This window comes from Diabrotica undecimpunctata, chromosome 8, assembly GCF_040954645.1.
Source record: "Diabrotica undecimpunctata isolate CICGRU chromosome 8, icDiaUnde3, whole genome shotgun sequence".
Lineage (NCBI taxonomy): Eukaryota > Metazoa > Arthropoda > Insecta > Coleoptera > Chrysomelidae > Diabrotica > Diabrotica undecimpunctata.
Genome location: NC_092810.1, coordinates 121,667,894 through 121,739,982, shown reverse-complemented (window position 1 = coordinate 121,739,982; position 72,089 = coordinate 121,667,894). Strand labels below are relative to the sequence as shown.

The 72,089-nt window shown below is 33.1% G+C and overlaps 2 protein-coding genes across 2 annotated transcripts; one reads left to right on the top strand and one right to left on the bottom strand.

Annotated features, from left to right (window-relative positions):
* The first annotated feature begins 25,267 nt into the window (after nt 1-25,267).
* On the top strand, nt 25,268-27,543 carry LOC140449087 (uncharacterized). Its single transcript, XM_072542229.1, has 2 exons — nt 25,268-25,660; nt 27,490-27,543. Exons 1-2 carry the CDS (start codon nt 25,268-25,270, stop codon nt 27,541-27,543), a joined length of 447 nt encoding a protein of 148 aa, XP_072398330.1.
* An 18,947-nt stretch (nt 27,544-46,490) lies between these two features.
* LOC140447930 (transketolase-like) lies at nt 46,491-70,616 on the bottom strand. Its single transcript, XM_072540868.1, has 6 exons — nt 70,378-70,616; nt 53,690-54,025; nt 49,287-49,584; nt 48,299-48,766; nt 47,458-47,724; nt 46,491-46,931 (listed from the first exon to the last, which is right to left on the bottom strand). Exons 1-6 carry the CDS (start codon nt 70,470-70,472, stop codon nt 46,527-46,529), a joined length of 1,869 nt encoding a protein of 622 aa, XP_072396969.1. The 5' UTR covers nt 70,473-70,616; the 3' UTR covers nt 46,491-46,526.
* Nucleotides 70,617-72,089: the final 1,473 nt, after the last annotated feature.

Sequence of the window (72,089 nt, the reverse complement as noted above, 5' to 3'; positions counted from 1 at the left end):
AATTTATATAATAATAAACGACACATATTTGGAAGATCTGGAAGGTTGTTAATTTCACTTAAAATTTTATTTAAAGTGGGCATTTCGGAAGTGTACGAACTCATCACTTTATAGTCCCCCATAAAATTATTAGACCCTCTGAGATATAGTTAACTGATCACCGGCATCCTTTGGAGATATGTAAACTCAGCACCGCAGATAGGTAAACTCATCACCAGCATTTTTGCCCCAAGGCACTGGTTTCTAATGCGGAAGATGCCTGCTACCTTCTCATTTATGTGGTAATTTATTAAATTTAGAAATTATTTTAAACAAATTGCTTTAAAATAGATATTAATATCGGGTTTCTTATGGTGTGGCCTATTAAACGTATCTGCCAATCTAAACGGTTTTGAGATCTGAAAATTCAGTTGCATAGGTTTTCGATAGTAAATTTTATAATGAAAATATTTATGACCATGTGCTGTTTCCGTTTATATCGGAAATGGTTTCCAACTTAATAAGTAATTAGAAATCTATCTACTATGACAGAATTAACCAAAAATGGCTAGCCAAATAAGTTGGAATCTCTGCTCTTGTAAATGGTTACCAAACCAAGTTTTTTGATTTTGCGAAACTAACTTTGAGTCAAGTGAAATAAACACCCAATTCGCTTCTCAGACGGCCGAAATGCAATTACGACCTTGTGAATCGAAATTTTTAAAGTCAGCCATAAGCCTTAATGCATTTAAAACGACACCAACTTTTTTGGAGCAACGAATGAATTGAGTAAAGATCGTGACGTAGGTTTCTATGCATTTGTCGGAAAGAACACAATATGAGAGACACGTAATGCACATTTAATAAACTATGGATGGTAAATAATTGCAAGAAAAATTTTGGTGCATATTGAAATTTACCATCCATGTAATATGCTTCTGCCAAGTAACGTAAATTCTCAAGAATGCCAAAAATAATAATATTTTGTTTCGAATCGTTCTGCAACACAAAACATTTATCGTGGTCCGTCTTTAGATTCATCTGTCGGATTGCTTGATGGGCTTTCCCACTGTCTCCCACAAAACTTATTTATACTAAATGATTTTCCAATCCTGACACTTTAAATTTTCATCAAAAATATCTAGCAAGAGAAATGTAGAGTATTTCTTAACAAACTTTAAAGAACAAACATACATTTGTGTTTAGATTTAAACGCCTAAATATGCAGGGTGTTTCACTCTACAAGTGACAATGTGACTTTAATAATTTAATAAGAAATCTAAAATGTAATATCAGAAAGGGTAGTTAATCTACTTAAAGCAACAAAGTAATAGTATGCCTTGTTCATAAGACACATCTTGTACATTTCACTTAAAGAACTTAATTAAGCTGATTTTTTCTGTTGTATTACGCTGTATGACAATTAGCCTTACATTTTTCTTCCGCGTTGGCTCAAAATATAATCTATAAACAGTTCACTATCCATGTTAAAGGAACAAGGGCAAATGAAGATAAATTTTTCTTTTCGCATAGTTTTAGGTAGCTATCAATAGAATTTTGTAGAATTCCCAAATAAAAACCAATGAATTACATTTGTATTTAATACATCTATTTTATATTTATTCTGTCAAATTACCAAATCTTAGCGGTTTGTAAGGGGTTTATGGTCTATACCTGCCACGGGTTGCAGGTAGCCCAGTGATGAGTTTACCAATCTTTAGGGGTCTATTTTAAAATACCTACTTTTATGGCGGTGATGAGTTTTTGGACGTGTACGAACTCATCACTATATAGCCCCCCATAAAATTATTAGACCCTCGGAGATATAGTAAACTGATCACCGGCATCCTTTGGAGATTGGTAAACTCATCACCGCAGATAGGTAAACTCATCACCGGGATTTTTGCCTGGTTTCTAATGCGAAAGATTGCCTCTTACCTGTTATACTTCTCGTGAATAATATGAATATGTGATAATTTAATAAAATCAGAAATTATTTTAAGCAAGTTGCTTTAAAATTTAACTGAGATATTAATATGTCTCACGGTGTGGCCTATTAGACGTATCTGCCAATCTAAATGGTTTTGAGATCTAAAAATTTAGTTACATAGGATTTCGATAGTGAACTTTAAAATAAAAATATTTGTCAACATTTGCTATTTTTGTTTATATCGGAAGTAGTCCCAACTTCGTTATTTGATTTTCATTGCATTTTTATATTCCTCATTGAATTCTCGAAATAATTTGTTAAGCATATATTTGGTCTAAGTCTTACTGTTTTGGCGTTATTTGACTATCTTGAAAATAATAGACGATTTTGGACAGGAAGTAAATATAAAATGTCTAAAAAATAGGAAAAGCTAAAAACTTGAGCGTGCTATTAGTGCATTGAAGTCGAAGGAAATTTAATTTTTTACACGTGCAAAGCTTTACATTTTATGGCATCATTGGCGGAAATTTTTAAATTTGAAGTAATCAGCAACGCATATTAGAGTGCTTTGAAATGCAATTTTTTTACATTTTTTGGTTAGTTTTCGCCATTATTTGTAGGAGTCAGATGAGTTGTTCATTTCATTTTATAAACATCATGACAATTAACCTCAATTAGTGTAAGATACAAAATAATTTTTATTCTGTAATTTGTACTAATTTTGTTTATTGCAGCACCCTGATGATGCAAATAAAGATTTGCGAAAGCTTGGTAGACTAAACAGAGTACTTCTTTGTCCTATCTTCAGCTGCACACCCAAATAGTTGTGTTTTGTAGTCTAACTGATCAGCGTTGACTACAAGCGTTTATCGCTTTTTCATATATATATATATATATATATATATATATATATATATATATATATATATATATATATATATATATGTATATATATATATATATATATGTATATATATATATATATATATATATATATATATATATATATATATATATAAGTATATAGATAGTCGGTACCATATTGAAAATTTTTTTATTTTTAGTTTTATGAAAAAAAATTTATTCTCTAGTTCTGAATGATCTAAAACTTCAATCATCAGAATCAGATATTAGTATTCTTCAGTCATTTACGCGGTTCGTTAAACAACATGAATTTTATTAAGACTTGAGAATATCCACAATTCATTTTTTTGACAAACCGCGTATACAACTAAAAAATTTAATATCTCCCCATTGTATTCTAGGTTTTAGATCATTCAAAACTTTTTGTGTAACATCATTATTTTATATAACAAAATTCATAAAACTAAAAATAAAAAGGTTTCACATATGGTGCCGACTTAATTGGATACCCTGTATATTATAATTATATATATATATATATATATATATATATATATATATATATATATATATGTATATATATATATATATATTAATTTTTTGATGTTTCTTTGCAATAATAACATTTTAATGCTACAGATCTTTTAAAGGTAAGATCATTTACTTAATTGTTTTTTCATATTAGATGTATCGCTAATAACACTCTTTTAGATGAACTGATGATGCTTATTGAACAATAGGCGAAACGTCTTCAATAAATAGATAAAGTAGCACAACTCTTGTCTTTTTTATCTCCAAATTGACCGAAAACATCCCATTCACTTACGAGTGCACATTTTTATATATATATATATATATATATATATATATATATATATATATATATATAGATATATATATATACATATATATATATACATATATATATATATATATATAGATATATATATATATATATATATATATATATATATATATATATAGATATATATATATATATATATATATATATATATATATATATATATATATATATATATATAACAATGTGACTTTAACAATTTAATTAGAAATCTCAAAATGTAATATCAGAAAAGGTAATCTACAGCAACAAAGTAATATTATGCCTTGCCTACAAGAAACATCTTATACAGTTAACTTAAAGAACTTAATTACGCTAATTTTTTTCTGTTTGATTAGGATGATTCGCGAAAACTAGTGCAAAACAACTAAACAAAAACGGTATAAAATTTCTACTCACCAGTTGTATGACATTTAGCCTTACACCCTTTCGTCGCACAAGTCCACAAAAGGCAATTTGATTTTTTTAGAGTTTTATTGAAACTTAAAATTATTGATAATCATTATTTTTTGTCCGCGTTGGCTCAAGACGTAATCAATTAGCAGTTCACTATCCATGTTGAAGAAACAAGGGAAAATGAAGAGAAATTTTTCATTTCGCATGATTTTAGGTAGCTATCAATAGAATTTTGTGGAATTCCCAAATAAAAACCAATAAATTGCAGTTGCATTTAAGACATCTGGATTTGGATTATACTGTGAAATTACCAAAAACTAGCCGTTTGCTGGGATTTTATGGTCTATACCTGATCCGGGGTGCAGGTAGGCCAGTGATCAGTTTACCAATCTCTTAGGGTCTATTTTGAAAACCCTACTTTTATGGCGGTGATGAGTTTGTACTATGTACGAGGGTATTTATGGTAATTGGTGATGAGTTTACGTGTACCCGAGTTTTTACTATGTCCGAGGGTATTTATGCTAATTGGTGTTTAACAGATGTTTTAACTCTTGCATTCTATGTTGCAACGATAGAAGGTCGACCGCCAATATTTTAGGACATCTTACTGTTCCAGTCTGCTTATATTCCTTAATTGTTCTGTAAATAGTTGAATTCGCAACACAGCGAATTTCTTAGCAAATTTTTTGCATTTGCTTTTAACAATAACTATTCTGCAAAACTAACCTGTTGCCTGTTTTATTTTTGCTACCATGGCTGTTATTTTCATTCCAGGATTATCAATTTTTATTTGTTTGTACATGTTTATAATGGATTGTTTTTCATTTGATGATAAATGGCCCAAATCTACTCGGCGTTTTTTAGGTGAGAAGGATAATTACCACTAGTACTTGGCATTGAATCCATATTTTTATCTTAAGAACACTAATACGTCGCTAAATAGTTCTGAAAAGAACTGTTTTTATATAAATGCAAACGAAAAATTAAAAAATTAAAGGAAATACGCAGAAAATACAAAAAATCGTCGATTTAAAATTTTGAATTTTAAAATTTCATAAAAATGTCATTTGTGTAGAAATGTCATAATTTAGTGGAGTAAACTTGCCTGCGGTTAGACCAATTACAAACAAGCATTACGCGGTAAATTTGAATTACTTCTCCTGGTTAAAAAACAAACCATAGTAGTAAAAAACATCAACTTGATTATTTAAAAAAATGTACGCATTTATACAAAGTATTTCAGTTATTTTATAATATCGGCAAATTCGTTTTCCAAATTATTCTGTTTCTCAAAAGAAGGCAGTGTTTATTACATAAGAAAGAAATGAAAATCATTGATACCGGAAGCAAAATAATTAAAGCCCAGCATTAGGGAAAATATACCTTTCGTCAGATTAAAAGATAATATTTCCTTTAAATAAACTTTAGGTCGAAATTAAGGAGTCGGCGTCGGTCCAAGGGATCGGAGAAGGGAAATAATAATTAAAATTTCCAACGTTATTTATTCATTTTACACGTAAACGAAAACTTTTCAAACGAAAAACACAATATCAAAATTTGGTTGATTAAGGCACGGCTGGAGCGGACTGATAATGAATGCTAAAAGAAGTAGGTATCTATTAAAAGTTTAAGTACAATGAACGCTCAAAGGGCCAAAGCTGAGCTGCTATTGTTGCATCAATACTACCCCCTTACACATCACCTCAATTAAAACGTAATAAGAATCTTCTCTTTTAGGTAGAAAACTCATTAACACTGTGCAAAAAGAAGGGATTCGATAAATTAAAATTACAAAGGAGCTGGCTAGTTTCTCTAACTTTAACAACTTTGAAGATTTTACTTTGAAACCGATAAGTTCAACTTTTCTACACGTTTTATCACGAAACTGAGCGTTTTATAGTTTTGGGGGTATTGAACCTTACATATTTTTAGGCGGTAATTATAAAAAATAATTGCTTAAACGTATTTCTTTTTATACAATAAAATCTATATAAAATCAACTCATAATTCATGTTAGCAAAATATATGAGGGGTGTAAAATTAAAGGCAGCAATCTCCAATTTTCTTGTTTTGAGTTAGGGACGCGATCTGTTGCGTTTTTTTGTTATCTGTTAGATAAAACTATTTTTAAGAAATAAAACACATGGTTAGATTTGCCGTTACATCGTGCTATTATAATTTGTTTTAGTTTTGTGAGTCGCTACATTGTTTTGTGCTTTTCCTAAACTAAATTATTTGTGTCTAAGAAATTAGTTTTATATACAAAAAAAGTATTAATTTTTTATCATGACAGTTAATGCGTCTCCTGTCACACCAACAAAGGCAAGGAAGCGAATAAGACAACCTGAAAAATAGAAGAAAAACATTGCAAAACGTCTAAGGTGAGTACTATTGTGAATGTTCTGATTCCATTTCCAAGCCGTTGTTGAATTTTGATATTTTGTTTTTCGTTTTTGTAAAAATTTTGTTAAAATTTGAACCCATTTTAGTATTTATGTTCATAATTATTTTTTGTTGTAGATATACTACTGATATACTGTAGCTGTTGTACTACAGTACAACAGCTTAAACAAAGAAGTAAAAAAAGAGGTAAATAAAGCCAAAAATGAGATGTGGAATAAAGCCTGCGATAACGTAGAAAATTTTATGGGTACAGCAAGAAGTAAAGAAGCCTGGAAAACAATTAGAGGTAGTAGAACAGATAGAAAAGAATGCAGTAGGTTAACTCTAATAGCCCCAGAATTGTGGGTCGAATATTATGAACAAATGCTGACAGAAGATCGAACAGAATTCCAAGATATTGGCTACCAAAAATATGATATTTCCTACCGCGAAGAAACTGAAATAACACCAGAAGAAATTAAAAAACACGCCAACGCTATGAAAAATGGAAAGGCTCCAGGACCGGGGGGAGTACCCATTGAACTGATTAAATATGGCCCTGACAAACTATTTCAGCTATTGGCCTATACTTTTAATTTATTCTTGAGAGGAGAAGAGCTACCCCCAGAATGGAAAACTGCATATATCAGCAATCTATACAAAAATAAAGGCGACAGAAACGATTGTAAGAACTACCGAGGGCTTAGTGTAACTAACTCAATCTGTAGAGTCTACGGGAAGATAATTAAAAGCCGAATTGAAGATTGTTGGGAAGACGCTGAAGATCAGATTGGCTTTCGTACTGGTCGTTCTTGTATGGACAATGTATTCTGCCTAAAACAAACAATAGAAAAGCGTTTGGAACATAATATGGGGACACACATGGTATTTATTGATCTTCAAAAAGCGTATGACAGTGTCCCATTAGCCAAGCTATAGCAGGTGCTAGAAGACAAGAATATTCCACCGATTTACATTAATGCTGCAAGGGAGTTGTACGATGATATGACGAGTGTAATAAAGATTGGACAAAAAGTGACAAAAAAGATAAAAGTGACCAAAGGACTTCGCCAAGGCTGCTGCATTGCACCTACACTCTTTAAGATTTATTTGGAGGGGGTTTTGGATATTTGGAAAAGAAAATGTGAACCTATGGGTGTTAAAATTGGAGACCATACACTGTACAGCTTGCATTTTGCTGATGACCAAGTAATACTTGCAGAAGATCAAGATGATATCCACTACATGTTACGAAAAATAGATGAAGAATATACTAAGTGGGGCTTATCAATTAATCCATCAAAAACAGAGTACGTAGTAGTGGGAGGTGAAGGAAAGCACTTAGAACTAGGAAGCAAACAAATTCAAAATACTGATAGCTATAAATATCTCGGTGTAAACATTACAAACAATGGTCGGAATACAAAAGAAATAGCTACTAGAATTGGCCAAGGAAATTCAGCAATACGTCAACTGAATAGTATACTTTGGAACAACCACATCACCCGAAACACAAAAATTAGGATATACAAAAGTATCATAGAAAGCATTGCTACATATGGTTCAGAGCTTTGGGTAATAAATAAAAATGACGCTTCCAAAATAAAAGCAATGGAAATGAATTATTGGAGAAGATGTTGCCAACTCACTAGAAGAGATAGAGTAAGGAATACTGAAATCAGAGGGCGTATGGGCATAGACATTGACGTCCTGGAAACTATAGAATGCAAAAGACTGAAATGGTATGGCCATGTAGAAAGGATGAATGATCAACGATGGCCAAAGAGAATGTTACAGTGGATCCCCACCAACTGCAGGAAAAAGGGAAGACCAAGAAGATCGTGGAGACAAGAAGTAAAAGGTGCAATGGAAGATAGGGGTCTACAAGTAGATGACTGGAACTATCGCAAGCGTTGGAAGCTAGGTTGCGAGAAACGGCGGCAGCTGTAATAAACTCGTTATATATATATATATATATATATATATATATATATATATATATATATATATATATATATATATATATATATATATATAGATATACTGCGAAGAATATGCCAGAATACCGAACATGTGGTCTCAGTTCAAAAACATATAAGTACTGCTTGCTGAAAATGAACAATATACAGAAATTTCATAGCTTATTCTACGAGACTAAAGATAAAGCAACTCAAGATGCCTTTATTCTGAAATACTGCACTGTAAATCGTACTGTCCGTCGTCGGCCGAAAAATGAAAAGTATTCTCCAAAGAAGCACTAGGTAAAATGTTTCATCTGTAATTTTTTACCCAAGGAGAAAGTTCTAGTGTGCCAAACAGCTTTTTTCAATGTGCTAGGGATAACAAAACACAGGCATCCCTATGTGATAAAACAATTTAATGAAACTGGACAAGTACCGATTGAATGCAGAGGTGGTGATCAAAAAACTGCGAAATATCGGGATAAGCTGTAAGGAGTGCAGAAGTTTATAAACCAATTAAAATGAATCCCATTACTGAAGTTCAGTGAGGAAAATAATGTATCTTCCACCTGAACTCAGCGTCTCAAAATTGTATTTAATGTACACTGCTCAGACAATTCCATCGGAGGCTGTGAAGAGATCGTATTTTCACTATATATTTAACAGAAAATATAATTTGAGCTTTAAAACTCCAACAACAGACGTTTGCTTAAAATGTTTAGAGCTAAGTGATCCCATTAAATACGAGAAAAATGAGCAATCTAAAATTCAACTAAATGACCGAAAAACGGCTCCACAAACTTCGAGCGAAAGCATTTTTCCAATTTCTTCTTTCCAAGTTTGTCCTCCTCAAAGTTCCTGATCAAAGTGCTTATTATTTAAGCTTTATTTTATAAATTTACTGTTGTTGAAGGTTCCTCAAAGTTTCCACTTTCAAAGTAAAATGTATTTTCATACTGTTTTACTGAGGACATGTTTGGCAAAGGATTAAATGGAATTTCCTCTGCAGTCTTTCATCGACTCAATGACAATGATTTTGGCAACATGTCAAAGAAGGTACGACTGGTCGCCGATGGATGTAGTGGCCGAAGTAAAAACTCGATATTGATTGGTATGTGCTGCAAATGGCTAGCCGAGAGCGCCTCACCAAATGTTAAATTACTTGAGTTAGTTTTTCCTGTAGTTGGTCACTCATTCTTACCATCCGATAGAGTTTTCGGTCAAATTGAGAAGAGTTTACGAAAACGAGAAGTAGTAACGACGCCTGCCGATTACAAGTAAATAATTTCCGACTTTTCTATGGTCGTTGATATGAAACAAAGCTGTGTTTACGATTGGAAGTCTGCTGTTCAAAAGGTTCTTAAAAAGTAGGAACATGGGGTTTTCAGTTTAAGGAATGTAAAAGGTACATTTTAAAATAATGTAGGCCAGGAAATGTTTTAATACGAGGTGAACTTCATTACAAAAACGATTTCGGATCTTTTGTAAATATCACACGAAAAAGCAACAGATTAGCATGATCAATCCAGAAAAACTTATCCCTGATGCTCACAAAGTAAATTATTTAAAACTGCGTGATGTACAAAAAGAGAAGAGTTTATAGAGTGGGGTTTGGAAGTGAATATGGAAAAAACTGAGTACATGAGTATCGGAGGAGATCAACATAACCTTCTCGTAGAGGAAAATCAAGAGATCAAACTATGTAATGACTACAAATATCTAGGAGTAAAGATCAATCAGAACGGAAAATTAGATGCAGCCATTAAGGGACGAAATGCAAGGAAAGGCATAGCCTTACTGAACAGCGTACTGTGGGATAAAAACATCTCTAAAGAAAATAAAAGAAGAATATACAACACCATAATAAAAAGTATCATAACATATGGATGCAAAGTGTGGCCCCTAAAAGACAGAACAGAGAAAATGCTTAGAGCAACAGAAATGGACTTCTGGCGCCGCTCGGCGGGAATCTCCAGACGCGACAGAATAACAAAGGAGAGAGTCCGAGATATCATGGGGGTTACACATAATATTGTTGATGACATCAAAACGACACAACTCAGATGGTACGGACACGTAAGGAGAATGCCGGAGAATAGAATACCAAGACAAATTCTTGAATGGCAACCAAGAGGTAGGCGGAGACCAGGAAGGCCTAGATGAAGGTGGAGAGAAGGAGTTGATAAAGAAATCAGAGAAAGAGAACTGGAGGATGATCTATGGAACGATAGAATAAGATGGAGATTGGAAATCGGAAGACGTCGAAGAACGTTGTAAACCGACATTATATATGTGATGTACGAAATCTTTTGACCAAACATTTTGGTTTTGACTGGACACAACTCGATCAGCCTAACTATTATAAAGGGCTTTTTCAACGGTATGAACAAGAAGCAAACGAGAACTACTTGCAGAATCCTGTTCCAGAGTTAGAGTCTGCCGAAACCTGTGAATATATACCTGAACTTCTGGATATTTTAGTTTAAGTGATATGTATATAAATTGTTTACATATTATATTATTGTTCAATATCAAAATATATTTTTTTCACTAAGTAACCGACACAATGATGTTTTGTTAGTTTCAAAACTGGCAATATCCTTATAGATCATGTTCATATCCGTCAATCTCCAAGCATTGCAAACAAAAGTGGCAATTTCTAAACTAAAATAGAGGTTTAATTCTTTGTAAGTAGGTATATTTAAAAAACCCTTAGAAGGGATACATTAAAATAACAAACGTTTTCGGAATAATAATTCCATCATCAGGTTAAAAGCCTAAAATAAGTATGAACCATTTAATTAAAGCACGTGATTGAAATGTTGACTAAGGTTAAAAAAGCAAAATGGTTATACTTACAGGTTAACATGCCTGAGCCACCAAAATATTAGGGTCAAACCCTTCACAGAAGTTAAAGTTGCCAAAAAATATACATATTGTTGTTAAAAATGAAGGATGTTTAAAACATCCCGTTTGGTTAACCTCCCACATACTCTCTATGGAGTTCATGTCAGGTGAGTTTCCCGGCCAGCGCAGAACTGTAACGTTTTCTTAGGTCAGAAATGTTGTTACACTTCTAGCTTTGAGGCACGGTACAGAATCGTGCATAAAAATGTGATTTTTTTGACCAAGGAACCATTCTTTGTGCTGGAGAAGAAGCCGAGTTTCAAGTATTCGCTTATACTGGTCCTGTCTCATTGTCCCTTCCACGATGTATAAGCGTCCCATACCCATTTAACCCCATTTAACTCCCATTTAACCCTCTCCACTTTTGTCCACCAAAATCTGGAATGTTGATTCGTCGGAGAAGCATACCTGAAAAAATGAAAATATTCGCTGTTCACGAACTCCATTCGTTAAAAAAAGTTGTACTTACTCGACTTCAGTCTTCAACGGTCATACTTCGCTGCTGCTTGGCCCATTGGAGTCTCTTTCTCTCCGTGTCTATGGTGAGCCGTGGTTTTTTGATAGGCCGGCGACCTATCAGATTCTCTTCGGTCAGTCTTCGTCGGACTGTTCTTTTGGAAACATTAATTCCTTCGGTATTTATCATTGCAGTCAGTTTATCATGTGCCACACTCTTTTTACGATTTTTTAGACAAATGTCCCTGATTTTACGGTCAGTACGAGGAGTAGTGATCCTTTTCCCGCCACATTTTCCATTACGGCCCGGTTACAATGCCTCGTTTGAATCAATTTTTATTTTAATTCGATTTACTACAGACTTTGAAACACCTGCAGTAGTTGCTATTACTCTTTGGGAAAGTGTAGAGTTCAGTAACATCGTTTTTATTTCTCTAATTTTCCTTGGAGACAAGTCAGCAATTTTTCCCATACTAAAAAAAATTTTGAGTTTGAAAATGTTTTTTTAAATAAAATCGTGTCATTAAAGGCAGCAAAAATGACTAAATAACAAATATTACTTACTTGTTGAATATATATGACACGAAAACCTAGTAGAAACACTTTAAAAAAGTTTTAAACAACTTGAAAATATTTTTAAGCCTCACTGCGATAACAGCCGATGACCGATGACCAACTGAGATGCAAGATGCAACAGCAATAATTATTATTTCATACATAAGCAGTCTACCAGTGTTGCCGCTTACCAAAAATTTTAATAATCATACCAGAAGGACTGCCAAATATAATACATATATACACCAATTTTTTTGGCCAAAAAACCATTTAAAGTAGAAAATACAAAACTGTAAATTTACATTTATATAATTATAATTTCTGAAGATAGTAGAATTCTGAATTATTATTATTATTATAAACTTATAACCTACAAAAATCCTTTTACAAATTATTACATTAAATACTATAATTCCCTTAACTATTAAATGGCCTTTCGATAAAGCAAAAAAGGCGTACACCTGAAAAAATGATTCAAAGAGCAAACCGCCTAAAACCTTTATGAATATTAATGACCAATAAAATTTCAACCCCCGAGCCTCCTCCGCCCCGGAAAGATATATTCGTCATCAGAGTGTAAGAAATGCGAAGGAGACCACAAAACGATTGTTGGGGTTAATATTACCGTTTCCGGTCGGAAAAATCATGAATATGTTTCATTTTTATTGGCCATTTATATCCAAATTTGTATCAAAGTGAAATTGCAGTGGTACGTGAGCAGAACTGCACTCGCTTGTAAATATTAGTCTTTTTTAATGTATTTAGGAAATTAGAGATGGTCTAATAAAAGTACGTAATGCAAATAAGTAGTAATAAGACTTTTCAACCCTTCATGGGTAATAGCCTCCTCAAGAATTTCTCTCCAGTCGTCCCTATCCATCGCCTTCCTCCGCCAAGCACGTATTCCCATATTTCTAATGTCTTCATCGGTGTTATCAAGGAACCTTGTTCTGGGTCTTCCTCTTCTTCTCTGACCAATGGATCTATCAAGGAGCGTTTTTCTAGCTGGGTCATTTTGTTCCATGTGCATTACATGTCCTATCCACCTCAGATGTTCTATCTTAATATGTTTTACGATATCAGGTTCTTGGTACATTCTATAAAGTTCGAAGTTGTATCGTCTTCTGCATACTCCATTGTTATTCACCTCTCCATAGATTCGCCTTAGTACTTTTCTTTCGACTCATAGGATCTGTGTGTTCATTTTATTTTTGTTTTTTGTTGTATATAATTAAGTTTATTATGTCTGTCATTGAAAAAAAAAATTGAATAAATTGAATAGAAAATGTAATAGTTAATATCCCCCCCCCACTAATATCTCTTGTTCTCTGTGGCACCTATATGGGTTTTTGGTGCAATATGGTAAGTGCTCCCTACAGAATTTCTGTTCTGAATAGTGCTCCTTGACCATAAAACCTTGGGAAAGGCTGATCTATATGGACAAAACATATATTCATTCCTTCCATACTCATCAAAAAGCTTAATCTGATAACAGTACCGAAGAGTTAAGAATATCAGTGATGAAAGGTCAATGGTTAATTATAATTAATGGAAAAATGTTTGGAAAATTGGTTTTATACCAAATGCTTCACTTCTTTTTAAGTCTAAAACGAAATTATGTGATTTTCATGATGCCATGAACTTTGCCAACTACAAGAAATACCTTTAGGCTATTCTTACATCTAATTTACCACCACGTAGTTTAGTTACTATTGATAACGCATATATTACAACTGCCTGAAGAATCTCCTATGCCTGCATCTCGAAAAGATGAAATAAAACAGTATTCGAAGCAAAAAAATTACGTTACAAGTAGTCAATTTAAACATTACAAAAGTGTATAAATTCGAACTTTAAAACATGTGAAGTTAATAAAACCCTAAAATACCAACATGGTCACAATACTTGGAGGTTTCTACCTTATCGGTCGAATCTTAATCCGATTGAGGGTGCTTAGACGTCGCTTACAGAATATATAGGAAGTAAGAACACCACTTTTTTTATTACGATATGCTCTCAAACATAAACCAGAACTTCTAGACTTGAAACTAACCATATATACACCGATTACAGATTAAATTATTATCTTCTTCTTCTTCCTTCCTATATGTAGGCTTTAAAGCCTGTTTCTTCTTCAATATTAGCCTCCTAAATTGTTTAAATTATCGCACCATCTTTTTCTTGGTCAGCCAATACATCTTCGTCCATTTGGTGACTTATCTCGTGCTGTTCGTACTATCCTATCCTCTGCCATTTTACTAATGTGTTCGTTCCACTCCTGTTTCCGTTTTGTCACCCATCCATTTATGTCTTCTATATTGCATGCCCTTCTTATGTTTTCACTTTTCTCCCTGTCCAACAGTTTTTTTGTTAGTATTTTTTTGATTTTTGTTGTTGGCCGAAGCCGTTTTTTGTGTGTTTGTGGATTTTTTTTGTAGCGTGCCTGTAACAAAAATCATAATTAGTATATACTTATAATATATATTATGTATAATATATAATGATAAACAACTTAAAATTAACTGGGCCCACGCTTTAAAGGCGGGTACACATATGCGAGCAGAACTGTTCGCGAACCGTTTGTGAACGCTATATTCGTTAATTTGTACGACGGGACGAACCGCTTGCGAGCTGTTCGTTCGTTGCTCGTCAGGAACCACCGCCTGTCGGTTTTTGGGACGAACACAAAGAATGTGCGCAGAACTATAAATTGTGTCTATAAATTGTTTCTGCTAAGTGTGCGATGAGATCATTCGGTTAAACAAAATTGCTGAACGAGCGCGGCTTATTTAAAAGTAATTAGAGAAATTAATCACAGATAATCTAAACAAAATACCGAAATGTTTAGATTAACGAAGTAAATTAATTCTCGGTTTGTTATTAGATACTTAGGGTATTGGATAGCCTGAACATAAACATACTTTCAACGAACTCTTCGCGAACAGCTCACGAGCAGTTCGCAAACAGTTCGGCTCGCATATGTGTACCCACTTACGTTGCGATTGTATACGAGTTTTTCGAGCTACGAACTATCTTCTTTGTATGCTGTTATGTTATTTTTTGTAATGTTTTCTTTCTGGTTGGTGATTTGTTTTCTCTCTGGTGTTTAACTAGGCAAGATAATATAACCATAAATTTTATCAACATCTCGAACACAAAACAAAAAACGCCCACCCACGGGGTCTGTCAGGATGCTTTTACAGGTAGCGATTGAAGGGATTCATACAATTTCACCAAATTATGCTAAAGTGTACTAGTCAGTGCCATTAAAAGATACACCGAGTCTTGGAAAAAATACATAAAAAAATTAAAAAATTTTAAATAATTTCATTTATAGTTGTAGTGATTTCACACTTATATACGTTTTTATATGGTTGGCCTTTTGGCTAGTTGGCAAATTTTAAATGCCATTATAAATATCAATGAAATATTCCTAAAAAAATAATATAAAACCCATCAACCCTATAAGCAGGACATCAAGAGTTGAAATGATTCAAACTCATTTATTGTAGGGGTAAGTGTAGAATTATACGGAAGCCTTTAAAATTGCTCTTTAAAAAAATCAACAATTCTGAATACAGTAATACCTCGATTAACAACCTGACTTCCGCGAATTCAGAGTTACGCGATTTTCAAATTTTGACAATTCGTCATTTGAGTATCAGAGAATCGTTCGATTTATCGATGAGATAGAATTATCGCCCACGCATTATTGCTCATTCTTTTCATTTTTATTTTTTATTAGGTAGTTCTTATCTTCAGTTTTGTCTACGAATTGGTTGTTTGTGATTTGAATATGTATTATAATTGTTGAGACTGTGTGCTACATTTTATAATTTATCTATAATAAATATCAAAGTGAATATTGTTGTTGCATTAGCTCTGTCTGATACGTTAGTGAATAAAAATAAAGGAACTGGGGGTTGCTGTCCAAGGTATTTGTGAAACTGTGAAATAGTAGTTTGTCTTAGTGATGTTTTAGGTACAACTGTATCACTTAGTCGTCTTTTCAGTCACCAAAATTAGATTTTAAGTAGGCTACTGAGGCCATAGAGGACACTAAATGCATTCTTCAAAATAAAACATTAAATGCTAAATCTGTTTTTAGCAAACTTTACTATGAAGTAAACAAATAGCTGAACAACTAGACATTGAATTAAAGATGCCTCGTATAGTTTCTCGTCAAACCTGTCGTCAAAACCAATCTGTTAACTCTTGTGGAGAATATTTCCGAAGATCTATTTATTTACCCCTTTTAGACAATATCCTAACTTCCACCTTCCAGGATATTATTGGACCAACTACTTACTGCATATTCCAGAGTAGAACAAGAGTTTTCACTGTGGATTCAAAAGTGGAAAAGAGTCGTGCAAAATAATGGAAAACTTCCTGATTGTATTTTAGAAGTATTATAAAACTACCATATTCATAGGTATGTATCCAAATATCAGAATATTTCTGCAAATATTAATTACACTGCCAGTCAGTGCAGAAACAACAGAGCCTTCTACGCTTAAGCGCCCAAACACTTAGCTTAGAAATTGAACTTCTGTTAATTGGTTTAGCTCTCATCAATGTGCATCCTGAAATTTCTCTAGATGTTGATGCAATCATAGAGCGATTTGCTAAATCGGATAGGCGATAATAAAATCATATAATATTTACTTTTCTTATAGTATTTTTAATCACTGAACTTTTATTTACCACTCGTTGCCGGCTGTTGCTGACGATTCATGCACTTAGCCTAATATGCCTAATTATAGAAATAACTATTTCTTAATTATATTTGTTTTTTGTTGAATAAATTAATTTAAATAAAATGCTATTTACACTTATTCTTAAGGTTTCTTCTTCATTACGGAAGGGTGGATATAACTATAGCAAATTGCTCTCTATCTGAGCTGTTCTTAGTATCGAATGTGTGTCCATGCCTGTCCAGTCTCTTACATTCTTCAGTCAGGAGCATTTTTTTCTACCTGGACCTCTTTTTCCTTCTAATTTCCCTTCCATTATGAGTCGTAGAAAGATATATTTTTCTTCTCTGTGAATATGTTCTAGATAACTCGTTTTTCCGTTGTTTACAATATTTAGGAGTTCTCTCTCAGTCCTCGTTCTTCTCAGCACCTCGTTATTGGTCACGTGCTCTGTCCACGAAATCTTCAGCATTCTTCGAAAAACACACATTTCAAAGGCCACACACAAATTCCGAGAGTCCATATTTTCCCTCCGTATAGCAATAAGGAATAAATGAATGTTGTTACAAATTGATATCGGATATCCAACGATAAGATAGTGTTTATTAGGAATGTTAAATACATTCATTAATGTTTACACTTACATTGAGTTATTGCATTTAAATTACTTAACCTTGGTTTATACTTATTTATCCTTGGTTTGTTCTTGATTTTGTAGCTATAGGATAGGTGGGTTTAAATTAATTGTCTTTAAAATACCTAGTTTAAATTGACAGTCCTTGATTTTTCAGCATTCATTTCAGTCCTATATTTTAATAACTTTCCTTTGGTTTAATAGTCTTGTACACTTGATTTTACTGAGTATGTGGGTTTAAATTATTTTTTTTTTGTTTAAGTTTAAGACCCCTTAATGTTGTAACATTCTTTGGTTTAATATATGGCTTTAAATAATTATTAAGAAAATGGTTCCCTTACATGAGGCACAAATCATATCAATCGTAAAGGTGCAAAAATCTAAATCCTATATCAAAATCACCCTCAAGACCCATGACACCCCCTGACAAAAATTTCTAGATCGGCCACTGAGTGCATGCCACTTATGTCATTATCGTCAACATAAACATCATTTATTAGTGCTGCAATCATCAGAGACGAAAATGCCACTGAAGCTCTAAAAAAGATACGAAAAAGTTGAATTTTGCTGAGAATGTACATTGTAGGACCCCACTGTTACTACAACTTATATTTGGATAAAACTGCAGTGATTCAATTTCTGAACTTGCTTAACCAATTATATGTGGTTATTGTGAGAGTTTTTGAATTTAATTATTATTTTGTTGTATAGATTCTTATTCTTATCCTTAAACTTTCGTCGGAATTCTGTCATGCTCAGAATCTTGACAGTGGTCTATTCCATTTTCTGTATTATTTGAAGACTTAAATATTTCTTTTATTTCTCGGTGAATTTTGTGTATCTTTTCTAGTTCTATCTGCATTTTATTATTTTGTATGGACTCATGTTTCTTCTTTTAATCACTCTTTTTTACTTATCATTTTACTGCGAGATCTTTAAGTTAAATAATATGGTATTTCTTACATTTAGACAATGAATTATTTTGTTATTAAGGTATTAAATTTTTGGTTGAGAAAGATATAGTCTATTTAATTTCTTACTATGTGAACTGAGAATCTTGGATTTTCAGGTATATCATCGTCTTGGAGAAAGATCAAAAGTGTATTTGTAACTACAAAATGCTATTCAATTAAGAATTAAATTAAATGTTCCTCCTCAAGCGTTATGTTTACCTATTACAAATTCACTTTTTTCTTTGTCAACTTTGGCATTGTAGTCGTTTATTATAAATTAGTATTACTTCGTTTGTTAAAGTCATTTTGTCAATATAACAGAGTTCGTTATAAAATGTTTCAATAATTGCTTCGGCTGTGTGGGCTATAGCAGCATATACTTTAATGATGTTGGCTCTATGAGTTGTCTTTATCTGAACTAGAAGCATTCTTTCGGACACGGGTACAAAAAGATTGACACAGGCAATTTTATTATTCAAAATATTGATTGGCTCACTTAGACTAGTATTTTAATATTGCTAATCGATAGACTGATGGAGATTCCTAAGCTTTTATCGTACTTACGCCATATTTAAGAATTATTTTATTCTGAGAGGTGCAATTTTCCTCAACCATACTCTTGCGGAAGCCTCATTGCCATGCTGAAAGGATGGTTGAAAATATCTTTGTGGGGTTGGTAATTCTCTATTTGGAGTATTTGCATTTTAATAGTTTCACTCGGTGTGTATCTGAAGCTTTTCACTTCTCATTGTTTATTTGATAGAATGCACAACGGAAATATGATTTAGCGATTTGCCTCAAGCAAAAATTATATTTGAATACTAACTGAGCGTAAATTTTGATGTTTACAGTTTAATATTTAAATGTTCGGAACGACTAAAAAAATATTTGTGCACCAAACGACCAAGGGTTACCTGTACTTATATGTAAATACACAATTTTCTTGAATATGGGTCGTACAGGTATAACGTATAACAAATAGAGTTAAGTATAAAATAGAGTACAATAGAACAGTCAGTACGACAAAGTTTTACTACGTACAGTGTGTAAAAGCCAAATGGAATAAATTCATTATTTAGGTTACTGTACATATTTATAAAAAATCCCGAAACACGTCAAATTTAAATTATAACTTGACATTCTTTAACGTAAAAATGCAACCCCTACCTTCAACCCCCTTAGAATGACAGGTACAACCCCCAATTTTTAAAATAGGAAGTATAGGCTTGTGATATATCGTTTGAAAGGTCTTTTAATTCTCCATTCAAAAATGTTGTCGCTTTCAAGTTTATTAAGATTAATTAAGATAAAATAAATTAAAATCATGTGGTTACCGAAATTCGCTACAATACAATCAAAAACTAAAATGTAATGCAAAACGTAATAAAATGTAGAACACGAAAAAGAACTATGAATGTTAATGAAGCAGATGTTCAAAATGTTCACCGCGAACGTCTTGGTAACATCCTAATCTCAAATAAAACTGCCTTCTAACATTATTTAACATAACAGGCGTGATCGACCTAATCGCATGCGTTATTCGTTCTTTTAAGTAATTTAAATCAGAAGGTTTAGTTTTGTACACATGGCTCTTCACATATCCCCATAAAAATAAATCTAATAATGTAAGATCAGGTGATCGCGCTGGCCATTCAATCGATCCTCGCCTCCCTATCCACCGATTGGAAAATATTGTATCGAGGTACTGCCGGACATTAAGTTGGTAATGTGGTGGTGCTTTATCCTGCTGAAACCATATCGTATTTGCTGGAACATGAGGGTTTCCTGGATCAGGATATAAATTTGCCAATGTTGGAATGACATCATTTTGAAGTAGTGCCAAATAATTGTTGCCATTCAAGTTGCCCTCAATGAAAAAGGGACCAATGATATTGTTTCCTACAATCCCTGCCCAAACATTAACCTTTTGAGGGTATTTAGTGTGTTCTTCTCTCATCCAGTGAGGATTTTCCGTGGCCCAGTAGCGGCAATTTTGCCGATTAGCATGACCGTTAAGTGAAAAAGTACACTCATCAGAAAACATAACGTCTTCTAATTGGATAATATTGTTATCCAACATGTCCATCATTTGCTCACAAAAAAAAGTTCTCCTATCAAAATCGTCTTCCATAAGCTCCTGAGTAGGTATCATCTTATAGGGATGCAATTTATTTTCTTTTAATATGTTTACTATCGATGTATGGCTAGCATTGAATGTAGTGGATGCCTGTCTTCTCGATGTATGTGGATTTTCCTGAAACTCAAGCAACACATCTAATTTGAGTTCATCACTCAGTGCATTGGCAGCTGCTTTTTTTATCTGCCTTACATGACCAAACTCGCGAAACTGCTTCTCTATTTTACTTATTGTTCCTTGGGATATAGGCGGTAAATTAGGAAATTTCTCATGAAATAGGCGAGTTACTTCCTGTTGTGTTCGGGTGTTATCTCCGTAACCAATCATTTTTAAAACTGTTATTTTATGCATTTCCGTTAATCTAACCATTTTTCAGAATTGAATTGAACGAACTTTTTACTTAAATTAAAATACTGACAACTTAAATAAAATAATTTACTAATGCGTGTTAAAATAACGTTGCCACGGAAATTATTTAAAGTTTTTTTATGGTTACCATCTAAAAACCACATTGCTATGGTTTTTGTTCACTTTCTCATTATCAAGACCTAAACAGGAAATAAGTTTTGAGTATATTTTAGCGAATTTCGGTAACCACATGATTTTAATTTATTTTATCTTAATTAATCTTAATAAATTTGAAAGCGACAACATTTTTGAATGGAGAATGAAAAGACCTTTCAAACGATATATCACAAGCCTATACTTCCTATTTTAAAAATTGGGGGTTGTACCTGTCATTCTAAGGGGGTTGAAGGTAGGGGTTGCATTTTCACGTTAAAGAATGTCAAGTTATAATTTAAATTTGACGTGTTTCGGGATTTTTTATAAATATGTACAGTAACCTAAATAATGAATTTATTCCATTTGGCTTTTACACACTGTATATTCACTCTTTTACAAGCTATAAACTATTTTTTATTCAACAAATTTGAAGTACATCTCAATTAACATTAAGACATAAGTATTGTTGTTTTTGTAGTATTTTATTTGATTTTATATATTTTTTTAAGTTCAAATGTATTTTTTTTTTAATTTTTCCAAGTGGGCCGGAAATTACTAACAAAATAACAAAAAAAAATTTCCGAATCGCTTTGAGTAAAATTTTTTAGGCGCATCTCATCGAAATAACTACTTTTTTTATCTTTTTTAATTTTTCGAAAAACTAACAAAAAATTCAGGAAAAAGATTAGTCAACCAAGGATCGGAATTGATGCCTGATATATCAACAGACAAAATAAGGACCACATTGAAGAAAATGAACAAAAAAAGCTCCGGAATAAGATTATATCGTTATAAAAGCCGCAAAGATTGGAGGAGACAGACTTTTAGAGAATGACATAGTGCGCCAACCATTTTATTACACAAAAAGGACGATCTAACAGACCTTAAGAATTCTCTCTCTCTCTCTCTCTTGTCGTATTTCCATTACTGAGGATCGTGATTTTTTCCAATATGCCTAACAATTTTTCTCCATTGGTCTCTATCTTCAGCTGCTCTGAGAGCTTTGCAGAATAAGTTTCCAGCTGAATTTTTAATTTGGTCAGACCATCTAGTTGGTGATCGTCCTCTTGATCTTCTTCCCGGAACGTTTCCAGAAACAATCAATCTCTCCAGTCCAAACTATCGTCACCTCTGCGAACAACGTGACCGAAAAATTGCAGAATACCTTGCAGACAGAATTTTTTAATCTCAAGTTGGTTTAAAATGAAAACGTTTGTTCTATGAGCTGTCCAAGGTATGCGCAGCATTCTTCTCCAGCATCACATCTTAAAGGCATCAATTTTTTGGCGCTCGCTTTAGCGAAGAGTCCAAGTCTCTGCTCCGTATACAAATATTTAGAATACAAGGACATTCACCAGTCTCATCTTGATATTTTAAAAGATAGATCCGTCTTTCCAAAGTTTAGTTAGGTGACTCATCGCATTTTTTGCTATACCAATACGTCTCCGAACTTCTTCTTCACCGTTACCATCATTAGTTATAATACAACCGAGATAGACAAAACTGCCCACTATCTGGTATTCCTGTAACACGTTAGTCAGTTGGATAGTGTGGAATCTATCGACCACCATTATTTTTGTCTAAGCTTTATTGATTTTCAGACCAACTTTATTGCTTTTGTACTCAACTCTTCGCAGAAGATTAAACATTTTTTGCTCATTTTCTGTTATAAGTGTAGTGTCATCAGCAAATCTTAAATTGGAGATTTTCCTACCAGCCACTGTTACTCCACCGGCCCATCCATCTAAAGCCATCCTCATGACATGTTCACCATAAATGTTGAATAATTCAGGTGACAACACGCATCCTTGTCTAACACCTCTCCCGATCTTGAATTGGTTTGAAAACTTCTGATCTAGTCATACTGTTGCTATATCGGACTGGTACAGATTTTTAAGTATCACCAGGTGCATTGGTGTGCCCATTTCTATTAAAAGGGACCACATATTTATCCAGCTTACCAGAATTACCTAAAAAATTACCGACCCATAAGCCTGTGAAACCAACTCTATAAGGTATTCACAAGAATAATAACAAATAGACTGGAAACAAAATTAGATTTTTACCACTCTAGGAAACAGTCAGGTTTTGGGAAAAACTTTTGGCACTAACGACCACCTCGACTACATAGAAGAGATTGTAGAAAAATATATCGAATAAAGCCGACCATTGGCCATGGCTTTCGTAGACTTTCGCAAAGTATTCGATACGATTGTATAGATTGTCGGTACTTCAACCTGATCGCAAACATACAGTGTGTTCGTAAAATATGGAATAAATTCGATATTTCCTAAATGAAAAACCTTTTTAAAAAAATCTAAAACACGTCGATTTTTAAATTTAATGTTCTACATTTTACAATAAAATTTCATTATACAAGGTGATACACATTACAGTGATGACGTCATCGGCTCTTTTTTTAAATGTAACACCCTGTATTTTAGGACATTTTTAGATCGATAAAGATAAGCCAATTTTAAAAAAGTATAATACTCGGGTCTAATGGCTAGTTTTTGGTAAACTGTGATTATTTTTAGTAACGTTCAATAACAATTAAGTAGTACAATAATTGCATTAATTCGTGAATGTTCTGTATTATTGCTTAGAATTAATTTTAAGTAGAAATGAATTTGAGTGTAAAGCAAAGAATTGAAATACTCATGATGATGGGGTATGGAGACAAATCGCGAACTCAGATGGAAGTGTGTAATTTATTTAATGATAAATATCCAGAAATAAACATCATGCAGTCAACAGTAAGTAAGATTGAAAAAAAGAAATTTCGAGAAACTGGTACGGTTGAAAATGCACGCAAATCAGGTCGTCTCTCTGTAAATTATGTTACAACATTAGATGTTCTACTTGCTTTTGAAGAAGATGAGCACACTTCTGTTCGTAAGGTTAGTAGTGATCTCGATGTTTGCGAAACAACGGTACACAAAGTACGTAAAAGTAAGTAAAGTAAGTAAAATGCACAGTTGTACAGGATGATCCAGATAAAAAAATACAATTTTGCGAAATAATGATGGATAACAGCCACCGAAACCCTCTCTTGGTTCAAAATATTATTTTTTCTGATGAGGCTACATTCAAATTAAATGGCGTGGTCAACTGTCAGAATTGTAGATACTGGGCAAAAGAAAACTCAAACAATTCCCGCAAAAGGTAAACGTATGGGCTGGCATTGTAGGAAATAAAATCATTGGACCCTACTATTTCGAAGGTAATTTAAACGGGTATACCTTCAGTTTTTAAGTGGGTATCTCGTACCTACTTTAGTTAATTTATTTCCCAGTACAATTAATCTTGGAGGCTTTGTTAAAAGTTTATGGTTTCAACAGGATGGTGTGCCTCCGCATTATGCTTTAGATGTTCGAAGGTACCTAAACGAAGTTTTTATGAACAGGTGGATTGGAAGACGTGGACATATTGAATGGCCAGCGAGGTCGCCAGACCTTAATCCTTAGGATTATTTTATGTGCGGTTATTTAAAGAATGTTGTTTATAAAACGAAACCTGCAAATATTGGAGACTTAAAAACAAGAATTCGTAAAGAAATAAACAATATTTCTCAAGAAAGCATAAACAAGGTTCTACAAGAATTTGTACAACGTTTGGGTTACTGTCAAATACAACAAGGGCTACAATTCGAACATTTAAGATGAAGTCATGTATTAATTACTGGATTACTTTCAAGTTATTTATTATAATTTATTTATAATTTATTACTATTATAAATCAATAAAAATTAATTTTCTAAGCGCATATCTTTCAAATTATATCCGTTAGACCACCGGTATTATATTTTTTTGGAATCAGCTCATTTTTATCGATATAGAAATGTCCTAAAATACAGGGTGTTACATTTAAAAAAGAGCCGATGACGTCATCACTGTAATGCGTATCACCTCGTGTAATGAAATTTTATTGTCAAATGTAGAACATTAAATTTAAAAATCGATGTGTTTTAGATTTTTTTAAAAAGGCTTTTCATTTAGGAAATATCGAATTTATTCCATACTTTATGGACACACTGTATACAATAATGCAACAATGACCTTAAGACTACATAAAGATACAAAATCTATAAAAATCAAAAGAGGAATCAGACAAGGAGACACGTTATCTCCCAAACTCTTTACGGCAGTTCTGGAAAAGGGTTTCAAACAATTGGAGTGGAATGCCAATAGAATCAATGTCTATGGTAAAATGTTCTCCTACCTACGAGTTGCGGCCGGTATAGTTCTGATAACAGATAGCTTAAAAGCAATTGGAACTGTGCTTACTGAGTTAGATGCCGCTTGTAAGGAAGTTGGTTTGAACATAAATTTTGGAAAGACACAATACATAACAAATCTGGTACCAAGTGAAAATCCACAAATCGACTGCAACGAAATAGCATTAGCTCACAAATGTAAAAACTTAGATCATGAAATCCAAATTCTTGTATTTTGTGATTCATCCATTGTCTTGCTTCCTTTTCATTTTCCCTCTTTGGTTCCAGTATTTTTCTCTCAAAAACTTGCAATTGCTCTTCTTCTCTTTCTGTTAATGTAAATGTTTCTGCAGTAGATACTACTATTGGTCTTATGGTCGATTTGTAAATTTTTATTTTTATGCTTCAGCTTATCTTCTTATCTCTAAACATTTTTTTGTTTCTATAAAACGCTGTATTTCCCGCTTGAACTCGTCTTTTTTATATCTACACTTTCATTTCTTCTTTCATTTCTTCTGTTGACTAGTACTCCCAAATACTTGAATATTTTAACCTCTTCGAAACTGTGTCCATCCATTGTCAGTTCTGTAATTTTTGTCTTCTTTTTCTTGCTTATTCTCATGTATTTTTTTTTCATTTATTTCCAGTCCTCTCAGTTTGGCTTCGTTTTCTATTTCTTGGCAGGTTTTCTTTAATGCCTTTTTTTCTGCTGCTACTAGGGTTATATCATCCGCATATCCCATTATTTGTATTGCATTCTTGTTTACAATTCCTGCGTTTGACAGCTTTTTTATTATCTTGTCTAGTTATAGAATAAATAGTACCGTTGAGTGCGCATCTCCATTGTCTATTATTGCTTGGGAATCTCGCATTGGCATTTTTATCATGCTTATAATTTTATTTGGTATATTACTCTCTTGTAAATCTTGGATCCTTTTTCGTCTGTTTAGTTTGTCAAATGCCTGTTTAAAGTCTAGGAGTGTTTCTCCGTCGTACTCGTATAATTTCTTTATTACTTGTTTTAGCATATTTATAGCGTCTATCGTGGATCTTCCTTTTTTTAAACTGTACTGCTACTCCCGTATGCTTTGTTCTGTATATATTGGTAGTCTGTCTCTAATTATACCAGTCATTACTTTATATGTTACATTCAGTAAATTGCATTTGTCATAAGTGTGTACAAAAAACATATCCGTCTTTTCATTTCGATAAAATTAGCCGATGACGACCACCGACTAGATGAACCAACGATGTGAAAAGTGTAGCGGGAAACTTTTGCAAGCGGCCTAGTGTAGAGAACCTTAGAAGAAACTGAGGGAGGCCTATGTCCAGTAGTGGGCGCGGTTGGCTAAATGATGATGAAGCGTAAATATAACTATAGATTTTTTAGAGAGTTGTTTGAATATTTTTTTATTGATAAGATCAAAATTGATGGAATTTTTTTGGATTGATAATTGATTTTAATTTATAGGCCGATATATATGTAGTTAATAGTATAGTTAATCTAATTACTTTATTTTCTTGTTCAACGGTTTCTTCTTATGGTGAGTCTTCCCTTTTGTTTACTTAAATATGCATTTCCATATGCTATGCAAATGTAATGGCCTTCTGCTTGGTTCTTTACATACAACTTATGTCTGCATTTGTTACTTCGTCATGGGTTATTCAGGATCGTTATTTTAGGGTTTTTTTTCGTTCTAAAGTAAAGAGTTAGTTTTGTTGTCATCTATTACCTCTGTTAGATGTTTATCTAACTTTTCATCTTTAAATTTTGTATTTCTTTTTTGAATTGCTGAGTATAATTTCATCTAATTTGTTAATTGAGCTTCAAAACTAGAAAACTAAAATATTTGAGAATTTTATACCTTGACCAATTATTATGATTGATTATGCAAGAAAATGCGCAAGTCAAGCGCAGCATTACAAGGAGAAGGATGTCTTGGTTAACCCTTTGACGCCGGAATTATTTTTTTAACTTTTAACAAGTTTTTTGGTTTTTTTTTTATATAAAATCATTATTTTTAATAACAATGTATTGTATTTTTTATTTTTTTATTAGCTAATAAAGGCTATAGACTGTGTCATAAGTATTAGGACACTAGGCGTCGGTTAATAAAATATTTTCAAAAGTAGAACTTTATTTTGAATGGTATAAAGAGAAACAATTTTTCTTGTCGTTAAGGCACAGTCCTACATTAAATGTTGAACGGCTCCAGGAAGACTTGTGCAGTTCTTTTCGAGTGCTGCAAAGGGCACATCTCCTTGGTTTCATGTGAATTGGCATATGTGCACATTTATGACATCGGACTTCTAAGGGTACCGTGCGCTTGAAGTGGTTTACTTCAGTGTCATTAGCTCTTTTGCGTCCTCTTTTTGGTACGACAGGTTGGGCGCCAATAAGTCCGTTTATGACTGCTAACCCAAACATCTTCAACGTAAGCGATTGTCCATCGGATCTACTTTTGAAAATAATAAAGTCGTTTACTAGCGACATGTCCAAAAAATTCTTCGATTCATAAATTGACTTTAGCATATCCATTTTGTCAACAAAACCCATGTCAGCATTATAGTCCTTAACTAGTATTGGACAAACAATGCCCTCCCTAGTACCATCTTTTCTCTTCGTAGACACTGTTCCAATATGTTCGGGATTATGATAATTACTTATAAACAAAACACCCTTTCGGTCTTTCCATTTCATAAAAACTGTACCATCTTTGCTAACTCGCCAATCCGACTCCCCTCTCGCTAATTTATTGTCCTCTATTATATCCGTTGGTGTGTTCTGTCTTCCATTTCTTGCTGTTCCACACGCGTAAATTATGTGTTCGCGTAAGTTTTTCATTAGTTCCACAGAATTGAAGAAATTGTCGAAATAAACTTTATCGCCATTTCCTACCAATTTACGAGTAAGATCTTTTACGACTCTAGCTCCTAATTTTTTTCTGTCGTATCAGCAACTTTTCCTGTATAAACATCGAACTGGCATACAAATCCGGATTCGTCGGCGCTGATCTAGACCTTGTAGCCTCTTTTTACGGGCTTCAGTGGTAAGTATTGACTTAAGGAACTACGTCCTTTAAATTTTATCATTGACTCGTCTATTGCTTGATTTTCTTAGGGATTATAACAAGCAAAAAACGATTCTGATAGATGATTCAGTAAAGGCCTAAGTTTATATAGTTTATCATAGTTGGCCTCATGTCTTTTAGGTTAAAGAGAATTGTCGTTTAAATGCAAGTTTTTGAGCAACCACGTAAACCGATCTCTTGGCATACAAAAACTAATATACACATCTCGAAGATCCGCTCTGGAAGACCAGTAGTCTCTCAGACTAGGAAGTTGCTTTATTCCCATTAGTAAATTCATTGCTAAGAATACCTGCATTTATTCTGCATTGGTTTGTGTAAATCTATTCTCGTCACCGTCGCTATTTTGAACCGCTTATAGATTGGTTTGAAAGACAATATTATCAATAAGGTCCTTTGTAAAGAGTCGAAGAAATACATCCGTGGGAGAATCAATATTGTCTGGTATATTGGGGCCGACTGGTACATTAATTTTTTTTTATAGGTAATGCAATTTTGGGAGTCTCTAGTCCAAATTGTATTTGAAAGAAAATATTTCCTTCTACGTATATCCAACGGAGTATCATCACCGTCACTCTCATCTGCTTCAATTTGATTTGTCTCTAAGACGTCCTCAAGTTGGTTTTTCACTGAAAACGCGCCTTCAAAGATAATCGGCATAGACTCTATATCAAAAATACTTTAATTCATTTTCTTCATCGTCATCGGAGCTGTCATCAATATTTGAATCTACATCAGATGGAATGTCTTCAATAATAGTGTCTCAATAATATGTCTCAAGATTTCCTCTTGAGACATACGTTCCAAATCGGCATAGGAATGTTTATTTTTGCCTGGAACAAAAAAGCATGCATTTGCCTTGTGTCCCAGCACTGCCACCACCATAATTACAATGTGTAAAATGTACTAAATTCATCAATGAACATTACCACACAAATACAAACAAATATAGGTTACCTATACAATATATTTTTAGAAAAACTTACTGGCCATTTTATTAAAAATCTTGAAAAACTCATAAATATTACAGCACCATCAACCACGTGCTAAGCCACTGTAAACATACCACTATAAAAATATTACCAACGGCCAGCGAAACAAAATTTGATCCGCGAATCGTTGGATGGGATCTCGACAATCCACGTATTGACTGGGTCTAAGCGCAAGGAACACCAAGCTACAGCATAAATTGCTTAAAATGTGTCTTAACGCTTAGCCCACCAGTACACAAAGGGTTAAGAAACCTCAAAAACCTAGTTTTTTTCAGTTCTATTTAATTGTTTTAATCAGAAGCCTCGAATACTAAAATTGCCATATTTATAGCCAAACTTAAAAAAGTGGAGATGACACATAAGGAAGTGAAGTAGAAGAAGATATGCTTTGAATGGCGTTAGAAATAAACTGAAGCTTCCTATGTAACAATACTAAGAAGAAATCGATCTGCAACGTTTAACGGTATTATATATTCTTTTAGTTAAATTTAGTGTTTTCCTTTAGATATATTTCTGGATAATTCCTGAATACATAAACGAATCTGGAAATAAGTCGTCAGTGAGTCGCACGTGCTTGAAAGATTAACATGCAAACGAATTCAGTGGTAATAAAAACATAATCTAAATTTGGTGTGAGTATTTAAATGAAGGCGTCAGAAGATGTTTCAGTAGCAATTTATGTCTCACTTTTGATCGCTTTTCCAATGCTGGACATATTTTAAACTCGCTCCCAACTCAGTTATGATAATCGCGTTTCTATTCGACACAACTCAATTTTAATTACATTTTCTTTAATTAATATGCTAATAATTTTGCATAGTAATTATTGAGAGCAATCTAGCGCGAGTTGATGTCGCTTTGATGTGTCGCTCTCTCTCTTCGTTTCGTAGTAGTCTAGCCGAGCCAATATCTCGTTTACAATTCGTCTTCGTCTCGTACTTTCGCGTCGTGGAATTTCCTCCAATTTTATTTTCTGGATTTCAATCACAGTTCCGATAATAAGTTTAAGATTTTCGATAATTTTAATACATACTTAATAATATCAAGAGAATAATATCGATTGTGAATATGTTTCCATATAATTCGACCAAAGTGCTAACAGAAAAAAAGACACCTCGTACATCATTAAGTCTCAAAATCAAATGTATTTATTGTCATAGTCCAGTCGTCAGAGATTTGACCCCCAAAAGTCTTACGAACAAGCTGATTTTGACGAGAATATTAATTTTAGGACCTTAAAAAAGATGCAAAAAAGTTTACCACTTTTTCCTTTCGCCCCCCTCCCTACAACCCCCCTCGTAGATGGGTAAAAACTTGATTTATCAAGAACATGTACGCCGTAGAAAAAAATGTTTCAAATGAAAAATGTAGCTGAGATGATTTTGAACAAAAATGTTAATTGGCACTTTTTCTGTAGAATGAACTGTTATCTCAGAAATAACGCTTGAAGCGACCGGTGATTTTGAATAACAGTTGCATGCGCGAAATCAATGTAAAATAAAATGTGTATTAGAGTGCATGAAGAGTGCATGTCATCTTTGCAATTTTTGTATTTTGCTGCAAATGAAGTCAGTTTCTATAAATATGTTTAATAAATAAACGTTGCGCGATTTTTGCCATTGTTTACAGTTCTCATTAGATCAATAATATTTATAACTATAATTGAACAGTTATAGTGAAATTTCGATTTTTAGAAAACAATCTTCAAAACCTATATCATGAAATTTAAATATTTTTTTTTGTAGCAACAAACATGAGGCATTTGAGATATGCCTAAAAAACGCAGAATTTAAACTTTTACATTACAAACGATCGCACGTCATGGGAAATACCTCCAAGAAGATGATTCTGAATGTCCTTTGTAGCATAAGATAAGTAGTTTTAAAAAACGTACTGGTGTAATTGAGAAAGAGCAATTTTAAATGTTTTAGATCGTTTGTAATGTGAATGAAGTAAGTTTAAATTCAGCGTTTTTTAAGCCTTCGATATGTTCTGTGCTCTGTCCATAAGATCCGAAGCATTCTCCTCCAGCACCACATCTAGAATCCATTAATTCTTTTCCTATCGGTCGATTTAATTATCCATACCCGTAATTGAATATAAGAAAAATTAAAGCACGTACCAATCCCATTTTGGTGTTGTTTGACAAAGAGCGATCTTTGCATAGGTTTGATAATCGACTAATAGCATTTTTGCCATTTCTATTCTCCTACGTGTATCGGTTTCACAAGAGCCTTCATTACTAATGCAGGATACTAATAATTGAACTCGTTCATCTTCTTCTTCTAGTTCCGTGACCGTTATTGATCGTTGGATATGATGTTGGCTACCATATTCGCTATCGTGACTTTATTGACAACAGCTCTAAATAATGATGTAGTCAATTTTCCGTACCATTGTCTCAGATTTTTAGCCATGATGTTCTTCTTATACTAGGACCACGTTTACCTTGGAACTTTCCCTGAATGATCAGATATAAAAGTTCATATTTTTCAGGGTGTCCCATAATGTGACCGAAGTATTAAAGCTTGCATCTCTATATTATATGGACAAGGTGTGTTGTTTGGTTTAGACGTGTAAGGACTTAATCATTTCTCATTCTGAGGACCTAGCTTATTCTTATTAGTCGTCTGTATACCCCATCTCAAAGGCTTCCAAGCATTTTAAGTTTAAACGTAATAGCATAGCCTCGCTTAGAGTCTCCGCTTCCATTACATTCACTAGCACTTACAACATATAGCAATATATCATTCGAAAGCGAAGGTCATTACGAAGATGGTGGCTATAAAGTAGGTTCGTTAGATTTACAAAAGCAGATCGGTATTCTATTCCGCTTTAATTTCTACGGTTGGATCCCAGCTGATATTACTGGCGAGATACGCAAGTTTCTCTACCCTGTCCAGTATGACATTTCCGAATTTTATACCGTCATTCTGTATATAATTATTTTTGCTAACTATCATATATTTAGTTTTCTTAACGTTGAGTTTTAATCCATAGTGATCACAGGTTTCTTTATTTTGTCCGATGGATTTTGAAGGTCTTCTCCAAAATTAGCCAGTATTAGGGCTTCCTTAAATATGTCTTCTGAATACAAGTTAAAGGGTATAATGTATACAGCCTTGTCTTACTCTTTTTTTATATTTATTTCATCCGACAATTCTTGTTTATTTTTGCCACTTGATGCCAATATAGATTTGTAATTATTCGTAAATCTTTATCGTCCAATCCAGCTGTTTTCGATATTTATATGAGTAGCGTTTTGTTATGATGGACCTTGTCAAAATCCTTTTCAAAATCGATTGCACAAAGTATACATTTTGATTTATATCTCTGCATCTCTGTATCGGTACTTGGATACTAAACAAGGCTTCTCTCATACCCAAGTCACTCTTAAATCCGAATTAAGCAATGTTAATTCTCTCCTCTAATATAGTGTATATTCTGCTATGTATTACTCACAGAAAGATTCAAAATATGACTCAACAGCCTTATTGTCCTATAGTCACTGCATGTCTTTGCACGATATTTCTTCGGGATTGTGACAAATGTCGATTTACGCCAATCAGTTAATATACAATTATAATAAATTCTGTTAAAGAGACCAGACAGTGCTTTAGTTCCATTTTCTTCTAAAAACTTATTTTTCAGCACTTACTTCATTGGGGCCAAATGCTTTTCCATTTTTTATCGTTTGTATTGTCCATGTAACTCCACTTTCTGTTTTAAATGGACCTGTTATAGCAATTGGTCTATAGTATTCTACTCTTTCATATACTTGTTTACGTTTGTTTCCAGTGATCTCTTTTAATTTCTTGTGCAGATGAAATGTATCGTGTTTCTTTTTATAGTGTTATATTTCATTACATTCTTTACTAATAAATTGTGTTTTCGAATGTGTTATCTTCTGCCTGATTCTTGCGTGGATCCTCTTGCATTCGTTTTTATTTTTATTTATGACCTCTATTTTGATCCATGAGTCTCAGTATTTCTTCTGTCACCCACCCGTGTTTTCCCCTTGTTTTTACTGAACCTAATTCGGTTTCTTGAACGGTCTTTAACATATCTTTAATTCTCGTGCAGTTGTTCTCAGCAGTCTTGTCTCTTGTTTGATGTCAACTTTATTTTTTGTTCTAATGTACTGGTTATTTCTTGTTTCACGGTATCATTTGACATTTTTTCTCTAGTATCTGTTTGTTTATTAGTCCTTGTAACTCTCTTAACTCTCAGGCTTATTTTTCCTACCAAAATATTGTGATCTCTTGGTACATCTGCATTTAAATATATATTTTGTTTAGACATATGAAGTCTATTTGGTTACGAATCACTCGCTCAAATGTATCTGCTGGTGATCTCCAGGTGTAAAGATAACGTTTTGGAAACTAATTGCCATTTCAAACTGATCCAAGGCTCTGGTTGTTTGCAGTGAGTTTAAATGACCGACTATCATAATTTTTTCTTGTTTCTTGTTTATTGATTTTAAGACCATATCCATTGCTTTCGGTTTCCACTAGCTGTACTAGCTTTGAATGCAGTTATTAGAGTGAAATCGTCTGCATACCTGAGATACCATCGATCTGCCTACGATAGAGATACCGCTATTCCATTTTTTAAGTGCTTTTCTCATTATATATTCACCATAGAAGTTGAAGAGGTTGGTGATAGAATATATCTTTGGCGTAGTCTCTTACTGTCTTAAAAAGGGTTGGACTTACGGTTTTTAATTCTTATTCTGGTTTTATTATTGTCGTATAGGCACTTTACGAGAGCTGATAGATGATAAGATATTACATCTCTTATAGAATTGTCACCAAAACTTTCCAGTTTACTCAATCAACACAGTCAAATGCCTTCTGGAATTTTGAATTTTTGGGGTTTTTCAATGAGCTGTCCGGGAATATTGAGAATTTGCTCCCTTGTGCCATTACCCTTCGATAAGTGTGACAAAAATTATTTAATGGCAAATAGCATTTCAACATTAAAAGAAAAAGAAGCATTTTTCAGTCTTGGTATTGACGTTTAAAAAAAATAATGAAAGTATATTATATAACCGTCGGCAATCCCGTTAAAAAGCGAGCATCGAAAGGCATACAGACAGCACGTTATTATAAAAATGTTGTCGTAAAAACTGATTAGAATTTCACCCCCATGCTAAATTGCTATTCAAATGTGTGACGGCGCTATTGGCAACCGATTTATTCGTATGTCGTTGAAGTAACAAGATTTCGGGAGCTTAGTGCTTTGCTGTCGAAGAAAAATGTTTGTTTTATTTAAATTTAAGTGGCGAACAAATGATCATTATATTTAAATTATATAGCCCAAGTTCCTTTGTCTTGGAAATATCATCTTTGGAAACTGTCGTAAGCAGCATTTTTATCTCAGTCGCAAGCAAACTTTAAGGATATGTAAATAACGTTTTTGATAAAAATTCTAATGATTTTTATTACTCTAAGGTCACGGGGCGTGTGTGCTTTATTGTCTTGGGGGCTTTAAACAACTTCAAATTTAGGGTAGACATGAGTAGGTGCGTCAAACAAAAATACGTTTCTTTTTTACATTTACATTATAATTTTTTTATAAAATAGTACTGTTTTTATAATATATGAACTTAGAGAATAATAAATGGATTATTAAAATATTTGCACTCATATTTGAAGGGTACAGGGGAAAAACAGGCTAAGTCACATTTTATGATTTTAAGATAAAGCAATTTTAAAGTTCAAAACGCTACAAACACAAAAGTTTTTGAAGTCAGAATTTGTTTTTAAACTAGGTATCTGAGATCCTTAGGTTAAAAATTTAAAACATTAAAAAATTTTTTTGATAGAAAAATCAAGAAGTTATTCAAAGTTGGTTCTGACTTAGCCCGTTTTTTCCCTGAATGTATAACAATTTTTTTTAAGTACATTTTTATTTTACAAACAATTTTACGTCTACAAAAATAGTTAAACTAAAAAATTAATAGATCCATTATTATAAGAAAATAACAAGATTGTTTCCATTATTTTAAAAGATTTTTTCATTAAACAAAATAAAAAATGTCCCCCATATTTTTAATTAATTGTGCACCAGTAAGGTAAAATAATCCTGAGCTTCTTTTCCACAGAACTTTTTCAAACTTTGCAGGTTAGCAAATTTTTGCGCCGAAATTGGTATTTGACCTGAAGCAAAAAAAAATAATAGTGAAACTACATAACAGTCTATGAATACAACTTTACCTGAGTAAGATATTTCAGGAAGAAGAAATTGATTGTTACTCTCCAAATTTTTGATGAAGGTAGGTTGTCTACAACTGCTGAGTTCCATGCCCCATTTTATGTGTCTTTATACTCGATTAACCTAGGATATTCTTTTGAAACTTTTAATTGTCTTATTGATTGAATTGTAAAGTTAGCTTTTTTCTTGTAAATTTTATTTACATGTTCGGTCCAGTTTCGAAAAATATGTTGATTGTCTTCTGAAATATGTTCCACTACAAAGGGTGAAGGTTTGTGCCTGGGAGATTGAACGAGATCGTATAATTCCTTCACTGTTGCAATTCTGGATTTCTGATTAATGATTCCCATATTCTTATCATTCTCCATATAAAAATGACCTCTAATAGGAAAAGTTACTCTAATAGAATCAAACCTTTTTTGATGGTGAACAAAATTATGCAGATAGCGGAAAATGGTGTAATTCTTGTTTTGTCCACCGCAGGAGTCACAAAACAATTCCAGTTCTCTTATGTTTGAATCACAATAGTTATATACGAAATAATTCAGTAGAGAAGCAACATCACCACTACCTTTTTTAGTAATGGTTTCTGGGTACACATAAAAGATACTTTTTGAGTCAGAGAGAACATGTACGTTGAACATAATCTACCTGTTGTAGTATACATAATTAGTAGGAATTTTGGAAATTGGAAAATTTCACGTTGGATTTACGACTTAAAAGCTTTGATTGCTTTTTGATTGAATAAAATGATTTTTACCGTCTCCTCTAAGAAGGTTGGTAATCATCACAGCTATTTTCACTTTTGAGATTGCAGCTCTGAACAAGTCGACGGAACTGCAATTATACCACTTTCCCTGTATTTAATGTGTTACTTATTGTATGTGTGTATGTATTCCCTGTAATGTGGTTAGTTGTTTAATTTTAGTTGTTATGTCTTCCATAGTTTGATCAATTTTTTGGTTTTCATTTAGAAACACGAGTACAGGTTTTTCATTACTTGGTTGTTTTTCTTGCTTGAGACATTTCATTTTAGCTAGGTATTCATCATATATGCTGCACGTGTCTGTGCGTGGGTAACCAAAACTATGTTAAAATCTGTGGTGAAAATGGTTCTGTAAATTTCGTATGATACTTCGCTGCCGGAATGCATTTTTTAAAACATTTCCCACATTTTCTTAACATTGAGTTCTTCGGGTAAATATTTCTTCTGAGAGTCGTTGGTACTGTAATGACTGCCTCTGCTTTTAAATAATGATATATGCTCTTTAATTTTATTACGAGTATCATCACACAGTTTTAAGGGTCTGTTTAAGTGTTTTCTTTTTTTGTCGATTGGAGGCATGCCGGTATTTTTTAAAGATGTAAGTAAATACTCAATTCTACGTTTTGTGATGCCGTGTAAAGCTATAAACTCATCCCGACAAACTGCTACTTCATTAAGTTTGTTCTTATGTAAATATCTAATCTTATAAAGAGCTAAAACATCTCTTAAACGAGTTTAAGGAGACATATGTACACATAGATAGGAGTTTTGTTTATCGATAGACTCCAAAAGATTAAATCTTCTTATAATGTTTTGCTTACTCTTCGATGGAATCTTTTTAGAGTACTCTAAACGTTTGCAGTCACATTCCCTGCCAATTTCATGACTTTGTAGCCTAATTTTTTTATTCACATCTGTTAATCTTCCATGTTTGGGCCTCTTTTTTGTAGAAAACACTATCGGCAAATCCTCGCAATCACTTAAGTCACTTTCCATGCTAGAACAATGTTTCTAACAATACCTACTAACGAACAACTTGAATAATATGACAAAACTGAAGAAAACTATCACAACAGCGACACGTGGCACGAACAATGTTTCTAACAGTGTTTACTAACGAAAAACATGAATAATACTGACAAAACTACAGAAAACCATCACAATAGCGACACGTGGCACGCTAACGAATAGAAGTGAGAAACCCGACTTAGCCCGTTTTTGCCCGGTACCACACGGACTTACCACGTTATTCTCCTATACAGGATATTTTTCCTATTACATATTTCCTGACGTATCGTGTTTTTGTCCTCAACGGTATGTTTACGACAAAATATAACGTGTTTTCTATAGGAACCCGTCAATATCTCAAATTCGCCAAAAATTGACTTAGCACGTTTTTCTCCTGTACCCTTCATTTAGTAAATACAAACGAATATAAATAAACTAAAATACATTTATATAACGCTGGCGAAGGATTTTTATTCTCTTAACTTAATAATTGTTTGTCTGGACATATTCGTATTATATTAGTTGCATTCTCGCTACATCTGTCGTTATTGAACCTTCAATAATTCCCATTCTTCGTCTTATCGCAGCTTTGCGAATGCTCTATGCGGGATACTCCAATTGACCTCCTAAAGACGTACATTTCGACTGCCTCCAGCTTTCTTTCGTTATTCTTCTTTATTGTTTAAGTTCTGTTCAGTTTAAAAGAGTTTCATATATGTCATATTTTCTTCTTTTCCCTATTCCTTGACTCCAGAATATACTGTTAGGCGACCTATCGATAACTTGCGTTAATCTTCTATTTTTATCTTGATAATCCTTACCTAATATATTGTTATTATTTAAAAATATGCAGAAAATTTAAATAAAACATGTCTACATGTAAAATATGTCTACATGTAAAAAAAATAGAGAATGAACTTAACATTGTTCTACAACTTTTACACAGAGATACTATAACAGCCACCATAACACAGTTAATAAAGGATATTAACTCTGATCATAAAACACGAATAAAAATAGGAACCGAACTAATGAAGAGAGTCAACATTCATGAGGTGTCAGATATAAGACAGAGTGATAGCTTGAGCCCATTATTGTTTAACTTGATAATGGACAAACTAATAAAAGAAGTAAAAAAGTCAGGAACAGAGCAATAAAGATTCTATGCGATGCAGATGACGCAGTAATAATATTAAATAATGAAGATGACCTACAACGAATAGTCCACGCTTTGGAAGCTATCACATAAAAGTTTAACCTGAAAATATCAGCCCAAAAAAAAGTCCCTCTTTATTTGTAGGGAGCCAGTGAGATGCAAAATTGTAATAAACGAAGAAATAGAACAAGTATCAAAATTCAACTATCTGGGAACGCAAATATCGTATTATGGAAACATCTCCAAAGAAACCCGCATACAAGCTAATAAAGCAATAAAGGTATGGTGGTATGGAGAAATAAGAATATGAGGATATAAGGAAAAACACGCATCTATACTCGTAAGACTTTGTACGACCGATATTAACCTATGTTATAGAAACAACAGACAGAATCCCTAATACACAAATCAGTGACATGTGTAAAGTACATTATATCGTCAGACGGGAACGCCACAGAAGACGAGAATGGAACCAACACATTAACAGAATGAGAAGAGAGAGACTTGCCCGAATAGTAAGAGATGCAAAACCAGAAGGTAAGAGACCACAAGGCACACTCACTAAAACGTAGAGAGATACCTGGCAGTCAACATCACTAATAAAACAGGACTTAAGGCCGGACATACAAAGAAGAAGAAGTAAAAGTAATAGCTCTAAGGTTGTATAATTTTCTTCCGTGTTTGTTGCATGCACGAGGGGCACTGAAGGGTATTTATTACCATTGTAGAGTAAGACGGCTTTCAAACTAATCTTAGAAGCACCAATAAACAGTTTCCATTCTTCAAATTTTTCTGGAAAAACTCAGTTCTTGAAGAAACTCTGAAGCATCATTAGAATGCACTAAATCATCTTCTTTGGAAAAGTAGCTCATGAAGTTTTCTTACCTTGTCCGAAAATATAAGAGTCTTGTATACTTATCTAACAAATTCCACTGTTTTAATCTTAATCCAAATAATTGAGCCTTAGATTTTGATGATCCTAAATCTCGAGCAAGGTCATTCGAATCGGATGGATTTATAAAGTAAGGATCCATAGGTGGACTTGAAGATCTTTATAAAGTGTACGAAGATGAAGAAGTTCTTGGTCGGTCGAGGAAACTCGATTGAGTCTGTAGACAAGAAATATTTTTATCATTCATCTTCTCGTTATTTTTTGGAGGTACTGAAAGTGAAGTGCTTTTGGCATGAGGAACTGGTCCTTGTTGTTCGGATATATAATTGTATCTTTATTTTTTCTCAAGAATCCTCGTGTTGATGTAATACAAAAGTAGCAACCATTTTCCTGATTCTGAGGTTTATTCCTAATCATTGGCATTGAAAACTACATAGATGTGTGACTTCCTTCAGGTCAACCTCTTAACGTTCTTGAGTAACTGGTACAGCATAATTTTAGCAACAAATTTTTACAGTAAATGCCACAGGGTAGCGGTTGGATACTTCTCTGCAATCCCGGCAGGGATAGATCTAGTTCAGGAATAGCAAACCTGTCCACGTGAGCTCATGAATTTCCCCAGCCTCCCATCCCCGGGGAAACCATGTCCAATCTCAAAGCATTCCCATCTCCACCCTTTCTTCCCCCACTTCGAAACCAACACGCACTAGCCAAGCGTTACATTTTAATAACTTAAAACCGCAAAAGTTATTTTCCATAAAAGACGAAACTACTGAATGGCTTTAAGTTTTCGGCGGCTCCAACACCCCCAACCAAGGTAGCGGTTAGAATAGGTTTGGAGCACATGGTGCTAAGAATCCCCGAAAAAAATCAGACAACCGATGGACTAAACGTATTGTTGAGTGAAGAGCAAAACAAGAAGCACTACGGAGCAGAGGACGCGCACCAACCAGATGGACTGACGACCTGAAGCGTGTTAGCGGTAACTGGATGTAAGCCGTTCAAGACAGAGACAGATAAAAAGAGCTGAGGGAGACCTATGTCCAGCAGTGGACGCATACAGGTTTATTAATGATGAACTCCAAAATAAAGTTAATAGGCGTCTTTGACCAGATCTTATTACGTTTATTACGTTTCATTGTGTTTTCAGCGCCAATTCACCGCAAATGTAACAAAAACAATTTTTTTTTAAAACGCGGCATTTTATAACCCAAAATTAAATAAAATTTATTTAAATATAATTTAGATATTTCTATTGTACCTACATTTATTGGCTCAGTTCTTAGGTCAATACATAAAGTACACATAAAATAATTAAATTGAATATAAAGAATATGGACTATGCAAAACTTACCAACATGTATGTATATACATAATTTAATGTTGATGGGAAAAACAAACTAAAAAAATCATAAATTTTTAATATTTAAAAAAAAAAGAAAAACAGAAAATCTAGACGTGATAGAATTTGTGGAAGGAGAGTTTGGTTGCAGACCAGAGTTTTCTGTTTTCACAACAATATTGATATAATCAGCATAGGCAAGGATTTGCACTGATTTGCTATATATTGACCCGGTGTGTGTGATTTGGGACATAATTATTACTTTCTCCAGAGCCAGCTTGAACAAAAAACTTAAAGAAACAAAAAATATATATCACATTAAAATTACGTTGTTAATTCTTATAGAAAAATAAACATAGGGGGTAACTACCAAATGAGTGTAACAAGAAAAAACATTTTCTCTAATGTATAATCAATTGATTGTTCCAAATTACAAAAATTTATTAATTGAGGTCAAAATATTGGTAATTTCCAGAATATTGCTAATCACATTATGCGGTGGAAATGACTGTACAGAACTATCCTTCAAATTCCTCGTCGACATCAACTGGATGGATATGGATGTCATATTTGATTAATGAGTTCGATGATTGCCACAATAAAAAACAAACACGTAATTACTTAGTGCAGGTATTATATTAGGGTATCAATAATGTTTTTATTAATTTCGTTTAACTTTTACCGAAATAAAGAAGTGTCTGAAAATATTCTATACCTAATAAACAATGTTTCTATAAATTCACAAAGTAGTTAAAAAGTAAATAAGAATAAAAATAAATGTAAAATAAAAATTCTGTTTTTACTCATATTTTCCTATATATTATCATTAGATTTATGTTTTCATTAATTTTCCTTTTCTTCTAGTCCTTCCATGAATTTAGTCTTACTGCTCTTCTGGTGTTTACATCGTCCATTTACATTTAGTATCTCCTAATTTTTTTTAAATGCCAGGGGATGAAACATAAGAATATTTAGCGGTGTTTTATTCCAGTAAAATGAAAAATCAAAGACTAACAGGCAAAAAAAATGAAAAGAACAATTATTCAACAAAAATGAAAAATGCAAATCTATGAAATAAGGAATTTTACGGACAAATTAAACATTTTAGCATCTGGAATTAGCACCTCTAGCTCTAATGACGTCACTCATTATCTATGAAAGGCTTCTTATCAGAGACCGTATGTACTCCAAATCCAAATTTTCCCATTCTTCCGTTCAAGCATTTCCGTAGGACATACGAGCTCTTATGCATTGTTTTAGGTAGTCCCACACATGCTCAATCGGGTTTAGGTCTGGGCTGACTGCTGGTCAATTAAGAACTTAAATGCCAACGTCTTGAAGATATTGCATTTTTATTCTAGCAACGTGCGGACGAGAGTTGTCTTGCATAAGAACGAAATGATCTCCAATAACTGGAACAGAAAGCACATCATGTAGTTTCCTAGTACTTAGGAAACTACGGAAAATGGAGTAAATAATATTCGAACATGCAGAAGTAAATGTGGTCCCAAAGAAATACGTGAGATGACTAGGTGCCATTTTAAGTCAAAACGGAAGATAATGATCAATAATGCATTCAAGTAGGGTGATTGGCATAACCGCTCTAAGTAGAAACATATCCAAAAGTAGGAGCCCAAACTAAAAAAAAAAAACAGGCACATTCTCCTAAGAGTGGCATATACTCAGAGAATGGTATTTACCGAGGATCTGTGTTTCTTTATCCATTCGGTATCGGCGTAAGAGCTTACCTATTTTTTCCGATTTTGTGAATAAAGCAATAAACGTAATTTTTCCTTTCGACGAAATAATATTGAAACTTGTTTACTATCAAAAAAGATACTCTCTAACCTTCCCAGAAAGTATCGGTTAGGACTTTCCAAATTTATTAAAAAAAATTTTGGATGAAAAGTAAATATCTTAACTTTTTCAGGTAGTAGTAGTAATGGTTGGTTAGCTTTCTCTACACATTGCTGATTGCTTGTCCCATAATTCTTTCGTTTTTAATCAGTCGTTTTGACCCTCACGCGACATCAGTCTTATCTGTTTTATATTCTCGAATGTAAAATGTTCCAAATTATTAAATTTGTAAAACAAAAACGACTAGAGAACGTACCAAAGTATATCGTGTGCGAATCAAGGACCATGTGTCAGAAATATTAGGTGTAAGTGGTTCGGTATCAGGTGATTAGAATATTATAAATAAATTATTGGTAAGTATGTTTTGACAAGGTATTTTTTAAGGATATATTAAATGATTTTATTTTATAGTTTATTTTTTACCCCGGTGCACCTTCGGTTTTCTATCTAGCTCCTGAGTCGCCAAAGAACTATAGGAAAATCACTTAGGTATCATTTAAATTTTCGATAGACTAGTCCACTGCTCGCATCTTAGTTATTATTCAACTTCTACTGCGTGTGTTCCGTTGTACACATTTGTGAAGAAGAAATAGTATATGAGAAAAGAAATTAACATACAGCAAGGAAACGCCTGAAAAGAGAAGGAAGAGAAAGGCCACAATATGACTAAAGGAAAGATACAAGATAGGAGTTATTTCCTCCCACATACTCCATAGGCGTCACCGTTATAGAGGGTGCGGTTTGTTACAATCTTCAAATCCTACATAACATACATACATCTCCAGATGAAATACGGTACGGTAATAACAGCATTGAGACCTATAAACTACGGCGTACCACAAGGCAGTCTGGTTGGTCAACTTTGGTACCTATTATACGTGGCTAACCTACCTTCTTCTGATAATTGCTCGTTTTCAATGTTGCTGATGACACCGTCATCCTCTCGTCCTACAAAAATGCCTTCGAAGAATCTAGAAGCTTACAAGACCACTTCAGTGCACCTTCACCTGTACCGCAGATGGTGCAAAATACCTCGGCATTCATCTAGATAGACGACTTACTTGGGGAAACCACATCTTCAATAAACGAAAACAACTTGGATTAATATTAAAACAACTTTCCTGGCCAATTGGAAGAAGATCTGAACTATCACTAGAAAATAAGCTATGAATGTATAAAGTAATGCTAAAGCCGTCCTGACCTATGGATTCAACTGTGGAGGTGTGCAAGCAAATCCAATATTGATATCTTGCAGAAGTTGCAATCGAAGGTACCTAGTCAGGATGGTAATGCACCATATACTTATGTATACATAAGTTATGCACCGTAATCTTTCAGTTGTGCGCGAAAAAATAAAAAAGTTTAGTGCTAGCATTTATGTTGTTGTTAGTTGGGGTTTATATGACTGCGGATACTGAGTCATTGTTTCGTATACAATCTTATATACTAAAACGCTAAGCCCTTTTCTTGTCCACCACTTTACTCAAAAACCATATTAGATAATTAAAATATTTTTTCGGAATATTATTAGTATTACGTATGAGATTGTCAAGATATACTTTTGGTACAAAAATTCACTTCCGGTTTTGAGATGACCGGAAGTTAAAATTCACTTTAAGTTTTAAACCCCACAATGTATATATGGATCGAAAGATCTCGTCGAGACGAATCTAAATATGTACTTCCGGTTGCGATCCGACACCGGAAGTGACCCGAAATGCGCATAAAACGTCAAGATAGAGCAAATCTGACACCGGATTCGTGATCAGCATGCAAAATTAACTGCTAAATGATATCCATGTCGACATTTGATGAACTAAAAATTGCATTCCGGTTTTGAGGTCGACTTCCGGTTTTGTTTTTATTAGTCAAATCAATAGAGAATTCAATGTAGAGTTCAAAAATGTAAGTTCACGAAATTATCATTTATAGTTTTTGAGTTATTGATAAAAATATTTTTACTTCCGGTCATTGTATATTTTTCTCGCAAAATAAAAATTTCATTTAAAAAACTCGATGTCGAGTTGGTCCGCTAGTCTTATTCTAAATCTTATACTAGTATTAATCTCTAATATATAGTCTTTTTTTTATTTTTTTGGTAATTTGTTTCTAATTATTTTCTTTGTATCAGGTGCGTTTTTTTATTTATTTATATATAAAATAGAGGATGAGGTCCTCAGAGTTCCACAGCAAACTCTTCTGCAGCTATCTACTGAATCCGATAGCTACTTTACTATTTAAATATATTTATCCAATAGCCATTTAAAGCGGTTAGAAGTTCACCCAAATTCTAGTGCGGTAAACGTACAGGATAAAAGTAGAGAAGTGAGTAAGAAATACAAACCTCTTACCAGTTTTGATATGTAATTTGTTTAGAATATAAAAAAACTTTTTAATATTATTTTCTTCTTCTTTAAGTGCCGTCTCCCAATAGGAGGTTGAATATCATCATCGCTATATTTACTCTATCAATCAAATTTTTCAACAAAGACACTCTTCTTCTTCCTATACTCCTTCCTCCTCTTATCTTTGCCTGTATTATCAATTTTAGCATTTCATATCGCATTGACCTCATTACGTGTCCCAGATATTGTAACTTTCTTATTTATATCAAATTTGATTTTTATCCAAACAGGACAGATTTCAAATCTTTATTTAGAAAAAAAAACCAAAAAATCTTTTTGATACAAATCAGGCATCAGCACATATTTTATGGCGACTGGAGTTAACTACAAATTTTAAACAGACTTAACAAAAAAGAGTAAATTGTGAATTATCATTGATTTTGATATATGGCAAATCTAGAACTTTTCACTTCTTCTTCTTGCAGTACCGTCTCCTATCGGAGGTTGGCTACCATCACAGCAATCTTTATTTTGTTGGCTGCAGCTCTGAACAACTGTATTGAACTGGACCCATACCACTCCCTTAAATTTCGCAACCAGGAAATCCTCCTACGTCCCACATTTCCCTTTCCCGAGATTTTTCCTTGGATTATGAGTCTAAGCAGAGAGTACTTTTCTCCTCTCATTATGTGTCACAGATATTCCAGTTTTTTCGTTTGTATGGTTTTTATGACTTCGCATTCCTTCCCCATCTTCAGCAGAACATCTTGATTTGTTACTCTTTCTGTCCATGGTATTTTCCACATTCTCCTGTAATACCACATCTCGAATGCCTCAATGTTTTTAATGTTTATCTTTTTCAGTGTCCATGCCGTACAGCAGAACGGAGAAAACATAGCACCTTAATTCTTTTGACTAACTTTTCACTAGTTAATTCCTTTTTGTTAATTTTTTTTTATTACCAAGTACCTAATTATGTACAAAATAATAGACTCTCGACGTACTTAACGCCGCTTATGTACCCCTTTGACTAAGTATGGAAACTTCTAGAAATTTTACGAATGTTCATGAGGTTGTCGAAAGATCTATAACCACTGACCAGATTTTCTAGAAAATTCCAATAAGTTCCAGAAGAGCTTCTGGAACCATCGATAATTTTCCATGTTCCATTCGTGGCAGATTTTTTGGGATATTTTGCATTCTAGAATTTTTCAGAAAATTCTATCGTCATTGTATGGATTCCATCAGGTCCGAAAATTGAAGCAAAAAAGTTTCCGATTTAAGCACAGTGTTACCATTATAATATATTTAACTGCTGTTTTCCTTATTGCTTACTTATTTTTTATTCGTTTGACTACCTGGGAAAATCTTGATGAAGCAAAAAAAATAAAACTGCGTTTAGTTAGAAAAATGTGTATTTAATAACTTAAAATCTACTTCTTGAGTAATTCATCAACATGATTTACAATATTCTTAGCATCAATCTTATAGTAGTTCAACAAGTCTGCGGGTCTACCGGATCTAGGAACTCTTGGAATGGCTACGTGTTTTACAATAATATTTCTCTCTTCAGCTAAAGCAGATAAAACTGCCTCTCCGATACCACCTTCTGGGTAATGGTCCTCAACCACCAATATTCTGTTACCGGCTTGGTGGGCGTTGTTGATGATTCCTTGTTTGTCGATGGGTTTGATGGTAAACGGATCCAACACTCTTACGTGAATTCCAGCTTTGGCCAAGTCCTTTGCTGCGATCAGAGATTCGTGTAGAGTAATTCCTGCTGCTATGATCAGTGCTTGGTCTTTGTTGGTGGATATTGGTACAAGGGCTTTTCCAACCTGAAATCAATAGTATAAAGATTACTTCTAATGTAAAATTATTTACAAGAAAAATATTTTTAGTTAACGGACTACCTGATTTGTAATCGCCTCTTTTCTTTTTTTATTCGTGTAGTTTAGAATGTATACTATATTCTATTCTAACGATTTTCCATTTGCAATTGCGCCACAATCTTTTAAATAGTGAACTTTAGCCATATTTTTGGTCCATTCGTCCACTTCCTATCTTTTAGACTTTAATGTCGGCTTGAAATGCAAGTAAATATTTTCATATTTTTAAATTAAACAGCTTGTCCTAATTGTAAATATTTCTAAATTGTTTCCTTGCTTTCACCATAGCAAAAGACTTCTTTCTATAGTTTACACAGTTAATTGGTAATACCATTTCTGGTTCCAACACGAATTTATGGAGTATTTACCTTTATTAAACCCCATTTGCATGTACTAATATCACATAATTATATCATGCAATCAGAAGAGTTATTGTAATAAATAAAGATTAAAATAAAATAAAAGAAAAACTTACTTCGAAGACCTGGTCATTGGGGTAAACAACAGCAGTTGGAGCTCTAGCTGTACGAATGAAAGTAATTCCTTTGGTGTTGGCAGCTAATTCTACTGCTCTTTCTACTGCTACGACATCGGATGGGTAGAATACAGTGCTTCCAGGGATAGATCTAAACATAGCAAGATCTTCAAGAGCCATCTGACTGGGGCCATCTTCACCAATAGAAACACCACAGTGAGAACCGCAGATGTTGATGTTGGATTGAGAAATGGCGGCCATACGGATCTGAAAAATAAATAAATCTTACATTTAATGCGTGCCTTCCAATATTACTAATATGCTGATTTTTTCTAACAGGGAGAACAAAGGCTTGCACTACTTGTAACCGTGTCAAGTAACGGCTTTTTTTAATTTATTTCATTTTAGTATAGGTCCTTGTTTACCTAATTTTACTTTCAATTTCTTATAAATATTTTAAGAGCATCTTTTCTTAAGTTCAAAATACTGCGTGTTTTTGCAAGTGAAGAACTATCCTTAAAGAGATCTTGAGACGTAGCTGATACGGGGAGATGCAGATGGTCCACAACACGCTATCAAAGTGCAAACACACCGTTTTTTCTTTGTTAATTTGTTTTTATAAGTTATTTTTAATAAATTATTACCTACTTTATTACTAACCGAAATTCTCAAAAATTTTTACACCTTCACATCTACTGTGAAATAGCTATAGCTTATTTGTGATATCCGTATTGATATCCAAATGAACATAATACAACATGAGATTTAGCATTGAAAAGAAGTACTAATTTATAAAATCGCAATCATGTTGGTTATAAGTAACTTGTATTTATTTACTTACTTGATCGAAAGCTCTTGTGAAGAAAGCAGCGAAGGTGGACACAAAAGCAATGGTGCGGTCTCTGCAGCTAATTCCCATAGCTACACCAACAAGATTTTGTTCGGCAATAAAGCACTCAATGAAATTCTTTGGTCCGTATTTCTTCATGGCTTCGGAGAAAGTTGAGTTGCTCATATCACCATCGAGAGCTACTACCCTTGGATTGCTTTCTGCTAACTTAACCAAAGCGTTACCGTAGGCTGCTCTAGTGGCCATAACTTGTCCTTGTTTGTAGTTTGGTGGGGAGGATAGTCTCACGTTTGAAATGGTTACTGGTGCGACTTCTGAGAGGGGTGCTGGAATGTTGAATTTAAGTTTGCCTTGATTTCTGATAAGACCTTTGAGATGTTTGAGAATTTTTTCGGTTTCTCCACCAAGGGGTTTACCGTGCCAGTTCTCTTTATCTTCGATGTCTGGAAAATCTCTTCCCTGTAAATGTACATTAAGTATTAAACAAATAGTAATGTTTATATTCTGTAATATATTCTCAAAAAAGTGTGAAAACCAGTATACCAAATTTTTAACAAAATGACAATAATATAAATACATGAAATGCGTATTTTTGCAATTTACTATTTTTATCAGGAATAAGCAAAAAATACGGTTATTTTCGAGTTTAACTTCAGAAATTGTTCTCAAAATATAAAATATTAACAAATTAAATACATTTTGTTTTGTTATTTGGTAAAAAATAAAGAAGTGGAGATCAAAACGTCAAAATAAACTTATTTTAAAGTAAAATTGTGGCTTATTCGTAATAAAAAGAGTAAATCACACATACTAAAAGCAATACATGAGCGGAAAACTTTGGTACTAGAAAAAATTAGGCAAACAAAATTAAAAAATAATAACGTTTCTTATGAAAATATGTCATTACATTTTAACTTGTGACTACATTATGAATCAAAATAATGCTAAAAGTAGTAAAGCGAAACTATTTACCACTTACCTTGTAAGTTTTAGCAATAATAGCTGTTGGCCTTCCTTTAACGGAAGCAGCAGTGTCGAAGGCTTGCACCAAGGCACCTATATCGTGTCCATCAACTGGAATGGTGTTGAAATCGAATGCTTCGAGTCTTCTCTTGTAGATGTCGATTTGGTGACCGACCATGGTGGGTTGAGTTTGTCCAAGTCTGTTAGCATCTAAAATAAGTACCAAGTTGTCGAGACCGTAGTGGCTAGCGAAGTTGACTGACTCCCAGATAGATCCCTCTGCACTTTCTCCATCACCAATTAGACAGTAAACTCTAGAAGAAATTAAAATTTTTAAACAAATTTATTTATAAAGAATCTTCTTCTTCTTGTGCCACTCCTATCGAAGATTGGAAATCATCAAGGCTAGTCTGACCTTGTTTACAGCTGACCTAAATAGTTCATTAGTGGTACAGCCAAACTACTCTCTCAAATTACGCAGCCATGACATTCTTCTACGGCCTGGATTCCGTTTTCCTTCTATTTTTCCTTGTATTAAGTATATTTTGAAGTAATGCGTATTTATGTCCTCTCATCACGTGACCCAAATATTCGAGTTTTCTTCGTTTGATCGTTGACAAAATTTCTGGGTCTTTCCGTATCCTTCGCATTACTTCAAAATTTGTAACTCTGTCAACCCAACTTATCCTCAGCATTCGACGGTAGCACCACATCTCGAAACTTTCAATATTTTTAATATTGTTCTGCTTGAGAGTCCAGGCCTCTACACCGTATAATAGCGTGTTAAATACGTAGCCCCTTAGCATTCTTAATCGGAGAGGGATACTTATATCTCTGTTGCAGAAGAATTTCCTATTCATACAGTGTCGTAAATTTATGTAGCTAATCGCTGTGCTCCACGACCTACGGTTACTATGTTAAATCGGATTCATTCTCTTACACGCTTATTATAATCGAAGAACTACGTCTCCTTGGACAAATACCGATCTGGCGGACACTAGAAAATTTTATTTAATAAAAAATTCCTGTACCCGGCGACATGTGAACCAGCGATCCACCAATAGAAACTCAGTACAAAAAAGATACTATAAAATAACTAAAATAATGTTTAGAATGACTAGGATAGTAAACAACTATACATGCAAATATAAAGATGTGGAATAATAAACATAAAAGTGTGAGAATAATGAGGAGTGAACGCTGCAAGTAAGTGAAAAAAAAAATGACAATGATACCGCTATTTAATAAGAGGCAACAATATGGCAACGATATGATCGCAGAAAAAGCGATAGAAGAAAAAGAACAACATTCTCCCTAAAAATCAGCAAAAATTAAGCAGAAAAGGAGATTTTAATCGAATTATGGAATCGAATTAATTTTTTGAAAACAAATTCGTCCTAACGCCGGTCCTGAAAGTCCAATTTACTAGCATTTTTGGTAAAATTACAAGGTCAGGTAATTTAAAAAGAGACATTTTTGTATACAGGTAGAAAATATACTGGGACTAGCTTTAAGTTAATGTTAAAAAATAGCCATTCAACTAAAAAATAGTGTATTCTTAGTTTCTTTATATCTTTATTTTATAAAAAAATGTAATAATTTCAAACACTAAAATAGATAAAACATCACAAAAGTTTGTGTACCGAAATAGTCCGTCCCCTTAGTCCATTTATTGGTAGTTCCTTTTGGTCAACGAAAGAATCTATTGAATTTGGAGTCAATAGATCCTTATCTTCTTTGTCATTCTTTTCACTCGTCGTGTTTCTAGCTATCGTGTTAATTCTTCAATTTTTTTTATCAATATGTTAAATGTCAACAAAGATGTTTCTTTTTTTTCTAAATTTATATTCTGTTAGGTCCATAGTAACTAGCTTGCATTAGTTTCAAATAGAAATATATTTCTACTATTTTTTATGTTAATACTAATTGCAAAATTCGCAAGCTTTTTTACATTCGACAGTAACATTAAAAACTTTATCGTACATGTAATATATACTACTGGAAGATTAATCGCATGTTGCTTTAATGTAGTGGTTATATAGTAAACAGCTGATCGTAAGGTGACATCTTTGACCTTAGTTCGTTTACGTAATTCCGGTTACATATTAGGATATCCAAAAATAACTATTTTTTATCATTTCCATAAAAAAACTAACATGCCAATCTGGGTAATTATATTTAAAACAATTGCAACAAATTGCTAACATCTGCACAGTCATTTTAAAAATAGTTTTATAAGGCGGTGCTACATGCCGAATGACAAAAAAAAAGAGTTATGGAATAAAAATATGGTAGAAATAAAATTGGTCCTTATACTCCAGTAAATGACGATTTTGTAGTGTAATTTATCTCGTCACGACGGATTTGCCTGAAAATTTGGATTTAGGTTCCTCTTAGCCCCTACTTTAATTTTGGATTTAAGCCCATGGTTGTTTTTACTTGGGGGGTGAAAGCCACCCCTTCTCAAGGGTGAAAAAACATACGTTTAAAATAAGTCCGGAAATGGACAAATTGACTATACTCCAGTCGTCAGAGACGAAAATACCACTGAATCTCTAAAAAGATGAAAAAAGTTTACCACTTATACCCCCGGGCTTCCCCCTAAAACCCCCCTCTTGGACGGTAAAAACGCAAAAAAATCAATTTACCAAGAATCTGTACGTTGTAGAAAAAATATTTCAAATAAAAAATATAGCTGAGATAATTTTAAACAAAAATGGTAATTAGCACTTTTTGTGTAGAATGAACTGTTCTCTCAGAAATAACGCTTGAAGCGATCGTCGATTTTGAATGTCAGTTACGCGCGCGAAATCAATGTTCAATAAAATTTGTATCAGCTCGACGGTAAAAATTGGATATCTTTTGATCCAAGTATCCTCTCGACAAAAATCAAGATGCATATATCAGCATATATAGATACTTTCACCCATCTTTACAAACTAATAAAGGTTGTTTTTTTAAGTTTGAACCACCTTATCTTAACACATGCAACCCGAACTTCATCTATTGCGAAGAAATGATTCAGCAAATTATCCGGAAATTATATTAGTACATCTTCTTGATGTGTGTCTATGTCTTGTGTCTATCCATGACGAATGTTGGCGATCATCATGGCAATCTTAATCTTCTCAGCAGCAATGCAGAAAAACTGCAAATATGTTGTGTTGAACCAGGTTCTAAGGTTTTTTGACCAGCAGGTTCTTCTTCCTAAACCTTGCCTTCCAAATAGTTTTCGATGCAAGATGACTTATATGAGGGCATATCTGGATTCATTTTGCATATTGTGTCCGAAATTCTGTAGCTTTTGAGATTTAATGGTGTTCAGTACCTCTTGGTTCTTCTTCATTCTTCTGAGAACCTCTTTATAATTTGGTCAGGTCACGGAAAATTGAACATTCTCTAATATAACCATATCTCAAACGCTTACACATTCGTTGAAGGTCCACGATTCAACATCATAAAACAAAACAGAGAAGACGTAGCATCGCAACATTCTTACTTTTATATCAAGAAAGAGATTGTGGTTTTCATCTGGTTGAAGGTCGATCTTCGTCGATTTTTTCCGATGTGCTTGTATCGCGTATTTGTTGATCCATTTTTTATTTATTATGGTGTCGAGCTGTCGAGATAGTTGTAGTGCTTCAGTTTTTCAGTTTTTTTACTGAGGTTTGAACACACATAGAGTTGACCTTTCTCTTATTGTTTGCCTGCTAATTATCATTTAGAACACATAACTAAAAGAATGGGGGTAAAATTGGATCACACTCTTATATTTAAAGGTATTTAAAGATCATTGCAGACAAACTAAAGCTAAAATTTTCTCAACAAATTATACAATTGGTAGGCTAACTTGAATAAGTTGGGTAGCTTATCCAAGTATGCTAATAACATCAGCCTTTTCAGTATTTTTCTGTAACAGAGTATTCAGCACCGATTTGAACCCACTCTGCTCACACTTGCCACGTTAATTACGCTACAAATGAGACCGACCGAATATTTGAGTGTTTGAAACCTATTTTGCAGTTTACAAGCTATTCCCTATAATAGGACTGCTCCTTTACCATTGAAAGGAAAGAGATTTCTGAGATAAAGAGAAAAAGAAACAAGATAGTGACACACGTCATTCCATGTTTGGTCAGCAAAAGGACCTATTAGCTCCACTGCTCCAATACAAACAACTGCTGAACGACGTAGACTACAGCGTTTGTAACATTTGTGCGAGGCCTTATTTCTTCATTTTTAATTATCTGCATTCTTAAAATTATACATGATAGTCAAAAGGATTTTCATCACAGTTTTAAATCACATTTTTTAAACAACACATAGGACCAACAACAGTGCAGTTTTCTTGTAATGGTTATATATTACTTAATTTATTAACTACTTTATAAAGAAAATATAAAATTATATTTCACTTACCTGTAGCTGGCTTCCTCGATGTATTTGCCAAGATAAGCCATACCAGCAGCTACAGCAAGACCTTGTCCTAGGGATCCAGTACCGACATCGATAAAGTTCAAACGAGGTGTAGGATGTCCTTCAAGGTCACATCCCAACTGTCTTAGCTTCTTTAAATCAGAAGCGGGTACAGCACCGTTCTCGACCCATGCTCCATACAGGGCTGGAGCAGCGTGGCCTTTGGAAAGAACGAAACGGTCGCTGGAAGGGTCTCTGGGAGCTGAAACTTTGTAGCGCATGGTTCTAAAGAAGAGGACTGATAGAATATCGGCAATTGAGGAGGATGTAGTGGGATGGCTGAAATTAAATTGTTTAAAATTAATCTCTTATTCAACTAATATAAAAATATGTAAAATATTTTTAAAAATGGTTTACAAAAATCGCAATATTGTTAAACTTTAGTAAAGCACGGCAAATTTACTTTTTATTAAATTAAATTACTAACACATTGTTAGAAGACAAAATATTTGGACAATTCTAGCCTCCTATGGTTTATGTTCAAAATATATAGGTAAAGATCGTCCTGTCAAGAACAGGTGTTATATATTTTGAAGATTGTGTAATTCTTAATATAAAATAAATATGCATTTGAATAATATATTTTACATTTGAAACAAAAAATTTGAACATCAAATCAGAATGAGACAAAGATATTTATTTTAGATTTTGAGTTCTCTCTTATTCGTAGTCAGCCATCTAAAGTTTGTCAAATATAGGATTAGCCCTTTCGCTTATGGCGTCAAATGCAAAACCTGTATTCTTTCACTTTTAATTTTTATCACTGTTATTGATTAGGTTGTGAAAAATACAACAAATAAAAAACCTGATGTCAATAGGTAAATAATAAAACACAAAAGGCATAAACATTAAGGAAAATGTAGAAATGCAGAAATATGTAGCCAGCAGAGACTGGATATTGAATGGTGCATAGAATTTAATTCAGTTTGTGTAGAGAGAGTTTGAATGCCGTTGAAACTTAGGACATTCAAAAAAGATGTGATCAAGATCACCCAGTTTACTTCAATGTTTGCAATTATCGTCTTCAATCACATTTATTTTAAATAAATGACTTGGATAACAAGCATGTCCAAAGCGTAGGCGATTTATGGAAAAATTAAGATAAAACTGCTATTATTCCAATAGAACGTCAAAAGTGTGGAGCAAACCTGTACAACCAAGAAACAAACTTATAAGTGCAAATATTTAAATAAATTCTTACGAATATTTGGGCAAAGAAAATATATCAAACGAGGGAGGTTACGCAGGTTCCGAACTACATCACCAATTTCTAAGCGATTTGTGATGTAGTTATCTTTTCATCATCATCAGTACGACCATTCAATCCTGTTACATTATGACGATGCCAAACGGTATTTAATCCTATTTTGGAGGCGGATTATTACCCTATAATTTATTTCTCATAATTGTTATGTAACTATGCTGCGTTTCCAATCCATCCTGTTTCTGCATCTTGTCTTTAAAATTGTTATTTTTATTGTTATTATCATTATTTTTGTTACTGAAATATGTCATCAAATTCATTATTCTTTTTATTAATGCTGATGGTGGTCTCTTTTAATTTGTTATTCTATTTCTTTATTGGTTCTCACTCTTGATCTTCGTCATTAATTGCTTTTGGTCCTAAGATTTTTTTTGTGGTTTATTTGATGTAATGTCTTTCCAGTTATCAGTATCCATTATATTAAGTTGGTCAAAGGCTTTCTGTAAGTTCGTGTCTGTATCAGCTAGTAGGACAGTGTCATCTGCATATCTCAAATTAGAAATTTGTTTTCCATTAATTTTTATTCCTGTAGAGAGATTTTCCAAGGCTTTCTTGAATAGCAATTCCGAGTAAAGGTTAAACGGCATAGGGGTCAATACATAATCCTGCCTTACTCTTTTATTCATAGCAATATATCTGGATGTTTGATCTCGATAATCTAATGATCTGTAAAAAACTTTTTAAAACATTTTATCATTACTCCAGTATATGACGGTAAAAATAATAGAAAAGCTCTGAATTTTTTTATAGGCCTCGATTTGCTTGAAATTTTGATAGTAGTTAAAAAATAATTACTATTTTAATGGGAATAAGCCACAATTGAAGGTTAAAATAAGTTTATTGACGTTTCATTTTCCACTTCGCAAATCGTTCTCAAAATACAAACATTAATAAATTAAACAAATTTTGTTTTTTGTTTAATTTATTAATTTTGTAATTTTTCCATGAAAAACTGTTTTATATTTTTATATTCGATGAATAAAAGTCTACTTTCGAACAGTCATACGTTTGTTAATAAATATTAGGTTTACGGTAATAATAAAAACCGAATGTCTTTGTTTTATAAGCTTCATTTTATATTTTTTCATATACATATAGGAAAAACAAAAAGTTTTTCCTATAAGATCTAAATTTTTGGAGTTATTCGCAAAAACCGTTTAAAAACATTTTTTTTGACGTGTAATTTGTGAACTTTCAGCAACGAATAAGTCCAATTCAAGCAAATCAATGAATATAAAAATATTTCTGAGCAGAAATACTTCATATCCTGGACATTTGTAAGATAAAATACCTTTTCGAAATCGACAAAGCTTAGGAAAACATCCTTTTGTTGGTCGTAATACTTATGCAACAGTACATGTAGAATAAGCTACCACCCTATAACATGTATTTAAAAGTGTTCTGTAGTTTGAAATTTTTTTCTAATTCCCTTTTTTTTTCTGGATTTGTGTGATTATTTCAATCGACAATTCTTCAGATATGTTTTTCATATTCCATATTTGTTCCACCAATTCCTGCATAACGTTATAAAAATACAAAGATTTCAATCTAAAACTCTAAGAACAATCGCTAATGTCTCTTGGTATACCCAGAATGACGCCTTACATAGAGATCTCTAGGTACTAACAGTCTCTGAAGAGTGCAAAAGAATTTCTGAACAATATCAAAACAGGTTGTGCGTGCATCCTAACGCCCTGGCATATAATCTTCTCCACAACCAAAAAGCGAAGATATTGAAGCGGTATGATCCCTTGGACGTACCAAACCGTTCCTGACAGTGCCTACAGTAGTGGAAGCTACACCTTCAACAGCGCCCAGCCATTCTGATCTGTGCCGTTTTTAGTATTCGTGTTTTCGTATCTGTTTATGTGCGCATCCTACCGGTAAACAAGCTAATATTTGTGTTATGATGCTTTGGTCACTGGACCTTACATCTCTCTGACATTGTACAGACAAACAATTTTACTTATTATTTTTATTGTGAAACAGATTGTAACAAATCTTAGATGTTATTAAAAAAAATTCCTGCATTTGGTCACGTAAATGCTTACCGCTTTATAGTTCTGCATCTATTGTATCTTATCCTGCAGCTTTTTCATTTTTTAATGGACTTATGTCTTTTTGAACAGTCCAAGCAGAATACAGTTCTGCTTGGACATATTTTCATCAAACTCCTTGAGTTTTTCCACTTCTGTATTCTCCTAATTTTCATCGATTATTTTTCGGATTTGTTGATTCAGGATTTTGCTGAAATACTTATGCCAAATTTTTTCTATCTGTGAAATTATGTTCAATTCTTACGACTCTTATAATACCTCATACTATCCGTTTAAAGAACGTCTAAAGAGGAATAAAATAAAAGATATTTATCTCTTACATTTATTTTACCAGAGTTTTAAATATTTCTCATCTCTAATAATTTGATACATTATTTGGGTTTTATTATTGTTATACATTACGTTTTTACTGCACCCATTTATACATCGTATCTTAGAAAAGGGACAATTTCCATTATTTAAGATACTAAGGGTATGTTGTATTCTTTCACATAAGAAAGAATTACCCAAATGTAGATTAATGCCGCTTTTTTGTTCTTATTGCAGTTGGGTTTGATGATTCGTCTTACTTGTATACAGGGATGAGTGCCTTAAGAACCGGCAAAATAACGCGAAAGATAGAAAACATAATACGTTGTGAAATAAAAAGAGATGAAAGTAGTAGAGGTGAGAAATTATCGATATTAACCTATAATTTACTTTGCATTACATTAGAATTATCGAAAATTTCCCACCTTTAGACGTTACCTTATGAGCTGGTTGACTTCAGTCATAGTAATACGTACCACTTAATATAAATAAAAACAGTTTAAGTAGGAGTATTTTTTTATCCAAAATTAAAGTATTGATCAATAATAAACTATGATTTGAGACGTCGTATACACTCTTCTCAATACAGAATTATCATAGCTTGTTATTCTGTATTCGTCAACACAGATTTAATTATCAAATTACTACTAATTAAACTGTTTACTTACATTTGCTTTATTGCCTTCAATCAGTTTTTACTTTATGCGAAATTTAAAAAATGTTAATGTTCGACGTCATACTTGTAATATTATGACTGAAGTCAACTAGCTCATAAGCTAACCTCTAAAAGTGGGAAACTATCGATAGTCCTAATGTAATTTAATGTAAATTAGAGGTTTCTATCGATAATTTCCCACCTCTACTACTTTCATCTCTTTTTATTTCACAACGTGTTATGTTTTCTATCTTTTGCGTTATTTTGCCGGTTCTTAAGACACTCAGCACTGTATTTATAAGTTCTTTTGTTTGTTCTATGATCATTTATGCTACTGAAAACTAAGATCGTATTTGTCATAAGTGTAATTTTGTTATAGAACAGCGTAAGATCTAATTTTTTTAACTCGCTATTTTCGTCTAATTATTTTTATTAGATACTTTTTTCTTATTTATGATTAGTATAATATCCTCAGTTTATCGCAGGTGAGTGAGTGAGTGAGTGTGAAAGATATGACACGGAAACAAGTCCATCAGCCACAGAAGGTTTTATTTATGTTTAAAAATCTTTTTTTTTGTTCGTGTTTGTTACTTTTTTCTAGATATATGTATAAATCACTCAGTTATACTAATTTATATTTCTAGTTTTACATCTTTAATAAAATTTATTAGCAATCCTAAGGTTTCTCTATTAGCAGTTGCCAAAATGTGTGATAGACTTAACGGAAGCAGATATTTCATTTCAATAAGAGTTTGAATCAATTTATTAGATTTTTCTAAATATTTGTTGCATCCAAACAAAATATGGTTAAGATCTCCGTAAGAACTTATATCACAACTGCAGGATGGTGCCGGTAATATTCCAAGCTTAAATAAATGAGACGAGAATCGACCATGATACGTTTTTAAGCGAAATATACTTGCCGAGAAGAATTTGGTAGTCGAGTAATTGCATATGTATTGGGGTGGGAGTGGTAAAGTGGGGTGTATCTGGAAATATGTATTTTGCGAGTTTTCAACAATATTCTTCCATTGCTGTTCCCATTTCAGCCTTATTTTATTTTTTATTGAGTTAAATATATCCCTTACAGTATAAATATTGCAAAAGACTCCATTGTGTACTACTTCCTTAGCTAGAGTATCAGCTTTTTCATTCCCTGGTATACCTACATGGCCTCTAACCCAAATAAATGTTATATTTAAATTTGCAATCATGTTTTTTAAACATAACATAGGACACTTTATTCCTTCAATTTTTTTATTTTTTATAGTCTAATGTAGATTTAGAATCTGTTAATATTACTCCTTCGGGTATGTTAATTAATATTTAAATGGGAATAAGCCACAATTAAAGGTTAAAGTACGTTTATTGACGTTTCAATTTCCACTTCGGAAATTCGTTCTCAAAATACAAACAGTAAATTAAACAAATTAAACAAAAAAAATTGTTTAATTTACTGTTTGTATTTTGAGAACGATATCCGAAGTGGAAATTGAAACGTCAATAAACGTACTTTAACCTTTAATTGTAGCTTATTCCCATTTAATTAAAATGTCACAATAAAACAGCTTCAGAACAATATTTCGAGTATGTTATTATCGCAGATGATTTAACTGTTTGGTCTAATTACCATTATTAATTATATTATCATCCGTTTCAATTGTTGTTTACTATTAAATGCTAGAGGTGACCTATTCAGTAAAACACTGACAGAATTATGACATTGGCATGAGCTTATCACTCTTTTGTAGAATGTATTTTATTTCAGTTATTCTCTTGCATGTTTTTAGGAGCCGTAAATATATAACTTACTTAATGCTATATATTATATAAATAGGTATATTAGTGAGATAGTTAAGTATGTTACATATCTTAGTTTGATAAGATAAGTATGTAAAGAATTCAAAACAGAGTAGGTTGTTAGCACATTATCACAAAATATTTTTAGAATGAACCGATTTTAAGCGGCAACCAAATTATATATTTTTTAATTAAAATTGAAGAAATTACAAATTATGTATTTTTTAATTAAAATTAAAAAAAATTATTAATGGTAAAACCAACTCACAAATATAGCATTATAAATGTAATGAAATAATAATTCAAGAACCAAACTGACTCGTTTTATGTTCTTAATTTTTCAAATGCTACCTATAGCCCGATCAATGAATACAAAATTTTCTATATTCATATGTTTAACAGATAGTTGAAAGTGTTTATTATAAAAAAAAGTTTACAATCCTAAAGTACCTAGATTTTGCAAAATGAAGGTACTAGCACAGAATAAATAACAATCAGAATGCCCACTCTCAGATGCCGCCTTTGAAGTTTGTCAGCACGCGATCGCCATATATTTTAAACGGAAACATTGACTCGGATTGAGAAATTTGTGACGACAGAACTGTAATTTAAATTTTTAGAGATTAATAATTTAGTAAATTTGAAATAATTTCATCTATTCTTTAACTAAAAGTACGAATAAAATAGTGCAGATGTCTATGGTTGCCGTAAATGAATTAAACCGGGTTCATTTTTCTATGCACATCAGAATAAACTTCACTGAACAGCACTGGTTCCGTTTAAAACGTGCTGATTCCGTCTGCGTGAACGAGATGCGCGTACTTATCTTGACAAGCAGAGTGGGCATTCTGATTGTTATTATTCTGTGGTACTAGTAGCATCCTTGTGGAGGCTACCAGTTTCACAGAAGCTGAAGAAACTAATCCAGAGTTTCTACAACTGCAAAGTTTTTTACAACCACCTTTACAGTTGCAGATAAAACATTTAAGAGATAAAGACATGCCGATAATATTTTTCTAAACAATTACAAACAAATTAAAAAATTATTTTTTTTTCATTCAAACTCAATACTTTTTGAAAAAAAATTTCAAACTTTTTAAAAAACGAGGTATTTTAGGAATGTAAACTTTTTTATTTAATAATAGACACTTTCATCTACCTAGTCCCAAATTTTCATCCTTGATGTACTTCTTCTTTTTGGCTTTTATTCTACTGAATAATCAGCCAGTACATTATCAATCATCAGTGAATATAGACATTTCATCTACATATCTACATTTTATTTATGTTTTCTGTTTTCTTATAAGTGGTTTAAATGTTAATATTGGATAGGTTATTATGAAGGTTATAATTTTATATGGTTGATCTGTAGGAATCTGAGAAGAATTTTGATAATTTTAGGGTTAATATGGCATAGAAGCATTGGTATATTAATTGGAGTTTTAATATTAATTTTGATCAGCTCCTGATAAACATTATAATCTTTTATTTTGTTTATTAGGCATTCCCAAAATATGTGTTCTAGTGTTTCCATTTACCCACATTCACAGTATGGGTTATCGCGAATGTTGATTTTATATAAATAATGTACTCCTGTCAGGCAATGACCAGTCCTCATTCTAATAATGATAGTAATATGCCGCCTATCTATGTATGGGATTGTGTCAAACCATGGTTTATTAGAAAAACATTTTTGTATGTTGTTACACCACTTACCTTTATATTGAAAAGAATTTAACCAATTAATTTGATGCATTTTTTTGGAAAATTTAGGATATAGGGTTTTTGGATATGCCCAATTATTGTAAAATACTTAGAGCCCCCTACCACTTCTAGTGAAAGTTGAAAATGAACTGACCGAGGATATCCAGATTTGCCGTGGGGTCCGCCAAGGGTGTATTTTATCACCCTTGTTATTCAATTTATACAGTGAAGCCATCTCTAAATTAGCGCTTGCCGAGGTCAGTGAGGGCCTTATAATAAACGGTGAGCCACTTAATAACATAAGATATGCTGACGACACCGTCCTTCTGGCAGGAACACTAGAAGAACTGCAACACCTTGCTGAACAACTAAATATATAGTGCAACGATCATGGACTAAAAATAAATTTGAAGAAAACCAAGTTTATGTTATTTACAAAACACAAAACATCAAAGTTAAGCTAGTACTAGATAATAAAGAAATTGAACAAATATCTTCATACAAATACCTTGGAGCATGGATCACAGAAGATACTGATCAGACAAAATAAATAAGATGTCGCAATGAAATTGCACGGTCAACTTTTAATAGAACGAGAAAACTTTTTTGTAATCGCGATATCAATATATCGCTCCGAATAAGAATGCTTCGATGTTATATTTTCTCTACCCTTTTGTATGGGGTTGAAGCTTGGACACTTAAAAAATCCAACAGTAAAAACCTAGAAGCATTCGAAATGTGGTGTTATGAAAATATCGTAGGTGGTCGTATTTTGAAAATATCATGGATGGATCGCAAAACAAACGAACAAGTTCTCGAACAACTAGGAAAACAATGCCAAGTTTTAAATTCCATAAAAATCAGGAAATTGGAATACTTGGGGCACATCATGAGAGGTGAAAAATACGAACTACTAAGGAATATAATGCAGGGTAAAATCAAAGGCAGAAGAAGCGTAGGAAGACGTAAAATCTCGTGGCTACGCAATCTCCGTGAGTGGTTTGGATGCAGTTCAATTGAACTATTCAGGCGCGTAACCAACAAAATTATAATTGCCAGAATGATTTCCAATCTCCGATAGGAGCGGAACTTGAAGAAGAAGAGCCACTTCTAGTTATACCGTAACACGTCCTTATTTTAAATATAACCCCCTACTTATTATTTTGGCAGTTCTTGAGAATTCTCGTAAAATAATATTACGCTACCTTATACCGAGTGTTTAACGAGATGTGATCAATTCTACTTAAATAGTCTTCGATTTATCTTTATAAATAATAAAATTACTAAGCTCATTCAGAACTTTAAAACTTCTCAATTATATTAAATGTATCAACCTAATAGGCATTTTATATACATATAATCTTATTATTCAAGATTATACAATTATTTTATGATACAACTAACGAACGAGTATTATCTAACAAAATAAATACGAATCGAGGTAATAAACAAACATTGTGTTTCTAGATTAGATACAAAATTAAACCTAATCTTTATTGTGCAAGAAATAATGGATATACTTTTACTCTCTATCTTGGAGTATATTGGTCATCGTGATGTCGTGTACTGTCCGCTTTTAAAGATCTCTGTCACTGGTAATTTCTTTTCACTCATTTATAGGTATTTTGAATACGCATGAAATTTGGTCGATCTACGTTGGGGATTTTCCTCATGATCTTCGGTCCTGTACCTATCCTTTTCCTGATTTTGCTGACCTTTTTAGTAGTAAGTAGTATACTTTTACTACATAATGAAAAATAAAACGATAAAAAAAATTGTACAATCATTGGCAAGAAAATCGAACAAGCCAGATCTTCAAAACTATTCAAAACGGTCACCAGAAAGGAAGAGAATGTTGTGTATTGTCCATCTCCAAAGATCTCCGTTTCTGATCATTTTTTTAACTCATGCATAGGTCTTTTGCATATGCCTGTAATTTGATCGATCCATCTTGTTGGGTATCTTTCTCGCGAACTTCGGCCTTCTACCTTTCCTTGGATAATAAGTATTTCCATGTTTTCTGTGTCTGCTCTCATAACATGTCCAAAGTATTTGAATTGTTGGAGATGGACTTTGCTGCATAGCCGTTTGCTGCCTTTTAGCTCATTTAGAATTGAACTATTTGTCCAGTGGTTGGTCCACGGAATTCGTAACATTCTTCTGCAATAGAACATTTCAGCGTCGTCTATCTTTCTTCTTTCCGCTTGTAGTAAGGTCCAGGATTCACATCCATATTGAGAATATGAAGCAATTGATCAACCTCCATGAAATTTCCTTCCATATTTTGGCCATCTTTCCTACGGCGACTTTTGCAAGACAACATCTACGTTTTACCTCTTCCTGTGTTTGTGATCAATGATCCTATTTATAAATATAAGCCACAACTTCAAACAGGTCAATTGTGAATATGTGTGAATGATTTTTATGTAGTCTATCTACTATCATAATCTTTGTCTTTGATGTTAATCAAAAGTAGGTTGTTTTTTTTTTCGGCCATTTATTGAGATGCCCTTTTCCCATCCTTCAAGCGCTCTTCTCATAATATGCTCATCATATTTATTAAATTGTGGTGACAGAATACATCCTTGTCTGACACCTTGTTCTGGATGGAATTCATTTGAGAGTGGGTCAAGCTCTTTAACTGTTCGAGTATCAATAGTAAAATAAAATAGTAAAGATATATAAAATAGAAGCAAAAAAGAAAAAGATTTTAATTAGATTAAATGTACTCGAGGTGAAAATAATAAAATACTAAACCAGTTAAGCTAACGAAGACAGTAACATTAATGGTCACCAATATTACAAACGAGGAAGTTGTTCAAGCACTTCAAAAAATAAAGAAAGGTTAATCAGTTGGACCGATGATATTCTCGGTGGTGAGAGCTCAAGAAGACAGAGAGAGTAACAGCTAGTATTAGGACAGGTATGGGAAAGAGGGACAAATTTCATGTGAAACTAGGATTACATCAAGGTTGATCTGCCCTCTTCGGTCAAAAACTTTTCTGACTGTTGTACCTTCCTCTCGCCTGATTAAATGCCCTATCCATCCAAAGCGTGCTACCTTAATGAATTTTTCAACGTCAGGTTTCCCAAAACTTCTATACAACTCAAAGTTGGAACGTCTGTGTCATAACTTGCTCTTTTATTCTTCAATATATTCTTCTTAGGATTTTTACCACTCTTCTTATTAGTGTTTTATAGATGGGTAACTTTAATTTTTCTGGGCAGTTTTGGGGCCATCTATCTTCTCAAGCCATAATAATACTTAGTGGCAAGCACGAATCTTCTTTTTTTTTCTTCGCTGACCGTATATTTAGTCAACAGCCTATGTATAGGTATCTAAATCGTCCAGTTTTAATCGTCAGTTATTGTTCTTCTAGGTGTCTGGTTGCTTGACTTAGCACAACACATATATTTTGAGCGTTTATATTTAGTCTCATTCACTGTGCAGATGCCCTAACGACCGGTATGCTTGGGTCAGAGACTCTGTAGCTATGATGTCGAAGTCATCTGCATATCGGACAACTTGTACAGCTTTGTTAAAGCTAGTGCCATTTGTGTCAGTCTGGGACTCTCGAATTACTTTTTCTATAGCATGGTTAGATACTCATTGTGATAGTCCATCACCCTGTCTTAGTCCATTTTTGCAATGGAAGGGTCTTGAAAGATAGTTTTGAATTCTGACTATGCTGCCTGCTCATGTGAGTGTAAGTTCAGTTAGTTGACTAAGGTGAAACGGTATTTGGAATTCCATTATAGACAGGAAAAGTTTATATCCATTAACTGAGTTGTGTGCGGCTTTAAAATCCACGAATATGTGGTGGGTGTCGACACTGAACTCTAGAGTTTTTTCAATAATCTGCCTCACTGTAAACATTTTTAACACTATTAGTTCAGCGTAGGGAAGTATTCTTTTGTACACGTTGGAATGTACTTTATATGCTATATTGAGTAGGGTGATACCTCTTTCTTCTTCAGTGAGAAATGGCTGCCGATCATTTTTATTCCTTTGAGTCATGGAAGCCTCCATCTAATCGTTATGATTGCCAAAATTAAACAGTTCTTCAAAATAATTCGTTTATCTGTTTAGTATCTGTTCCTTGTCACTAATTACAGAACAATCTCTATCTTTAGATGCTATTATTCTGGGTTTGAATTTTTTTCTACAGCTGTTTATCTGCTGGTAAAATCTCCGTAAGTATTTTCTGTTATGGTGGTTAACATTTCTCGTTTAGAATGTTTTCGTATTGCACCTTCTTTTTCCTTCTAGACGATATTTTTTCTTCTCGTGGAAGGTTTTCATATTCTTCCTGAATTAATCTCTTTCTGTGCTGTTGGGAGTCTCTTATATGCTTTTTGTTGGTTAATCTATCATTACACAACAGGAATAGTACCATTAGAAACGATGTTTTGACTTTTGTATGCTAAATTGATTCGCTTGCATAAAACAAAAGATTGTTGATTGACACATTAAAAATAAAACCAATAAATATTCATACAGCAGTTTGACAATATTTCAATTAGAGGATAATTCCCTTAAGGGTATTAAGACATAACGAAAAAAGAAAAGTGAATATATAAGAGAAGTGTTCAATATGTAAGATGAAAAAGTGACAACACAAAAATATTTATTAAATGATAACATAACAAACGGCAACATAAATGCTAACTAACAACTACGTGAAAAAGTCTGGAGAAGATAGTATTACAACATCTATTAAGTACAGTTTTAGATATACCCTAAAATAACATGCTCAACTTCACATACTCATCTATTAAGTACAGTTTTAGATATACCCTAAAATAACATGCTCAACTTCACATACTCAATCCTTACAAAACACCTAAAATCATAAGAACACAAAAAAAACAAAACTACTCTTATACAAGTAATAATATTTATATAATACAGAAATACTTTTTATTGATATTTTTTCGACTTAAAAAAATTTCATCAACTACGCCAATGATCCGGCAGTGGTATTGTGTTCGACAATGACATATAGGGTCAACGTATAATTCATGCCAGTGAGTTTACAATTTACAAAATCCGGTTTTTAACAAGGGAACTGACAAAAGATAGTCAACCAGTTAAATAATTGTATACACTGGTCATAGACAACATAAAAAATGTATTCGCCTGCTGTAGTTAACTAAAAAAAGGTTTGACCCTGAGAATTAAATGCATGTATAGTAGTTGGATTCGTTTTGTTTTTCGATATCCTATCCTAATAAGTTTGAATCATTATTTTTATTGTAATTACGAATGTTGTTCTCGGTTATTAAAAATACAATAAGTTAAACTACAAAAACCATGTAGAATATAGCAAGGACTACTGAATTAACATTGGAAAATTCGACATAAGTTCCATAAATATACATAAATACACAAATCTTGTAAGGTTTCAGAAAATGATTGCTGGAAGCTGGAATAAAATCTACCTACAGTCTGTGTTTGTCATAGAGTTACGACTGTTATATTGATTAATTATATATTTTTTTGACTGGTACAACGAAAAAATAACGAACAGGTGTGTCTAGAGATGAGGCAGAATATAGGAAGGTAAAATAGAGTGACTGACTAATGGATAACTACCTATATGGGAAACAAATAGAAGAAAATTAAAAAAGTACTTAAATGGAATATAAATATGAAGCATTTAAAACCATAGTTTGGTATGACAAACCATTTTCGAACAACCCAGAAGTAACACAAAACGATCGAAAATCTGAAGAGTAAATTCTTCATAATAGGTCTGCAATAACAAGACCGATAAGGAATTCATACTAGGGGCATAAAAGGAGGGGAGAGCTAGTTCCAGCAGCATATTGGAAGCTATCTGATGTCTAAATGCTAAAAATCAAATTACGGAATAATTGTCCTTTAGGACGATATCTCGTCAAAGTTAACATTAGCACACAATGAGCTAAACCCAAAAAAGACTGTCAAAGATTTAGCCCATATACTCATTAGAATTAGGTACAAAATGAAAAAATACAAAATACTTGTTCTTATAAGGCAATTTCTTGTCAAAATTATTCTAAGGAGATAAATAGGCCAAACATAATCTTCGAAGCCTAAAAAGACAGCCAAATATTTTGCCCATATAGTCATTAGAATTATTTGCAAGTGACAAAAATACAAAATACGTCTAGCAAAAGAATGACTAGTTTTTGATTTATGAGGATAACTTTTATAGCTGCTCAGGAGAAACGTAACTTCCGTCCTAAGGAAAATAAAGAGTGTAAAGTTTATAAATATTTTTCAACAATGTCTCCAAATACTTATTAGTCAAAAATTCTATTTATTACACCTCAATCTGTAGTTTGCGGTTTTCCGTCCGTGCACATAGTGGTCAACCATGTTTTGTCTTTTTTGTATCTAAACGAAACAGGTTAAGAAAATACATGACGTTGATAACGTTTTTATTATCCGTAATAATAGTTTAAGTGTTTGAGATCATGAAAAGATCAAATATTTTACGTTAACAAAAAAACAAGTGAACTTGGACGACCAGAAATAATTGTTTCATCAAAAAAGGAGTTTTGAATTGATCCTATAGTAAAAATTTATGTAAAGTATCTATGAATTTAGTCGAACACCAGCCCAACTGAACTATTTCGAGCTGGTGATTAGATAAGATAGAAGACCTACGGATTCTAAGGGTTAGAATATGAAGGGAAGTTGCCAGGAATCGACAGGAGTGGCGACTTCTTTGTGAGCAGGCCAAGATCCACAATGGATTGTCGAGCCACTTATGATGATGATGATTAGATAAGATGAAATTAATAGTTTTTTACAGAAGAGGATTAGTCAAACATCTGGAAGAATTTAATGGCAGAAAGCAACAACATAATGAACTGTAACTTTTATGTGGAACTAAGTAGTTAAACTAAAACTTTTTTTAAACATGAATGTTATAGCTTTAAACAAATGTTATACTGAAAAAATGACCAAATCAATAAACATAAGCTTTTAAAATATTTCGTATTTTAATGCATGTCCTATTAATCATACAGGACCTTTAGTTCAACATCTGGGCCACTATTTACAGATTCAAAAAATACGCAATAAACAGAAATAGCAATACCAGTTAATCGATCTCTTAAGTCAATGATACCTTCCTCTAAACAAGTCTCAAACCAAGACCAAACTATATATTTCCAGTTACTTGAACTTCGATCCTTACCAGCAAAGAAATTTTAACCTTAGGGAATGGAAATACATTACAATCGAAAGAGAGGTTAGTAGATCTCAAAAATCTGTAATTACTGTCCACGAATCAAGCTGCTATATCAACAAGAAGACTTTGACATTACTTCCCTTAATTTTTTTTTTCAAAAGTATTTAGACAGAAATATCAGGTTTTGGTGATGTTAAGAGCGTAGGCAAAATTTCGAGTCAATGCTATTTAAATGCATATTTTTTTCGAATCCTGCGAAAACTAATAAGTATTTTTGGAAAATTTAAAAGCAGAATGGAAATCCAGAATGAAAAAGGAAGACAGAGAAAAGCATCAGTGTGATATTCTATAAATGTCCCTTATTTATGACTCCAAAAAGTGTGACGATGAGCCACATAAGAAGGAGGTGTATGAAGGTTAAAAGAAAATTTGCCTAAATACAAGAAGGAAGATGTGACATCAAACAAACTTATGTGCATATTAAGTTGAATATTAACTGCTATGTTAATCCTTCACTTAGACAGAGAAAAACCCAAATGACTGTAAAAATGATCTCTCCAGCCTACTAGTAGGACCAGCTATAATGTTAAGCAGTAAAAAAAAAAGACAAAAATGCATGGGTAGGAAATAAGAATGCGTGGGAGATACAAGGCATGTATTGAAATGAAAGGATACAATTAAAAATGGACATAGTGGCAACCATAGCTCAGTGACTAACTGAGCCGACACCGTTCTTCGGAGACCACGTAAATCCGTCCCTATCAGTTAACGTTAAAGCATGATCCAGAAGGTTACACGAACGGAAGACTACAATAAATCAATTGACTGCAGTACGACTGGTTATAACAACAATGTCTAAGTTGCAAATTCCTGAACGAAGTTGAAGAAGAATTGGTAGAAGAAGCTCTTAAAGCAGGACATGTCTGTGATATAATCTTACGGAGAAATGTAATTAAGGAAATCGACTACGCATATAAACAAATCCAAACAAAATGATGGGCGACAACTGCTTTAGATGGAAAAATAAAGAACAGGAAGAATTTAAAGAAGTAGCCGGGAAATTTAATTTTACTTTTAGTTCAGCTAAAACGTACAATAAATAGGATTAAACCACGCTGCGATAGATCAGCATCCACGATAACAATGATTTACATTGGTTTTCACATATTTTTAATCTTAATGGTAAAAACTAATCACCAGAGTGATCATGTTTGATTTAGTCAGCCGATTATAAAAGAAAAAATTGAAAGCAAACGCGTTGCTGGTATTTAATAAGAGAAACAATATTATTTTCTGTCATAAAATATTTTTATGCCTGATCATTATGGACTTTGCCGGTTACTAGGTCAGTCAATGTCACACATACTAATTCCCAATTAAGTGTATAAGTACTGCATAACCAGGGCAATAGTCTATTGAAATTTGATACTTACAATCTGGTTACATAATTCGTTACAAATTATGTAACCATATGCATTGGTTAACTTGATTAAATCCTACCATTTTTTTTACACAAAATGAAGTACTAGTAGAAATAACCGTTACATCTCTACACCGGTATCTGCCTTGTCACGTCGTTCTAAGGAGAAATCTGTTAACAATTTGCCGGTTTCACTTTTTTTGTTGATTTACAGTTATTAAAAAACAGTAAAGCTTACCCGGAACCTGCAAGTGTAGTGGATTCCACGCTGTGTATCCTAATGCGTGTAGCCAAATCCTTTAAAGTTTGCAAATCTGTTGCTGTTCCCGCCATTTTAGTCAGTCACGTCGACACTAGGCACTACTAAACTGGTGGAATATTCGAAGACCATTCACTTAAATACACCTTATCAGTGTCGGAACTTGTGCGTGATAATCGGTTATTTATCGGTGAAATGGTAAAATCAAGACAACTAACTAAAAGGTTATCTTTAGATAAGAGTAATATTTAGGGACCACTTGAGTTCGATGAAACCACTAGAAAAATGAAGAAATTGCCTGAATTTACTTTGTATTATTATGTAACAGAATAACAGAAACAGAGAACCCGAGAACAGAAACCGCATGAATAACCAATTATTTTATTCTGAATGCATTTCAACCATTGGCGTTCACATATTAATTATTTCCTGGGCAACAGGTTGCTGATTATATGCTCGAAAATTTTTTATACGATCTTAAAATATTAATATGGTTTTAGTGACATAAAAACATTGATCTTGAGAAAGATAAGTACTCAAAGAACGAAGTTACCGGTAAGTATATGAAGATTGTCAAAGATATGTAGAATGGAGTAGAAGCTAGTGTCTCGACATATTATGTAGAAGAGACTGATAGATTTCTTTAGATAGTTTGGTTCTTATTTATTCCCATTTGATTAGGTAACAGGGAAATTTCAAAGTGACATTTCTTGATGTTTAATGTATACCAATGATGTGGGTGTATTGTTAGTCATGATGATTAACGAGTTTTAACACACATAAAAAATTAAAGAATTAACTCACAACAATAGAACAAAAAAACCGGGAATAATGAAAGATGCAAATGGGAAACTTGTGTTGAATACTAACGACAAATTAAAGAGATAGACAGAATACATCAATGAACTGTTCAAAGACAATAGAACAGAACATATGGAGATAGAAGATATTAAAAGAGGAAATTAAAATGGCATTAAAAAACAGCAAAAATGGTAAAGCAGTAGCTCCAGACCAAATCCCCATAGAAACCTTAAAATGCATAAATGATGAAACCTTAGACATTATAGTAGACTTATTTAACTCAGTATACAAAACAGGACACATACCGAAACAATGGTTACTCCCCACCTTCTGTGCTATCCCTAAAAATACAAACGCTAAATATTGCAGTGAATACATAACAATATCACTAATAAGTCACATTCTCAAATTATTCCTGAAAATAATACATGGTCGTATAAATAAAAAACTGAAAGAAGGAGTAGATGATGGTCAGTTTGGGTTCAGAAACGGACTAGGAACCAGAGAAGCGTTATTTGCTTTTAATGTGTTAGCTCAAAGGTGCATGGATATGAATGTTGATGTGCATGTTTGTTACATTGATTTTGAAAAAGCATTTGACAAAGTAAGACATGAAAAATTAGTCCAAATTCTAAAGACAAAAAACATAGACCATAGGGACTTACGAATAATAACAAACCTCTACTGGAATCAAAGAGCACAAATCGTAATAGATAACGAACCCAGTCCAGAAATTGAAATCAGGAGAGGAGTTAGTCAGGGATATATTATGTCCCCATTACTATTTAATGTGCGAGGCGCAGAATGCGGCACAGATCACAAACTAGTAATCGCTTGGATGGAATTCCCCTTCATATGGACCCAACAGAAACCGACCCAGGGAGAGTCTG

Bases quoted from the DNA above. Each gene is read 5' to 3' on its own strand.
- LOC140449087 (XM_072542229.1), top strand. From the start codon at position 25,268: ATGACCTTAAGACTACATAAAGATACAAAATCTATAAAAATCAAAAGA. The intron at 25,661-27,489 runs GTATTTTGTGAT...TTTTTTTATTAG, and splicing joins ATCATGAAATCCAAATTCTT to CTAATAAAGGCTATAGACTG.
- LOC140447930 (XM_072540868.1), bottom strand. From the start codon at position 70,472: ATGGCGGGAACAGCAACAGATTTGCAAACTTTAAAGGATTTGGCTACA. The intron at 54,026-70,377 runs GTAAGCTTTACT...ATTTAATTTCAG, and splicing joins ACTACACTTGCAGGTTCCGG to CCATCCCACTACATCCTCCT. The intron at 49,585-53,689 runs GTAAGTGAAATA...AATTTCTTCTAG, and splicing joins ATCGAGGAAGCCAGCTACAG to AGTTTACTGTCTAATTGGTG.